General features: G+C 31.7%; 3 protein-coding genes and 2 long non-coding RNA genes across 8 annotated transcripts; 3 read left to right on the top strand and 2 right to left on the bottom strand.

The window, feature by feature from the left end:
• Positions 1-24,384: 24,384 nt before the first annotated feature.
• Positions 24,385-28,901, bottom strand: LOC108331943 (uncharacterized). Of its 2 annotated transcripts, none has more exons than XR_001832456.2 (2): positions 28,765-28,901; positions 24,385-24,640 (listed from the first exon to the last, which is right to left on the bottom strand). It is a non-coding gene; the product is annotated as an uncharacterized LOC108331943 (long non-coding RNA). The 2 variants fall into 2 exon arrangements; XR_008248437.1 differs by having other exon boundaries at positions 24,385-27,024; positions 28,765-28,871.
• Positions 25,005-29,343, top strand: LOC108331942 (sulfate transporter 1.3). The gene is made up of 13 exons (XM_017566978.2): positions 25,005-25,343; positions 25,456-25,504; positions 25,599-25,806; positions 25,963-26,143; positions 26,308-26,373; positions 26,477-26,590; positions 26,710-26,826; positions 26,915-27,041; positions 27,323-27,609; positions 27,709-27,899; positions 28,385-28,470; positions 28,591-28,667; positions 28,789-29,343. Exons 1-13 carry the CDS (start codon positions 25,005-25,007, stop codon positions 28,927-28,929), a joined length of 1,983 nt encoding a protein of 660 aa, XP_017422467.1. The 3' UTR covers positions 28,930-29,343.
• Positions 29,344-32,383: 3,040 nt separating this feature from the next.
• Positions 32,384-37,776, top strand: LOC108330087 (uncharacterized). Of its 2 annotated transcripts, none has more exons than XM_052877033.1 (8): positions 32,384-32,982; positions 33,076-33,197; positions 33,287-33,490; positions 34,021-34,080; positions 34,351-34,489; positions 34,832-34,950; positions 35,281-35,511; positions 37,452-37,776. In XM_052877033.1, exons 1-8 carry the CDS (start codon positions 32,415-32,417, stop codon positions 37,527-37,529), a joined length of 1,521 nt encoding a protein of 506 aa, XP_052732993.1. In that variant the 5' UTR covers positions 32,384-32,414; the 3' UTR covers positions 37,530-37,776. The 2 variants fall into 2 exon arrangements, with proteins under 2 accessions (XP_052732993.1, XP_017420059.2); XM_017564570.2 differs by lacking the exon at positions 37,452-37,776 and adding an exon at positions 35,910-36,216.
• A 619-nt stretch (positions 37,777-38,395) lies between these two features.
• LOC108331376 (acetyl-CoA carboxylase 1) lies at positions 38,396-54,168 on the bottom strand. Of its 2 annotated transcripts, none has more exons than XM_017566023.2 (32): positions 53,469-54,168; positions 52,297-52,668; positions 51,714-51,920; positions 51,474-51,635; positions 51,160-51,252; positions 50,978-51,073; positions 50,724-50,897; positions 50,447-50,540; positions 49,345-49,532; positions 49,213-49,263; positions 49,097-49,136; positions 47,576-47,700; positions 47,376-47,492; positions 47,207-47,281; positions 47,068-47,124; positions 46,853-46,957; positions 46,039-46,125; positions 45,770-45,961; positions 45,502-45,690; positions 45,185-45,295; positions 45,011-45,097; positions 44,752-44,928; positions 44,290-44,367; positions 44,065-44,187; positions 43,583-43,852; positions 43,147-43,487; positions 42,632-42,869; positions 42,178-42,533; positions 41,878-42,091; positions 41,132-41,308; positions 38,868-41,021; positions 38,396-38,760 (listed from the first exon to the last, which is right to left on the bottom strand). In XM_017566023.2, exons 2-32 carry the CDS (start codon positions 52,642-52,644, stop codon positions 38,704-38,706), a joined length of 6,783 nt encoding a protein of 2,260 aa, XP_017421512.1. In that variant the 5' UTR covers positions 52,645-52,668; positions 53,469-54,168; the 3' UTR covers positions 38,396-38,703. The 2 variants fall into 2 exon arrangements, with proteins under 2 accessions (XP_017421512.1, XP_052732955.1); XM_052876995.1 differs by lacking the exon at positions 53,469-54,168 and adding an exon at positions 53,204-53,222.
• Positions 54,169-70,207: 16,039 nt separating this feature from the next.
• On the top strand, positions 70,208-71,132 carry LOC128196302 (uncharacterized). The gene is made up of 2 exons (XR_008248439.1): positions 70,208-70,703; positions 70,826-71,132. It is a non-coding gene; the product is annotated as an uncharacterized LOC128196302 (long non-coding RNA).
• Positions 71,133-72,089: the final 957 nt, after the last annotated feature.

The raw sequence follows: 72,089 nt of genomic DNA on the forward strand, positions 1-72,089 counted from the left end.
TTAAGTTTGTTGTAAAAGAATTACTAACAATTTTATTAATTAAAGTAGTAATTTAGAATATATATATATATATATATATATATATATATATATATATATATATATATATATATTTGGCCCTAATTTGAGGTAAGAGTAGTCGACTATTAAAATTTATGTATGAATAATTCTACGATAGGTCACCTTTTTAAATTAATCTAAGATAAATTTCAATATTTTTTATAACTTAGTTAAATTTTAACATTGACAGAGTATATTTCTACAAAATTTATCTATAACATAACAAAATACTCTATTTTATTTATTATTTTTTAGTTTTAAATATAACTTATCCTATACTTAAGTTTTCTTTTTTTAAATGCATAACATGTAATTTCCTCTTCATGTATGGGTATAGACTTTGTGATAGTTTTTATTTGTTATTTTTTTTTTCTTTTCTTGATAAAAACATATAATATAAATTTTCTTCATTAATTATTCTATTTTAAAATTATTTTTCTTTCTATTTAACTGTTATTTTCATAGTTTAAAATAATATTAATTACTTTTTTTTGTTACTTATATTTTTACTTTTTACTTAATTATTATTGTGGAAGAAGACTTTTATGAAAGGTATTTTTATATTTTTACTACATAATAATCAATATAGTAAGGATTCTCAGTATTACCGACATTAGTAAGTAAAATTTCCTAGTTTATCTTCTTTTATTGTTTTATCAGAACTTGTTGTGAAGAGAATGTACAAAATCATTCTCCAATCGTATTAAGATATGCGTTGATAAAAGAAAATAGTATTAAGATATGCAACCTTAGAATTATAACAGAACATGTGGACCCTATCAAAATCAAATAGTTTAATCATCCTGCAAATAAAAAACAAACAATGACAACAAAAATAATGTTGGTGGGAAAGAAAAACATCAAAAGAAAACATTCTGATTAGAGTAGAAAAATTTGTGGAATTTCATCATTCAGAACGCTACTTCCAATTTCTACTAAGAGAAAGGAATAGTCCATATTTTCGACAATAGAACCAATTCTGAAATGTTTTCTTCTAAACAACGTTATACAGAACCTTCGTAATTAAGCCTACACTAAATCCTAAAATATATACCACGGACTAAACAACAATGGAAATTCGTAAAAAAAAACATATAAAAAAACAAAAGAAATGTGCAAAAGAAATAAAAGACTGTTAACACATGTGCCTTCCACCTAAGTCTACCTTAGCCTTAACAACAACATATTGATTATGTAACGAAATTTCATTTCTTAATATAAATGAAGAAGGTAACAAATATTTTATTTAAAAAAATCATATATTACATTCCTTAATTTTCTATTAAGAAACCTTAGACATTTGAAAAGAACAAATGAAATATCACATATTATAGTGATTTATTTTAAATTTCATCACTAACGATTTTCCATTCTAAAAATTATACTTTACACTTTTACTTTCTGAGATTGATTACCTTAAAATGGGTTTTATTGGATTTTTTTTTTTAAAAAAGTGACTTAGAGATTGAAGTCTATTAAAAAAACAATACAAACACAAAATATAGTTTTCATAAGTTAGAGTCACTCTCAGCACCAACATTATGCCAACCCTAAATTTATAATTTTATAAAACAAACTAATAAGTGTTGGATATGCTTACGCTTTTCTTTTTAAATTTGTTGGCTTAAATTGAAATTCGCTATCTCGTCTTCCCTTTTTAATTTGATTCCTATCTTCTGACGACCCGTCCTCCACGTCATCCTAAAATGTGGCATACCCAAGCTTCTTCCTTAAAATGACATCAAGTAAACTGGTCCAACTTGATTATGTCATATTATAATATAATTAATACTAATAATGTATTACATTTTTTTTGTTAAAATGTATTTCTGTGATTGGAATTTGAATGTAGAAGCACAATCATACTCTTTATACCCATTAAAGATAATATTTTTTTTCTCATGGATAGAAAATGCTTACCAGGAGGGATATTTTCAGCAAATCAATGTTATTTTACAGTCTATATTAATTAGAATTTTTATTTTCCAATATTTACTGTGCTTTTTAATTGATCTCAACCACAACTCTTTTTTTCAATCCACATTAAGTAAAAAGTTACTTTTAGTTATTCACGATTTAACAATTTATTGAAAATGATCCAGTAAAAGTTATTGCTCCATAGATACTAACCATGATGTGACCCATACTTTGAAAGTAACTTATGACAATATTAATCAAATAACACACTTTTCTATGTAGGGATTAGAAGACGGTGAGATAGATTCTACTAGTCCATATTGATATAAATTTTTGTCTCCATTTCATTTTTATTAAATTATAAATATATTCGTATTTGTATTCGTATTTTTTTAATGTTTTAATATTAATTAAATGTTTAAAATAAAAAATACATTATTAAACTAAAAATATATTTTTTTTACTCTAACAAAAATTATAATACGAATTCACACAAATAACAAATATTAAACTAATAATAATTAAAATTTAGTATGAATCTTTATTTTTTGAACTTCAATATAATGATAAACAAGATTACTAATTATGATAGTAAATGAAATTTGTTTATACAATTGTCATAATAAAATTATATTTGTGATAATAAGTTAAAAAATAATTATATAAAAATTATCAAAAATTATTTTACATGATAAACATAAACAATAAATAAAAGTATTAAAAAAATTAAAAATATTGAAAAAAATAAAAATAAACAAATAAAGAAGATAATGTTTTGTATTACATAATAAATGAAGAATTTATACTATTGAAGACTTAAATTGAAAGTTAAATATTTTTATATGAAAAAAATAAATAATAAATAAAAATATTAAAAAGAGTATGAATATTTAAATATGTGACATAAAAAATATTTAATTTATATAGACAATTTGAATAAAACTGCAAGCTAAACAATTTGAAAAGATAAAAAAAAGTATGTGAAAAATTAATGTTATAAAACAAAAGATAAAAATTATAATATATATATATATATATATAATTTTTTAATAAATTATAAGTATTTTAATAATTTAAACGAAAATATAGATGATGGCGAATATGAGTATTATGACAAGTATAATAACATAAACTACATATACATTTTTCATCTTCATATCCAATTAAAATTATCATGTATTACCTATTCTCATACACAATCAATGCAAGATATAGACTAAAATACTTATTAAATTAACATTTTTATTTATTCATGTATTTTAATATTATTTTTTGTATTTAATGTTTTATTCAATCTAATTAAAATTCAATAAATCTAAATTACTTTATCTAAACGAAATTTAAAAAAAAAAACTCAAAGTAAAAGTAATATAATTTAATTTTCTTTTGAAATTATAAATTTTAAGATGTTTGAGATTATTTTTAACTTAATGAAAATGACGTAACAGTGATAGTATTAATAGATTAATACTAAAATGCATTTTATCTTCTTTTTTCAGTTATTTTGTCAGAAATTACTGGACTCAATTTGAGTAAACAAAAAATGTACCAATCCAACTAATTTCCTCTTTGAAATTCTTTATTAGACTCATATTACACCTAAGACTAGTTTGCTTTAAAAATTTAAAGATTGATTAGTTTTTCTACTGAGAAGACGGGTTAGTAAGCTAATGAAAATTTCATGCATATGATCATTAAATTTCTTAAATTCTAAAAAGTTATCGTGATATTTTACACTTAACAATAAATTGATATGACCTCGTACTTTCTTCTATTGATCCATTGTATTTTCAAACGATTTATACTGGACATAAACTCATTTGAAGAGAGAAATAACCTAATGTAGTTTTTTATTTGCATAATTATATATTTTTAACGTAAAGTATAATTTTATACTTTTTTAATCATAAAAATCTTCCTCTTTATTTATTTAATGAAATATGTATTGTAACATCCCAAATTCTCACATTAATGTAACATCCCAACTTTTCACATTAATGTAACATCCCAAATTTTCACACTTGATAATTAACATTACATTTACGGTAATATTCCGTAATCTCACCCTTTAAAATTTTCTAGTTGATATAAGTCTATACATGTAAAAAGATTCTAATTATAGTTCTTCTACTCCTCCCTTTCCTTGGTACTATGTGAGGCGACATTCCTTCATCTGCTCCCGTATAACGAATTATACGATCATCGCACATACCCAAACACAAAACACAAACAAGTAGGGTGAGCTAACATGCAACAAATCATTTATAAGACATGCATAATTACTTCGATACAAACATCATATAATAATTATGTCAAACACCCTCATACCATCGTACCACAATTCCTATTAGACACTCGTCCCACAATACCCAATAAATACCATAATACTCAATAGACATTCATTCTATAATACCCAATAAACACTCATCCCACAATACCCAATAAACACTTATTCCACAATACCCAATAAACACTCATCCCACAATACCCAAATAAACACTCATTCCACAATACCCAATAGGCACTTATCCCCACGATATTCAATAGGCACTTATCCCAACGATATGTTGATGAGCGATACAACGGAAGGTTTTTCACTTGTGATGTCATTCTTAGTCCCCTCACTATGTCCAAAACCGGCACATAGACCAGGACATTCTGCCCTCCATACCATTCATAAGGTTAGTCCCCTCACTATGTCCTAAACCGGCACATAGACCAGGACATTCTGCCCTCCATACCATTCACAAGGTTAGTCCCCTCACTATGTCCTAAACCGGCACATAGACCAGGACCTCCTGCCCCTCTCACCACATAATTCATCATTCTCTACTTGAGACTGAATGATTATTAGAGTATCAGGATAACCTCCAACTTCATGACCCTCAACATCAACATATACGCACATACCATGACATTACAGAATCTCTCCACGAAACTCATACCATGCTCACATTCCTTAACTCATATTATACCATTACGAAATCTACCCATAATCCTCATACACATACCATGACATTACAGAATCTCTCCGCGATACTCATACCATACTCACATTCCTCGACTCATATTATACCCTTACGACATTTCCCCGTAATACTCATACATGTTTAGATGCATAAATTCAAATCAAATAAACTTTAATCATTTCAGAAATCATACAAACTGAATATATTCCAACAAGATATATTACATGATAATTTAACAGTACATAATCTGTACACAAGATTTAAGTTAAAAACCTGTCGAGTAGACTTCCAGGAAAGAGAGGTGCGTCACAATGGACAACTTAAGTACCAAGTCTTTCCTTAGCCAAAGTGTTCCTCAACTAGTTTTTAACAAATTTCTTATTAATAGATTCAAAACAACAGCATATAATATTTACACCGAATATCAATATAGATAAACATACAGTAAGCATTAACAATATTCATACATAATTTCAAGACATGAATAGTAATAAAACAGTACTAAATCATAATATAAAAGCTTAGAAAAGTTAGCTCACCTACCTCTATTCCAGACTTAATCTCCTGCTCCGAATTTGTTTCCCCCGAAACCCTTCAGAACCTCTTCTCTTCTTGCAACTAAAAATTTCTCCCTAACTCTTTCTTCTCTATTTCTCAAGCTCTCACTTGATTCCTCTTTTCTTGGTGCAAAATACCCTTCCCTCCCATGGCTATTTATAGTAAAAAAAAATTTACTATTCATTAATATTTTAATATTATTTATTATTTTAATATTATTTAAAAATAATATTTCAATCATTTTCTCACCAAATCTGATCCTAATTTCTACCTACTACTTTCTTTCATGCTAAGAAATCTTAATGCTGAAAATTTATTTTTACTATTTACTTTTTACTATTTACTATTTACTTTTTACTATTCAATTTAAAAAAATTTACTAAATAAGTTACCAAAAATTTGAACCTCTCCTTCTAAAATTACTATAATTTTATATCCAAAATTTACAATTTTCTATCCATTAAAATTATTATTACTAATAAAATACTAAAATTTACTACTATATATTTTTCATGGGTCTTACATTCTCCCCAACAACAAAAATTTTCGTCCTCGAAAATTCGACATAAAAAATAAAGTTATGATTATTTCACCTTATCTTCTAGTTTCCTTGTAAACTCATTTACTCTACTTATTTTGTGCATAAAATTTCTAGCATCTCAAATTGAAATGTACTCACGAAAAAATTAAAATCATAAACCTTCATAACACTCTTACTTGTCACTTCTAGCCTCGTCAAAACCACCATTAAACATACCCCACTAGTCTCAAAATAATCCATTAATGTTTTAAAAGAACTCATTACTCAAACTATTAATCACAAAATTCCAGAAAACTTTTCATTCCTACTATAACCAGAAAGTGATTCTCCTTATAGATCCCTATTTAAGACTTTCATGACCTTGTAAAACTCTAAGAATCATTCTTTTTTCGTAACAACCTTCCATTATATTTTCTCAACACAATTTCTACTCCTAGAAATCGTACACCTCTAAAAGCCACTTATGTTTACCAAAATTATACTAGATTGTTCCACCTTACCCTCTACTTCTATTCTCCGTAAAATTTATAATTACTCTGATGATTACACGGAGTCCAAAACACTATTACTAAACAATTCATCCTTTATGTTTTTTTTTCTTTTCTATACCCATTTAACAAGAACTTGTCCAAAAGTAATACCTATATTGAGTATGCTTTATAACATCCATAGAAACCCTTCCACACTTAAGATCATGCATCATTTCCTTCACTCGTCCTTGATGAACTTATCTGATTCTCGGTAATATTGCCTTTACCCTTAACTACAACAGTCAACTCACAATTCTTGAAAACCATAAACTTCTAAAAACATATTGGAACATGACCAAACCATCCTTTCGATCATACCCTAAACTACAATATCTATCCTTCACTTGCATTGGTCAGATATCCCTAAAATACTAATCCTCATCCTTTATTTAACCCACACTAAATGTTGAACCACTATTTTTTTTTTCACCTGATAAACACTTCTGAAATACTTGACAAAACTAGAATAATCAAGCTTCTTTCAAGATTATACTCCAAATTACCTCAACCTTCATCTAATTGTTTTCCTAGCAAACATTACTAGCCTAAGTTAAAACATTCTCCAAGAATTAACTTATAAACTCTAAATCTTAGGAATATAAACCTTGTCCTCAAAATACCTTCCCACATCCTAACCTAACATGAATCCACAAACTTAACGTTGTCTCTAACCCAGTACCTAACAACTGCGTATCTTTGATAAGACTCAGCAGATCACTCAATCAACAATGTTATAAATTCTAAAACCACTTATTTTAATCTTAATAAGGCCGAATTTAAAACTAACTAGCTTCCATATCAGCACTGCACCTACTCATTTAAATAAACCACTTATGCCACATAAGTTAAATCCATCCTATGACATTAAAATATAGTTTAATGGTTAAACTAATTAATCCTCTAATACTTGAAATAACTCCTACAGATATAAAGAATTTATGGGTAATCAAAACATGTCATAGCACAAAACCATTGTGCCAAGTATCCCTTCCCACCACTCTATTCAAGAGCTTTTTCAGGCAAGTACACTCTCCAAACCATTTAACCACCATGTTACTTCCTACCACTCTTCTAGAGATTATCAGGGCAATTGCCACCACTTAAAGAGCTTATTAAGGCAATCAACCACAACGCAACCTTAATTATAACATGCTTCCCGATATCAAAACCATATCCCCAGGATATTTAGTGTTAACCAAATCTCAAATTTTTATCTTATGCGAACTAAAAGTAAATATAAATAAGTTCACTCACACACATCATTGGTCAGAGATCAAGGTGCGACATATAAATCTTTACCTATCCTTTACATCACCATTGAGGTTTGAGTACTACCATATAACTATACCTGATGAAAATTGCTCCAATCACAACCTACAACTTCTTAATTATTCCAAATTCCCAATCGCATTAGTATTGCAACTCTCTTTTTTTATCTATTTCCAAACTCTTCTTCTTCCTTATCTTGCCATGTTCATAATATTAATTCAACTTACACTACCTCTACTAACTTTAATATTCCAAAATCAATAAGATTTTCAACCATAAATCATGACTCTTTAATCCTCCCATAAAAATACCAAAACTTTGCATAAGCTGAAAGCCAAAATTTTCGTACCTGGATTTTCTCTACCACTCATCATACCAAAATCACATACTCTCAAATTTTATCTCTAATACATTTACTGGAAAAATCTAACCATCTCTTTTTGATCATCCATTTAGCTTAGAATTCATTCAATACTTCATTCTTCTCTAAAGACCTCGTGTTCTCTTAACTTACAAATTTCTCCTCCTATTAAACTTTCTCTCAATCCTCTTTATGCCTTATACCACTTCTCTTCTACTCTTCTTCGTCTAATATTTGATTTATCCTTAATCTACTTTAGTATTCCTATCCCTTTTTATTTTAAACTTTATCTTCAAATCTTCCACCATTCTCTTTCTTCAGATTCCAACCATCACTGATACATCGATCCATGTTACCAATCTCACACAATGCCACTCTGTTTCTCACCAACACTTCCCTCTCTTCTGACTTCTAACATTACTGATATACTAAACCAAACTGATTTCTCAAACCTTGCTACATTCATGCTTATCCAAAGCTTCTCTTAATCTAGCCTTTGAACTTAACTCCTTTTTGTGAAACGTAAGATATCTAATCTCCTGATTTTGTCCTGCAAACATCTTAAAACATAACTTCTAAACACCAACAACTTCACTTATCCTTTGAAACTCAAATTCTAGTATTATATCTCCCTATGAAGGCTTTAACTAATTCTAATATCTTTCATAAACCTTGAGAATTAAGAAAGGAAAATCATCTCTCGTAAAAGTCATGAGTAGTTAGACACAATACTCTACTATCTAGACTTGGAGGAAAATGGTAAGTATACCATTTAGACTCAATTCTTCATAGAGAAGACACGACAGACCCACGACACAAAGGTCATCCTAAGGACGAACTGCTCTGATACCATTAATGTAACATCCCAAATTCTCACATTAATGTAACATCCCAACTTTTCACATTAATGTAACATCCCAAATTTTCACACTTGATAATTAACATTACATTTACGGTAACATTCCGTAATCTCACCCTTTAAAATTTTCTAGTTGATATAAGTCTATACATGTAAAAAGATTCTAATTATAGTTCTTCTACTCCTCCCTTTCCTTGGTACTATGTGAGGCGACATTCCTTCATCTGCTCCCGTATAACGAATTATACGATCATCGCACATACCCAAACACAAAACACAAACAAGTAGGGTGAGCTAACATGCAACAAATCATTTATAAGACATGCATAATTACTTCGATACAAACATCATATAATAATTATGTCAAACACCCTCATACCATCGTACCACAATTCCTATTAGACACTCGTCCCACAATACCCAATAAATACCATAATACTCAATAGACATTCATTCTATAATACCCAATAAACACTCATCCCACAATACCCAATAAACACTTATTCCACAATACCCAATAAACACTCATCCCACAATACCCAATAAACACTCATCCCACAATACCCAAATAAACACTCATTCCACAATACCCAATAGGCACTTATCCCCACGATATTCAATAGGCACTTATCCCAACGATATGTTGATGAGCGATACAACGGAAGGTTTTTCACTTGTGATGTCATTCTTAGTCCCCTCACTATGTCCAAAACCGGCACATAGACCAGGACATTCTGCCCTCCATACCATTCATAAGGTTAGTCCCCTCACTATGTCCTAAACCGGCACATAGACCAGGACATTCTGCCCTCCATACCATTCACAAGGTTAGTCCCCTCACTATGTCCTAAACCGGCACATAGACCAGGACCTCCTGCCCCTCTCACCACATAATTCATCATTCTCTACTTGAGACTGAATGATTATTAGAGTATCAGGATAACCTCCAACTTCATGACCCTCAACATCAACATATACGCACATACCATGACATTACAGAATCTCTCCACGAAACTCATACCATGCTCACATTCCTTAACTCATATTATACCATTACGAAATCTACCCATAATCCTCATACACATACCATGACATTACAGAATCTCTCCGCGATACTCATACCATACTCACATTCCTCGACTCATATTATACCCTTACGACATTTCCCCGTAATACTCATACATGTTTAGATGCATAAATTCAAATCAAATAAACTTTAATCATTTCAGAAATCATACAAACTGAATATATTCCAACAAGATATATTACATGATAATTTAACAGTACATAATCTGTACACAAGATTTAAGTTAAAAACCTGTCGAGTAGACTTCCAGGAAAGAGAGGTGCGTCACAATGGACAACTTAAGTACCAAGTCTTTCCTTAGCCAAAGTGTTCCTCAACTAGTTTTTAACAAATTTCTTATTAATAGATTCAAAACAACAGCATATAATATTTACACCGAATATCAATATAGATAAACATACAGTAAGCATTAACAATATTCATACATAATTTCAAGACATGAATAGTAATAAAACAGTACTAAATCATAATATAAAAGCTTAGAAAAGTTAGCTCACCTACCTTTATTCCAGACTTAATCTCCTGCTCCGAATTTGTTTCCCCCGAAACCCTTCAGAACCTCTACTCTTCTTGCAACTAAAAATTTCTCCCTAACTCTTTCTTCTCTATTTCTCAAGCTCTCACTTGATTCCTCTTTTCTTGGTGCAAAATACCCTTCCCTCCCATGGCTATTTATAGTAAAAAAAAATTTACTATTCATTAATATTTTAATATTATTTATTATTTTAATATTATTTAAAAATAATATTTCAATCATTTTCTCACCAAATCTGATCCTAATTTCTACCTACTACTTTCTTCCATGCTAAGAAATCTTAATGCTGAAAATTTATTTTTACTATTTACTATTTACTTTTTACTATTCAATTTAAAAAAATTTACTAAATAAGTTACCAAAAATTTGAACCTCTCCTTCTAAAATTACTATAATTTTATATCCAAAATTTACAATTTTCTATCCATTAAAATTATTATTACTAATAAAATACTAAAATTTACTACTATATATTTTTCATGGGTCTTACATGTATAATGTATTTTTGTGACTTTTTTAATTTCTTTTCATTTAAAAAAAACAATTTATATTTATATTTTTACTTTTTTAAAATTATGTTGTGACGTGTCAAAATATATTTAATTTTTTAAAACAAAATTTAAATAAAATTTAACGTAAAATAAAAATTTAAATAAACTTAGTATGGTTAAAAATATTTACTAAAAATATCATTTTTAATAAATATATCATTATAACATTTATACAAAAATTAAATTGTCTTAATTTCAAAAGAAATTAAATGACTTAATTTAAAAAAAAATGAAACCGAATTGAATCAAAGTAACTTTCTTACATAAAATTGTCAGTTTAACTTCTGGATTTGAAATTATTGTTTATAAAATCAAGTATTGGCCATAATTTACAAAAGCATTATCTAGTCATAGTAAGAGGGGAAAAAATTAAAGATTTACTCGGTGTCAATTATCACATTGTTCAAGGAATCCTAGATATTGTCTGAGTAAAGGATCGTCAATAAGGATGTTCTAGTGTGTTGTAGATTCTTATCTAAGACTTGTATTATCTGAAAATACCACGTGAATCGCTATAAACATGTACAGTGTATGACTAACCTCACTAACGAAAGTTTCGTAAGGGAACTGGAGGAAGATACCATGAAACAAAAGATTTTCTTTCTAAAGAAATTCAATTCGAACTATGATATGTCTTCCTTTCATATTTTTCATGAAAAGTAAATATGAGATAATAAATCTAGTCTTTCACTAAGCTTTTGAATAGTTGTGCCGAAATTATGTTTCACCTCTTTCACAAGAAAAGAAGATAAAAAAATTTCAATTATGGTCTTTACAAATCAGATCATCCATATAATATACAAAAAGAAAATTCAGATATTTGATATTTTTGTTTTGAATAAGATCTCAATTCTAGTGATGGTTTTATTACATATCTTATAACTAAAATCACTATTTTTTCTTATCTAATTCCTCTAACATCTCGCGAATCCTAATTAAATTTAATTATGATATACTTTTTAGTTATTGAGAGAAAAACAAACATCTAATTAAGATTCAGACAATGACTTGAAATGTGAGAAACAAATTTAAATTTTAAAAAAATTATGAACTAAGATATAATACATATTTAACGTTGTTAATATAATTGTTACATATTTTAAAATATAAAAACTCAATATTTTAAAATATAAAAACTCAATTAAAATTAATCAAAATATAAAAACGTAATTAAAATTTTCAAACAAATACAAGAATAAAAGAATAATTTAATTATTTTCTTAATACTAAAAATCCTTATATGTCGTATTTAAAACATTTACAGTATTAGTTATTTTAATTATTTTAGACTTTTTTCCAAATGCCAATTTTAATCACTTTAAAAAGTTTTAATACTCAAAGTTTCTTTTCTATCTCAAATCTAAGTTATTTATACTTTTAAATCATCACTTTTTTTATTTTTCCAAAAATTAATTAATTTTTTATTTTAAAGAAAAAGATATACAGCTTAGCAAGAAAAGAGAAGATTGTTTATAAGTTGTGATCCTAGTGGGTAGTCATCTCTAATAAACGGCTGAGTTTTTCCATCTAAAGATGTGAACTCTCTTCAATCTCTAGAATTCAAAATACTTAGGTCTTCTAAAAGTTATTAAGAAAAATATATATAAAATTTCTCTTTTAATTCATAAAATCAATTTTTAAAATCAAAATATTAAGAAATTAAGTTTTAAATTATGTTCAGAATATAGACTATACCATATACGAATGATTAACTAATTCAATTGACATTGTTTTATAACATCTTTAATATGGAAAAGAAAATTTAAGAAAGTAATCTATGTATTTAGATAATTAAAAAAGTTTTAAAATAAAATTATTTGTTTAGATGACTTAAAAAAATTGAAATTAAGAAATTTTAATAAGATTTTTAAATAATTAAAATAATAAAATTTTAAATTTACTTAAAAAAAGAAGAAATTGAGATTTAATTCATTTTCATACAATTATTATTCTATTTGAGTTAATCTAGACTAAAGATTAAGTCGAATAAATCTGGAATAAAGGTTAAGTTGAATCAACTTGAAGCAAAAATCAAGTCGAGTCGGTCTAGGATGAAGGTTGAGTTGAGTTGACAAGGGTTAATGGTTGAGTTGACAAGGATTGAGGGTTGAGTTGAGTCGACCCAGGTTGAAGGTTGAGCTAAATCGATTAGGTCGAAGGTTGAGCTTAATCGATTAGGTCGAAGATCGAACCAAGTCGATCTAGGTTGAAGGTCGAACCGAGTTAGTCTGAGTAGAAGTTGTGCCGAGTCATCCCAAATTGAAGTCAAGTTAGTTAGTGTCGAATGTCAAGTTGAGTCAACTCAAGCTGAAGTCAAGCTAAGTCGTCTCGGTCGAAAGTCAAAACGAGTCAACTTAGGTTGAAAGGCGAGCCAAGTTGGCTTAGGTCGATCCGAGTTAACCCGTTATCGAAAGTCAAGCCAAGTTGAGTCAACCCGAGCTGAATTCAAGCCAAGTCGACTTAAGTCAAAGGTTAAGTAAAGTCGACTCGGGTTAAAGCTCAAACTAAGTCAGTCCAAACCAAAGGTCAGATCGATTCAATCCAAACCAAAGATTGAACCAAGTCGAAGGTTGAGTCGAGTCAATGTGTGCTGAAAGTCAAATCGAGTCAATTTGAACTAAAAGTCAAGTCAACTAAGTTAAGCCAGCTCAAACGGACAAGTTAAATCAATCTAGTTGAATAAATTGAGATGAGTAATTCCAAATTGAAGATCAAATTAACTCAACTCATGCTCAAAAATAAAATTGAGTTTGCAAATAGAAATTAAATTACTTTATTAAAACAAGAAAATGGAAATCTAATATATTTAAATTACTTCATCCAAATAAATTATTTAAAAAATAAAAAAAATAATTACAAATAATTTAAATACTATCTGTTTTATTTATTTTAGAATTTTTGAAATTCCTCGTCCAAACACAAAGTAAAAGTTTGATATATATATATATATATATATATATATATATATATATATATATATATATATATATTATCTAGAAAGAATTGAGTTTGGAAGAATTATGGTAAAGTGAAATATGCAGAAGCATGCGTGGTTGGAGTGGTCCAAACTAAGCTTAAGATGAAAGGTGAAAAGGAAGAAAAAGAGTGATATGAGATAGAGATGATAAGCAGAAGAGTGGAAGTGGCAATGCCACAACTTAAATTTGACAGTTTGGTATGTATGGAGGAGATTGGGAGGGAGAGCACATTATTCTGCCATGGTATGGTCCCTCACTATACCCAATTTGGTTCTTCTGGTTTTTCAATGCTCCTGAAAAGACTTATGAGCACCACCACCGCCCTATGTTACTGTGAACCACTTTTTAGCCCACGCACTAACTCTTATTCCCATTGCATCACCAACTCTTTCAACCTTATTACCTCACACTATTTCTCTTCTTACACTAATCTTCCTCTTCCCTCTTTTCATTTTTATCATGGAATTCATCCCTATCCAAATCGATTCGCCGCTAATAAATATCTAAGTGCATGTAACAGAAAAACCCAAATATCCCATGCACATCTAAACACTTATAAGAGTCTCACTAATGATGAGGTCTTTGATTTATAAGAATATGAATATGATTAAATATGATTTTAGTTTTTAAATTTTTTTTATTTTAATTTTTTATACAGTTTTTTTTTAATTTTAAAAATAAATAAATATAATTATTTTAATTTATTTGTATTTATTATATTTTAAGTTTAAAAATCAAATATATAAAAATTTAAAAAGTATTAAGAAATTTTAATTTTACATTTAATTTAGAGACTACAAACGTATGAATATATCATTATTCAAAATATTCTGGCAGCTTTGCAATATACGTGGAAATAGTCCCTGTTTTAGAGGGTGATCGTGTTATAATAGGATTGACTCCTGATATGATATTTTGGAGTTTACGGGGCTCTCTAAGAATGCCTATGTGATGAAATTCAAAGATGCTATGCTTTTTGAATGATTGTAGCTTTAGTGGAAGTCAATTTTCAATTTAAGTTATCGAGTTGGTAGGGTCGTGTATTCCCTTTTTAAGTTAGGTTGTGCTCATCATGTTGAAACTGTTAGTCAAACTCGTTTTTTTCTTTTTAATTTTTCTTTTATTAATGATGTTTCCCATTCAATAGTTCAAACCTAATATCTTAGTATATAGATATTGTACATGCAATTCTACTAAAAACACATATTTCATGTATGAAGTCATACCAGAATCTAACCATTAAAAATATATACATATACGCTATGTTTTAGATGAGGTTTTCATTATGAAAAGCAAATAAGTTGAAGTTTTTCCACAAACTAAATTCAATCAATTATCTATTTAACTTTTATATAATTTTTTTCATTCCAAAATCTAAAACATATGCAAGTTAATTTTAATTAATGATATTCAAGCTTTTTTCTTGTCTTACAATTTTTTACGGAAAAATTAATATAAGAAAAATCAAGTTAAACTGTCTTTTGATTATTATAACCTTTGTTGGTATCAAGGTATTGCTTGTAAGAACAGCGTTGTTGTTATTCCTGTTTTTTTTTTATGAATATAAGAGAATTAGGGTGGAAAATAATTTTATTGGATCAGTTGAAAAATGAAAATGAATACAAAATAAGATTATTTTATCTTCTGTTAATAATTTATATATTATTCATTATTTTTAATATTATTATTCTTATGATAGAAAAAACACCAGGTTATGTATAATCAATTATAAGAAGAAGAAAAAATACACTTCAAAACCATCCGTAATTATATTAAACCAATGTAAATAAACACAGTGTTCAATGACCTAAGATTCTTGTTAAAAGAAGTGAAGAGGAGTTATCCATTTGAAATATCTAGTTGCAACTATAGTATTTATTTCCGAAAAGTTTATGAAAATTAGAGATAAAAATTACATACCTTTTTATTTTAAGTTCTATTGTATATCTACAAATTATTTGGATGGGAAAAATTGGTTTGAGAATAAAAATATCTGACATAACATTGAACATCATTATTTTAATGTAGTTTGGGCGATAAACACATCATTCAAATAATATTAAGTGTTAAAAGCATTTTTTTTCTTTCTCAAACTCAATCAAAACTTAATATTTTACATTTCAAAATCTTTTAATATGGTTTTATATCAATATTTCTCTCTTTATGTTTAATTTGATTTTCCAACGCTTAACTTTTTTCTTTTTTTCTTGAAAAACTTATTAAACCAAGAAAATGATTTTTCAAATTTAATAATAACCATTAAACAAATCCACACAATTAAAATCAAATTTTCAACTATGTATCTCTTTCATAAAATTGTTTCCTTTTCAATTATTTAAAGTTATTTAATATGATTTTCAAATTGGACCATTTTCACAACTATACATATTAATAATCAATGACAAATTTTGACATTTAATCATGTCCACTGTGAATCTATACTCTAATAAAAATTATTATTAAATCTTCACATAGTTTTTATGTGAGATTTTCCTTATAGAAAAAGACGCTGAAAGATTTGATACCAATAAATAAATTATGTAAGAGTACGTGATATTATTTTCAGTTCAAAACATTAAGTTTGTATTGAGGATGAATTTGAAGAAGAGTGAATTATTGAATTTGAGGAAATTTAAAAATAAAGTGTGTATTATTTTTTGAAATTTTTTTGAAGGTGATTAAGAGTAGATTTAGAAGTAAAATTTATGAAAGTTTCTCAAAGATTTAATTGTCTTGATAGATTAAAAAAATGTTTTAATAGATAAAAAATAAAGATTATAAATTGTACTTGGTAGTAATAAAAATATAAAATTATGTTATTAAATAACATATTTATTGGTAAAAAAAATTAAGTTTTAGAAAAAAATAAAAATTATTAAAATAATTAAAATAATTTTTTTTGTAAATAAAGTTAAATTTTTATGATTGAAATTTAATTTTTTGAAATGGTATACGGTGAAATACTTTTGAGACTGACTTATGATCCTTCATTATTAGTTACTCTTTGTCATAATTTTTTTTCTTTTAACATACCGTAATTGATTCGTATGTTGAATAGTCAATTAAGATATTTTCTCATAATTAATCATGCACTTGTATTGTTCTTAGAATTTCATCACTTCCTGAGGTATACTAAGAAGTTAGAAAATGTTAAAACTTAATTCTATAACCGATTCCACCAGTTTATTCAGTTTGAATAAATTATTTTTAGGGGTAAAACCGAGTTTTCAACCATTATTACTCTCAAATATGATATTATTCGTGCAAATGGAAAAAAAATGCATCTCACGAATTATCGCCTCTAATTTCGTTTATGCAAACACGAAAGAAATTACAAATTTGTCTCTTCCCATTCAGGTAAATAGTGAAATCCACCCAAGAAGTAGAGAATAAAACAATAAATTTATGACTTATTATACTTATACTAGTCACTTTTCTTATCCACTTAGACTTTCAACTCACATTGAACTCTTATCAATTTAACTAAAGATTTAATTTACATCTCAACCTATTCTCTCTTAAAACCTCAATTCATCAAAATATGTCAATTTACCTTAACTTCAAATTCTTTGTTTTCTGTTGGAAGTCTCACATCAATTAGAGATAAGGTCAATTTAAAGTATATAAGTGGGTGCAAATCTCACCTTACAAGCCGATTTTGTGGGGTTGAGTTAGGCTTAAAGTTCACTTCTTAACATGGTATCAGAGTCAGGTTAAAGTCTATCTTAGCAATATTTGTGTGGACATATTGTTTTACCTCCTATCGGACCATCCATTAATGTCTAGTCTCACGCTCGAGATTTATATACCACGGTGTGAGGGAGATGTGTTGAAAGTCCCACATCGACTAGAGATAGGATTGAGTTAGGCTTAAAGTCCACTTTTTAACATGGTATGAGATGATGTATATACCTCGGAATGAGTGGGTGTGTTGGAAGTCTCACATCGACTAGAGATAAGACTAATATATAAGTGAGTCAAACCTCATTTACAACCCTAAAGTAATAGAAATTTGTCTTTTCAATTAAAATTTGCGTGCAATCATATAACATCACTCATGAATAAAAATAAAAATGGAAAAGAAAGTGAAATTTAAGGTTAAAAAAGGAAATATATCAAAATTTTGATAGAATAAAGTTGACTTAATGATTATCGTCTTCTTGTTGTCAAAAGGAGAAAAGAATGAATAATTGTCTCAAAAATAAAAAAAGGTTAAAAATAATAGTTTTAGATAAATAATTGATTATAATAAATAGGTCTAATATCATTATTGGTCCCAATTTTTGTCTTCCAAATGGTCATAATTTTTTTAGAATGTTCAATGTAGTCCTTTATATCGTAATTTATGTTCAATTTAGTCATTTTGGCAAACGGCGTTTAAATCGTTAACGACCAAATCTCCAAGTGAGCACTCAATCAATGACATGTCATGTATTGGCTGACGTGCACACTTTAAGGCATAGTGAGGTGAATTTTTTATTTTTGGAAGTGATTTTCTGAAATTTAATCAGAGGTAGGGGTTGTCTATGAGACTGGCTTTGAAAATTAGGGTTCTCTTCCTCTTCTTCGTTTTGGATTTTTCCATCTCATACATGGAAGATGGTCTTGTGGCAGCGAGAATCACCGGCGCTGTGGAGGCACGACTCAAGCGACGTTCTTGTCTTCGATCGCGGTTATCATGGAACCGTAGGGCCTTCGTCGTGCAAGAGGGGAATCTTTTCTTTCCCTTTTTCCTATTTTCTCGTTCTAAAGTGAGGGAGAACTTTCCTTTCGTCTTCTCCTTCTTAGTTCTAGTTGGCAAACACCCTTCTCACGTTACGGTGCGTGTGACGGCGGCGGAAGTTTCTTCTCTCTGTTCTGACTTTGCGTCGCAAGGAGGAAGCTTCCTTCTCCTCCTCCTCTTCTGTCTTTGATTGGGTTCCTTAGGGTTCTGTTTGGATATCTGATTTTTTGTGATTTGGGATATAGGGTTTCATTTCGCTTTGATTTGAGAAATAATTGGTTCCTCTGAATTCAGAATTGGGTTGATTCTTCTACCTTGCATATCAATTGGGAGAATTGAGGTTTTGATTCTCTATTCTTGTATTCTTATTTGTGGAGTTTGTAGATCAAAAGCTTATAAGTGACGAAAACAATATGTTCACACTTGAAAAATCAAAACCCTAATATCAGAAAATCACTTCTAAAAATAAAAAATCTCCCTCGTTATGCCTTAAAATGTCCACGTCAGCTAATAAATGGCATGTTATTGACTGAGTGCTCAGCTGGACATTTGACTGTTAACAATTTAAACGTCGTTTTCCAAAAGGACTAAATTGAACATAAATTACGATATAAAAGACTACATCGAACATTCTAAATTAAGATCCACAATGGTATTAAGCCTAATAAATAAAATAACATATTTTGAGTATATATATATATATATATATATATATATATATATATATATATATATATTGAAGGTATAGATGCTCAGCATCTAAGTGGGTAGAATTATGAGGACAATCCAAACACGAACACCAAACTCTGAATGTTGAAAGTCCATGACCTTATTACCAGACTCCACATGTATGAACTCCTCTTTTCTTTGTGTATTACCAGCTCTTTTTCTAAAGGCAACAAAAGCTAGCCCTTTCAAAGTTCTAGATTATCATCTTCATCTTCTTGTGCATTAGATGTTGCTCAACCTCACAACACATAAAACCCTAGAAAAAGTCTAATTGTTGGGATGTAGTTGAGCCGAAATCCCATTCATCACACCATTCAAAAGGGTCAGGAGAAAATCTCAACCCCAACTTAGCAAACACAACAACATCATACAAAAAGCAAAAAGGACCACCATTTTAGGAATTTATATTCAAACATCTTCTAGACGAAAAACTCCAACTACTACATTCGTTTTCACCTTAATGATATTGGCTTGGATAAAAGCCCTTAACTCTTCACGAAAGTGTAAATGGAAGTTTCTTCTGTGATTTTTAACCTAGCCTAAATATATAGATTGATATAATCCATCACAGGTACTAAAGACACAACACAAAATGAAAGTAGCAATGAACCAAAAAGCTAAACAGAAGAAAGAATAAAACAAACTACAAAAATAAAGAATAAAGGATATAACAAACTAGAAGGAAAGATGCAAAGTATTTCTAAAGTGGCAAAAGAAGTAAAGGAGACAAAGAGTTTATGATGTTGATAAAAAACAAAAAGGTTATGGTATATATATATATATATATATATATATATATATATATATATATATATATATATATATATATATATATATATATATATATATATATATATATATATATATATATTTTGAAGAAGAAAATCATTGTCATTGCCTATATTAAAAAAAAAATTCTTCGTCGAATGAAATTATGTGGCACGCATGAAAGATGTACCGTTAACCTGTTATAAACACAAAGAAAAAGGGCAAGTTCTTCTCTAAACTAAATAAAACATTTAAGTTTAATCAATGACTAAGAGTTCGTTAGTATATTGTATTTGTAGTTAAAATCAATATTTAAATCTTACAATTTTAAGATTTTAAAAAATATTTATGAGTTAGATTCACGTATAGTAGTAACATACTAAGATTAATATGATTGTAATAAAATCGTACAATCATATAAATCATTGTTTTTTTCATTACACCACTTATTTACTTTTTAGGTGAATGTATCCAATTCAAATAAAAATCTAAATATAATTAAAATTAAATGCAACTAAAAATTAATTATTACGTGCATTATCCGTCGTAATATCATCTAATAAAAGTAAATATAATTAAAATTAACCTTTCTTGTGTTTAACCTAATAAAATATAATACAATTAAAAATTTACATTATTCGTATTGTTAGTTGCAACGTCATCCAACATTTATATTTTTGAATGAATTTTAATTAAAATAAAATCTAATTAAATAAAGAGTGTTTTTTCTATATCATTTTCATTGAATCTCAATCAATTAAATTTTTTTTCTGTTACATCCTTAAAACTATTAGGATTATAACGAATTCACAAAGTGATTAATTTTGTAAATTTTGGTGAAGTATTGATAGAGAGATTAATTTTATTTTAATAATTTGTCACTTTTATAATAGAAGATGAAATTTTCTGTCAGGATCTTATAAATTCTTTGTAATCTTAATCATTATTTTTATAGTAGAAGATAAAATCTACTATTTGTATCAGGACCATCTACGATCTTATAAATTCTTTGTAACCTTAATCATAATTTGAATTTTAATTATTTTATTGGTGTAAGAAGTTTTATATTAAATTTCATCTTACAAATTAATTTTATTAAATTGAGTTAGACATAAAATTTATCTTTTAATATGATAGAATTATATATTAAAAGTCTACTATAATAAAATTTGGTGTTTGTTGAGTTTTGATGCAAGTTTTACTTTACAACTTGATTTTATAAAATATATTTAGACTTAAAATTTATTTATCGATAAACATGAGTTCTTTTCCAGACTTAAATAACAATGTCTTTGATCAAGCTAAAAAAACTGAAGTTTGTATTTGAATTTTTTTAAGATCCAAAACCTTATTCAAAGAAATGACACAATCAAGAATTTCCGTTATTACTGATTCTAATCAATGTAATGATGATGCATGAATAAATACTAATTAAAGTCAAACATACACCAATAACATAATTATTTTAGACTTGACATTTTAAATCAATCAAATTTTATAATAAGTTAAAGAATAAAAAAAGAAAAATTAAGAATAACGTACCTTTTAATTATAGAAACCTGATAGTTTTATAAATAAAATAAGTAAAATAGAAAAACGGCATAATGATACACAATATTCTACAATTAAATATGTAGAGTTCAGTAGAGTTGATTTATCCACAATAGAAATACTGCTTCCATAATTAAATAAATATACACAATATTCTAATTTGTAGAGTTGAGTAGAATAGATCCATTAAATATGATAAAAATTTATTGTAAAAGTAAAAATAAGACAAAAGTTTAAATTTTATTTAAAGTTAAAAAGCTGCCGCTTTGGAAAGAAATGAAGGGAAGAGTTTTTCAAACTTTGAATATTGAGAGGCCAGCAAGAGCATCCCCACACGCTGACTTTGAATGTGGACGCTATGTCGTCCTTCATTAAACTTCAATCCATATTACATAAACGTGGGTCCCTCGCGTAGCCCAACACACTGCAAAAACAAGATTGTCCCACTCACTTTCATTTCATAAATAAATTAAAAAAAAAAAAAAAAAAAACACAACCAGCCTACGTTTCCTATCCCTCTCTCAATCGTCAATCACACTTCCAAAGATGCAAGTTACAACATTTTTAATATTTTTTTATTTATTTTAGAAATATAAATGAGACTTCAACGACCACAAAAAAGAGTGTTACCATGCAAGTATTAATACGGTAATCATTAGAATTAATAATAAATTGTACTTCATATTAAAATAAGCTTTGTAAACCAAGTGCGCTGTTTCTTCCTCGGAAAGGTATCGTGGGGACATTAGCTAGCTTTAACCTTTTCGTTTTTTTCTTTGGGATCTTCTTTTCTATTTTCTTTTGCTGTCGGACGTTTGGATACCCATTTTTTATCGGCGACCAAATAGGGTTTATCCTCCGAGGTTCACGGTTGTTAACCTAACCTTATTGTAGGCTCAGATTTAAGAGTTAACACCTGGAACTGAACCCGAATGATTCATCGAACCTGGACAGTGATTGGGGTTATTTTTTTTCCTTAAATAAATTTATTAGTAAAGTCCTTTTGTAACACAACATGTTTAAGGACAAAGTATTCGCTGACTGTGCCTGGTTCTGTTCGTGTTTTTTCTTTAATGTAACTCCTCCGTTCCCAAGCCCTGCTGCGTTTGTCACTTTGTCTGCTCCGGCTTTTACGATCAAAAGTAGAAGAGCAGTCTTTTCAGAGAGACATGTGAGAAGGAAAACCGATGGTAATGATACCTGTGGAATGGAAGCCCAACCTCTTTAGTTTACTCTTTTAATTTCTGGGTATTAATTCCCTCTTGAGATATGCATATATATATATAAACCCACATGTCTACCATGTAAAAATTTGTCTGTTTGATAGTTAGTGTTTCTTTCTTTTTTTCACTTCCGTGTGTTGTGGGTCATTCTGTCTTTGTAATTTTTTATTTTGTGCTTTTACACGAATTCTGACATGGGAAGGGTTAAAGTGAGTCTGTGAACAAAAAAGAATACTTTTGGTGTTACTCCACTGGCAATGGCTTGCATGAGAAGCCTAAGAAGGTTGTGTTTGTTGGGAGTCTATTTTAGACTTTATTCTCCAAACGATTTTGGAATAAGCACTTGGTGGTTCGTAAATCACAAAGGGCTGAGAGTTGGGAAAAGTCCACATTTTGGTTGTCTGGTTCTGAATGGATTATGCTGTCATGTTCTTTACTGTTTTAGCCTGCAGCCACATAAAGTGAAATCAGGAAAATGGTATTAGATATTAGTATTTGTAGAATGCATATTATGGATAAATAACATGGATGTAAATTATGGATCAGCATTAAATTTGATTAGGGTGTGATAATTACATATTGATCTTCACATTAGCAAGCGACTTATTGAGATTCAATTATTGTGCTCTGTTGTTCAGTCAAAACACGATTTGGACTTTGGACTTGTTGAATATTGTTTATTTCCCTTTGGAGTGACTTTATGGTTTTTTGAATTCTATTTTGGTTTAAGAATTTGATTCCTTTCTAATTACGTGTTTTTAATTGTTCTGGAATTAAAAAGGATGATAATTGAGAATTTTGTCCCTATGGTTTGTAAGTGAGAGGGACTTGTGCGTGAGTTCACTCGTGTTCGTGCTTATGAAGAGGTTCAAACAAAGACCATTTACTTATATACTGGATACAAATTTTGCCATCGGTCTTCCTTAATATGAACTCTATTCTCTGATTATCTTTAGCTTACATTAGACATGTTGATAGTCATCATAAAATCTGCGAAATCTTTCTTTTGATCAAATTAGTCTTGAGATTTGACTTAATAAATCGGCTACAAATTCCACTCCCAAGAATTAGTACTTCCAATGGATGGTTGCCATTGGCATGTTTAACTTCTTTCTCTTTTTCTTTATTTGAACTTTATTGACTTCGTGAATTTAAAAAAGCACATAGAAATTGCATGTTGTAATTTGATTTTATTAACTTCTAGCTGTACTAAGTTCCCCAAAACGTACAAGACTTATTGTGTTCTCCGTCGTTCTTCTGAAGTTACGATAGATACTTGCTATAAGAAGATTGTCCGACTTGGGAATTCCAGGGTAGTTTGGTCAGGATTGAATATTAAGCATTGTAATGCATGATTTTGACTTGTATTCATTCGATCCGGTTCACACATTATATAGTCTTGTTTTCCAATCCCAGCTTGAGAACATTGACCTGAAAGATAAAGTCTTTGAGGTTATAATCCACAACTTACCTGTTTAAGAAGGCATTACAGTTTGAACCAGTGACCATTCCAATCTTCTATCACGTATCCCCTCCTCCTCTTCTATTCAGGTTAGTAAGCATTTCAAAATCTATCAGTCACAAATCAACATCCAAAATTCCATAGTAGGGGCCTGATTATCTTCATTATTGGACTATATATTATAGTTTTAAGCAACATGGTAAACTTCATTATTGCATGCAGTATAAACCATATTTTGTGATTGCTAATCAATCACACTCCTTGATGTCCTTATTTTTCCCAGTATTTCTGGTTATGACTTTTCCCTGTATTACAGACTGAAGGTCCCGGTTGATGACTTCAATGGGCCGTCCTTCTGATCAGAACCTTGAAACCAAAGAGATCGATCTGAGAAGTATGTCGTCTTCTTCACATGGTCAGGTACCACAAGTCTACAAAGTGGCAGTTCCTCCAAGACAGAACCTCTTCAAGGAATTCCAAGACATCATTAAAGAAATATTATTTGCTGATGATCCTCTAAGACCCTTCAAAGATCAATCTATATCAAGGAAGTTCATCCTCGGTATTGAGGCCATATTTCCAATACTTAAGTGGGGAAGAAGTTACAACCTTAAAAAATTTAGAGGGGATTTAATATCTGGTCTCACTATTGCGAGTCTTTGCATTCCTCAGGTATTTAAATTTGCTTTACTGTGGATTTCAAGTTTTGAAGTCTATGAGAATAATTCCTGTTGCATGCCCCATTTTTCATGGTTCTAACTTCTAATGCTTGGCTGAAAAACAGGATATTGGATACGCCAAGCTTGCACATTTGTCTCCACAGTATGGACTGTGTAAGACTCTACTTGCCTCTCACCAGCAGCTCAAGTTTTTTCTTTGCACGTTAGACTGATCCTTTTGTATTTTGTTCTTTCTACCCGTTTACAGACTCAAGTTTTGTTCCACCATTGATCTATGCTGTCATGGGTAGCTCTCGTGATATTGCTATAGGACCTGTAGCAGTGGTTTCTCTCTTGTTGGGGACCCTACTTAGTAATGAGATTGATCCTATTAAAAATGCGGAAGAATATCAGCGACTTGCTTTTACAGCCACTTTTTTTGCTGGGATTACTCAAGCAACGCTTGGTGTTCTTAGGTATGACAACACTACCGCCCAATATATGGATTTTGCATTTAGATATTTCAACCAGTGAAGTTTATGTCTTGTGCAACCGCTACCAGTTACAACTAATGTTACACTGTTTAATATCACACCATATAATATGGTTGCCTTATTTATTTATTTAACCAGATTAGGATTCTTGATCGACTTCCTATCCCATGCTGCTATTGTCGGTTTTATGGGGGGTGCTGCTATCACAATTTCCCTTCAACAGCTCAAAGGTTTTCTTGGCATTAAAACTAAAATGTTCACAACGAAAACTGATATTGTCTCTGTGCTGCATTCAGTATTCCATACAGCCCATCATGGAGTATACTCTCCTTCTCTCTCTCAATATAATTGCAAATTATTAATTACCAGGAATCCTAATCTGAACAAGTCCGTGCCTAAATTTAGATAGCCAACTGTTAGTGTTACTGCTATCTGTGTGTTGAACACAAAATTGACTAATAATTTATAACACTTATGTTGCAGTGGAACTGGGAAACTATAGTCATTGGAGCTAGCTTTTTGAGTTTTCTTCTGGTCACCAAATACATTGTAAGACATTATACCTCCCCTTTATGCATTTTGCTATTATTCCCTAATTAATCGTTAGGAGTTTGTAAATTGTTTTCTCATTCATTCATATTATGTGCGTCAGGGAAAGAAAAACAGGAGATTATTCTGGCTGCCAGCAATTGCTCCATTGATATCCGTTATTTTGTCCACTTTTTTTGTATTCATAACCCGTGCAGATAAGCAAGGAGTAGAAATTGTAAGTATATGTTCATTCTCATCAAAAGACTGATAGCGTATTTTAGGAACAACTGATGGCAAGAGTGTCATAATATTAGTTACATCATAACTGAAGTTTTTGTCCATTGATATGTGAAGGTGAGAAAAATAGAAAAAGGAATCAATCCATCATCTGTTAAAGATCTTTATTTAACAGGAGAAAACCTTGGAAAAGGTTTTAAAGTTGGCATCGTGGCAGGCATGATAGCATTGACTGTGAGTAACTTTGACACCAATACCTCTCTTGAAGAGTTGTCCATTTTACTATGTAGTTCTAATTAAACCATTACATTTCGATGGCCAGGAAGCCTCGGCAATTGGAAGAACATTTGCATCTATGAAGGACTATCAACTAGATGGAAACAAAGAAATGGTTGCACTAGGAACAATGAATATTGTTGGTTCGATGACTTCCTGTTATGTGGCGACTGGTAAGCTCGTAGACAAGGTTTATGTATCTATCTACTATTGTCATAAAAATTGCATGTCTAAGAAATATGTAAAGGTGGTCATGTTTCATAAATATCTACTTTTAGCTTTAAAATACCAAACAAAAATGGAAAAAACAAAATACTAGGAGATAAAGCTGGATCTATTCCTATAGAGTTTAATGTCTACCTGTACATAAAGAGAATTTGAGACTATATTTATCTTGTAGTCTAGTGATTTATATAGTTTTTTAGCCCCTGATCTATACTTTTGTTACCTTCAGGTTCTTTCTCTCGGTCAGCAGTAAATTTCATGGCTGGCTGCCAAACTGCAGTCTCTAACATTGTGATGTCAGTAGTTGTGTTCTTAACCCTGGAATTCATCACTCCACTTTTTAAGTACACTCCAAATGCCATTCTTTCTGCCATCATCATTTCTGCTGTCATCAACCTTATAGACTATGAGGCAGCAATTTTGATTTGGAAGATAGATAAATTTGACTTTGTCGCTTGCATGGGTGCATTCTTTGGCGTTGTTTTTGTCTCGGTTGAGATAGGACTTCTAATTGCTGTAAGTGCTATAGTCAATGCTTATCTTGCTCTAAAAGGTCAAAGTAATTTTTGACTAATCTTGTTTATTTCGTATGTTAATTGCTACATTCTATGGCAGGTCTGTATATCCTTTGCAAAGATCCTACTACAAGTAACAAGACCCCGAACCGCAATTCTGGGGAAGATTCCTAGGACTAATGTCTATAGAAACATCCAACAATATCCAGAAGCTAGTAAGGTTCCAGGTGTACTGATTGTAAGAGTTGATTCTGCAGTATATTTTTCCAACTCCAATTATGTCAAAGAAAGGTAAAGGCTTGTTCCTCCTTTGTTTATTCGTTTACAACGAGAAATTGTTTTATACTTTACTCTTTTGAATGAGCTGAAGTGAAACAATTCAATCTGAACACTAATTTAATTGAAAAAGCCTTTTGGCAGTAATCTAAATGCCTAAGGATTAAGAACAGATATGTGATTCAAAACTAGGGAACACCATACGCACCATGCTACAAAATTTAGATGTGGATGTAAAAATACTAACATTGTTACTCATGAAAAAATACCCAGTCTCTATCCAATATATCTTTCACTGATAAAGAAAGAGGAATAGAGTTTGTCATTGTACAAAAAACCCTTAATTTTTTCAAGGTGCGACAAAATTTGAGTTATTACAATGAGGTATAAATCCGGTGGAAAAGAGTGAAGGTTGGTTTAAAAGAGAATTATAACGTAATTTTGTGAAACTGTGTTTCAATTTAGCATATTCAGGTCGCCTAATAATTACTCTTTTGCAGGACATTAAGATGGCTGACGGATGAAGAAGAAAAAGTGAAAGGAGACTACCCCACAAAAATCCAGTTTTTGATAGTTGAAATGTCACGTGAGAGTCTTTATTTTAATCCTTAATTCGTTATACCCCTTACAAATTCCCGGAGTAAAACCTTCATTTTCGTCTTGTTAATTTTTTTATTATTTATTGAGTTTCGTGTTCATGATGCAGCCGTTACTGATATTGATACAAGTGGCATCCAAGCCTTCGAAGAGTTACATAGAAGTCTTCAAAAGAGAGAAATTGAGGTAACTAATTAACTTCTGGCCAAGAATAATATGCTCATAATATGTATGCATGAGTGGTTAGAAAATGATATAATATGTAACTAGCATAGCATCTTACCGTGAGTTCTTCCTTTTATGCAAGCTTCTTCTGGCAAATCCTGGTCCAGTAGTGACAGAGAAGCTTTACGCATCCAATTTTGCAAACGCCATAGGAGAGAAGATCTTCCTCACCGTTGCAGAGGCTGTTGCATATTGTTCTCCAAAGGTGGCCGAGGACCCTTGAAAAAGATGAAATATTGTTGAGAGTAGAGACCAGAAATCTTCAGTATAGTAGTTAGGTAGTAAAGCATTAGACAGAAAAAGGTGTAGTGGAAGAAGTGGGCTATCAGATAGTGCTGGTTGTAGGATCCTTATCCTAAAGTGTGTAGATTAAAGTTAATATTTTGAAAAGAAAGATAAAATTAGAAGGTACACTTTTACTTGGTTGTTTGTATGAAGTATATATGGTCTCATTTTCAGAAGGGAAGCAGTTGTTCATCATCCCTTCCTCTCTTATTGAACCACAGAAATTATTAGAAGAATATATAAAACAAATAAATTGTACCTTTTTTTTTCCTTCCATTTTGTGTTTGTAATTCACTCTGTAATTGACCAAGTTTGCGGAGATGAATGGAGCAGGTGGATTTTCTTTTTCTTTTTCTTTCTTTTTTGTTTCCTACAGACAAATGCAACAGGTGAATGAATCATCTTTGGTTCTTGCATGAACGAAGAGGCGAAACAAAGCCAGATTCATGTAAGCACACTTTGTAAAAAGTTTTTCACTTTCGAAATAAAGTATTCAAGCGTCAGATTCGAATATAAAAAGTAGAGGAAGCCTTTGTTGCGTTAACTAAGTTAGAACTTTAAATTACGGATTGATTTTATATAATTAAAAAATAAATATTTAATATGTAATTTTATTTTATTTTAAAATTTAATGAATAATCTAATTTGGTAGATATGATTTTTCTCATTTTTATAATTTTAAAAATTATTAAATTCAATTTAAAATAATAAAAATAGTCAATTAAAACACTGAGTATATAAATAAATAAACACAAGGATCTTTGAGATCGTTATAACTTCTTAACAACTCTTTGAAACTATATTTGAAATAATCTTTTAAATAAGAGAAAGATACTACTGCTTTTGAATTTGCTAATCGCCAAACATAAGACAATCCTAGTGCGGTTTGTTTTGTATTTGCTAATTAATATAATATATATATATATATATATATATATATATATATATATATATATAAATATATTTATGTTAGATCGGATTGAGTATTGATAACTTCGAAGTTTTTAATTTTTTTTATCTATCAATCTCTATAGATATTCTTAATCACATTATCAATAACTCAAGTAATTGGTTGGTTTTTTTTATAAGATAACGTGACTTTATATGTCTCACTAATTATATTGTTGGATCAGTTTGATAATGTTATGTTAAGATTAACCCTACGTGTCTATATTGAACCGGTCAGGCTTGTACTATACACAAGTCCTTTAAACTCAAGTGATTGAGAATTGGTTGCGATGGGATGAATGCTCTAATAATTTAGTAGTACCGCTCGATATTAGCATTTGATTTGATGTATTTGAAAAAGTTATTGTAGGCTTGAAGAAGTGGGACACCTCGTGTGGTATGCTGCCAACTCTGATGCATTGGTGGATAGAGGGCGACAAATGGGTCGAAATTGATGCATCGATGGAGGGGGATGAGTTGAACTTGCTAGAGATTTTTGGGTTTGTTTTCCCATGAAATTCATGAACATAACTCTTGGTACCAGTGGGAAAGCAAGCTAATGGACTTGGCCGAGTGGTTTCACATTCTTAAGAATAACATCAATGATTATGTCGTCAATCCCAAGGTGTGTAAAAGGAACGAGCGAGTATGTCACGGTCGAGGAACTTGTGCATGCATATCTCATTTGATGATTTCTAGACAAGAGTATTACGGGCAATGAACGTTGCTCTAACCTAACTCCACCCAAATCCCTAGGTGGCCATTCAAGCGTTCAGAATAGTGTGTAAGGCCTTCGGCTTAAGTCTTACTATGACCTTATTTCTTTATCATTTTCGCGCCCGACAAAACCTTAAGGTGGGGTGGTTGTCTTTGATAAGTGTGTCCTACAAGTGTTTTTTTCAACTGTTTCTCTCTTTGTAAAAAAAAGTTAAGGATGAGTACTTCAAGATGGCGATTAAGGTAAACTATTGTAAATATTGCTTTAACAAGAATGAATAATCTTGAACAGCTAACCTCTTGGTGTGATACCAGGATGACACCCACAGAATAATCAACACTTCAAGTGTTGGAGAAGCTCCCTTGTCGAACCAACCAGAGTGCTGCTAAAGTGTTATAAGTCTCGCAATATTGACGATAATGTTGGTGGTAAGTAGTCCTTCCTCGTTCGGTTATTTTATTGTCTAACTTTTAATTTGACTAAATTTTTGCTTATAGTGATTAATGCGGAAGACATTGTCGCTTCTATCCTGAACATGCCTCTACTACCCACAATCTTCATCGCCCCTACTAACAAGAAGGTTGGGGAAAAAAAGAAAAAATGCAAGAGGAAGCATGGGAGAAGTCTTCCTCCACCTGGTTCTTCTAAAGGTTGATGGGGAAAAGAAAAAAGACAAGAGGAAGCATGGGGAGAAGTCTTCCTCCACTCGATTCTCTAAGCGCATTTGAGGAGAAAAGTCTACTCTTTTAGCCGTTGTATCGAGTTAAAATTTAGTAATAAAGTCCCTTCAACCTTACCTATATTTAGAAATAGTTAATCAAGGGTCTTTGGGAAGCTAACGCAAAGGATGCCCTAGCCAAACTCAGCGACCAAGCAACCTTACTTAGTAAGTGAATTGCTCCTAACGGTGACCGGTATGAGATTGACCGGTTAGAGAAGGATTTGGTTGACTAACAAGTAGATTTATATCAAAATGTACTAAAGTAATATTATGTTGTTTAATATAATTTGAAAATTTGATAAAAATAAAAAAAGTGTTATTATTAAACAAATTTATTAAAAATTACAAATGAAACTCAGCAAATAAAAAAATTACGAATTGCATGATATTCAATCAATTTTAATTATAACAAATGATAAATTTTAAAATGTATTAAAATTTATTACTATCATTTCTCATCCAAGTATTAATCAACAAAAGAAAAAGGTTATAGTTCCCCGTAGTTAATGATATACAAATATATGTAAGGCTAACGTTGCTTGTATTATTTACTTAAAGAAAGATAAATTAAAATATAACACAACATATTTTGCTGAAAATTCATTTTCATTTAGAATCTTCAAAATGTTGACGATATAAATATTCAAGAGGTACAATGATGTAAAACTCTAGCCTTTTTTTCAATAACGTCAACAGGAGGTAAAACTTTTAAGCAATTGACTTTCATGAAAGATGATTGTTTATATGAAGAGGAGAAACAAATACTTCTTGTATTTTTTCCTCGCCATAAATTTTTCCATTGAGTTTTTCTCGATGTTTTTCATGAGACAGTATACAGTAAAACACACACAGCTTTTCTTAATAAGGTTTTAGTAGTTATGGGGTGCAGGAAGTAAAACAAAATAGACTTAGTATAAGGAGGGAGTGATGGGCCAAAACCCATATAGATAAAATGGGCCCTTCTTCGGAAAATAAATATGGATAGATAGATGGAGAAAGAGTAAGCTTCAGCCAGACAGAAACTGAAACTGGATCAATGGGTGCTCTCCGCACTGTGCTCCGTCACATTAACACGTGCGCCACCTTCGCTCCACCGCCGCGCCTTCCTATGGCATTGCGTTTGAGTTGTGGCGTCACGTGGCACTATCTTATACCCTCCAAAACCTCCAGAACCGTTAAATACCGAGCAGGTTCAGACAGTTACAAGTTAGTAGTGAAGAAAGACGAGCGGTTGACAGCGGGAGAGTGTGTCGACGAGGTTGTTGGGAGTGGGACCACAATTGCGGCCATCGTAACTTCCTTAGGGGGGCCACCTGCCGCCGTTGGAATCGTTCGGCTTTCGGGCCCTGGAGCAGTGTCTATTGCGGGCCGGGTGTTCCGGCCCGCCCGGAACTCGTGGCGGCCCACCAGCCACGTCGTCGAATACGGTGTCGTCTTGGACTCCGATGGCAACTTCATCGACGAGGTCTTGGTGGTGCCGATGCTGGCTCCGAGGTCGTACACGCGCGAAGATGTGGTGGAGCTTCAGTGTCACGGGAGCGAAGTGTGTCTGCGCCGCGTGCTAAGGACTTGTTTGGAAGCCGGAGCAACGCTTGCGGAACCAGGTGCGTCTCTGTTACTCTGAATAAAGTTAATGCTCTTTTAACCCTCGCACGACAACCAAATCCAAATTGCTTATTAGTGTCTACTTCTTTTAGGCGAGTTTACTCTTCGCGCTTTTCTTAACGGGCGTTTGGACCTCTCACAAGCCGAAAATGTTGCAAGATTAATCGCCGCCAAATCTGTGGCTGCTGCAGATGCTGCACTGCAAGGAATTCAGGTATGTTTAACTCGACGCTGTTTCCGTGTTTTACTGTGTCATCGTCATCATTTTTGGTGTAAGACTTGGCTGGTCGCGTCTGTTGACAGGGTGGCTTTTCTTCTCTTGTTCGATCTTTGCGGAGTCAGTGCATTGAGTTGCTTACTGAGATTGAAGCACGTTTAGACTTCGATGATGAGATGCCGCCTCTGGATTTGAATTTGGTTATGGATAAAATCCATGACATGTCACGAGACGTTGAGAATGCATTGGAGACAGCAAACTATGACAAGCTTCTGCAGTCTGGATTACAGGTATGGTTTGGAACAGTGTATTCAGATTCTTAAGGTATTCTCAATTTTTTTCTGGTTTGGAACACATCGCATAATATGCTGTAATAGGTACATAAGTTTGTTTCTTCTCTTACAAAATGGTTTTGACCTAACTCAAACCTATACAACCCATTTGTAAAGTAAGGATTGTCCCCACTCACATGTTATGTTTTGGCATTAGTTTTACTAGATGGAAACAAATAGTATCCTAATAAGGTTTATTAGACCTATTTTGTTACATGCTATTTATTGGTTCACTCAAAAATATTTATTGCAACACTTGAGATGTCAATTTTTTTGGCATAAAAGTGTGCTGGAAATTTCACATAAACTTTCAAGAAATGAACAAATTATATAAGTGGGATAATCCCCACTTTACCAGCTGGTTTTATAAAGTTGATTAGGCTTAAATTACTTTGTGATACAACATGAATTTGTCATTCTATTTCTATGTGAATATGAGGATGACTGTTGCTGTTCCTATTTTTTATCCTAATATGAAATTCTTTCAGATAGCTATTGTTGGCCGTCCGAATGTTGGGAAGTCAAGCCTTCTGAATGCATGGAGCAAAGTATGTCATTGTCATTTTGGTTATTCAAAAACTTAAATTTGATATTTATTGTTGAATTTCTTCTGTAGATATCAACCTTGGTGTTGGCCAACTTAAATCATTCTCAAATTATTTTTGTACTTAATCTGCGTCTCAAGTCCATAATTTATCTTTAAGCGGAAGAACTAACACACATAATAAATATATGTATATGTATGTATGTCTCCGTGTGTGTGTGTAAAGCATTGTGATTGTTTAACTTATTGAGCATGATCTTTTTGTAGCATGCAGAGTGAGAGGGCAATAGTTACTGAAATTGCCGGAACCACTCGTGATGTGGTTGAAGCAAGCATCAGTGTCAGTGGTATTCCTATCACCCTTCTTGATACAGCAGGCATCAGGGACACTGATGATATTGTGGAAAAGATTGGTGCGGCTTTCTTTCTTTTTCCTTTAAGTTCAGGATATCTGTAATTTTCCTTTGTTTTTGTAGCATCGTCTTTCTTTTTTGGATAAGTTAAATATAGTCAGCTCAAAGTAATTTTATACAAGCTTTCTAATAATTATTGCTTGCTTTAAGTGTAGTTTAAATGAAATACTAATAAAATCTAGTGTAAATTAGATAGAATACGGCTATAGACTTTGCCTGATGACTTAGCTACATATAGTTGGATTAGAAGTATTTTTTCGCACGCGTCTAGTGTTTTGCTACTTACCTTAACATCATTACTTCACATGATGTACTGAAATTATATTTCTATTCTCCTACTAGGCGTAGAACGGTCTGAAGCAGTTGCTAGGGGTGCTGATGTAATTATCATGACTGTGAGTGCTGTTGAAGGGTGGACATCTGAAGACACCAAACTTCTCGAAAGAATTCAATCTACCAAGGTTTGAGCATATAATTTTTTCCTCCTCTCTCCTTGTTTTATTCATTATATCTAAATGCATTGGTATCCTTTTGTCAACAATGGTAAAATACTTTTTTTCTGCTAGGTGGGATCAATTACATAAGACCATTTAGATCCTGTAGTTACCCCTAAAAATTACATTCTGCAGGATAGTGTTCTTAAACATAATAAATATTGCATTACACCTTTCATTTTTCTTTTAGTATTAAGCTTGGTACCTGTTATTATTTTCTGTCATGCGGTGAGAAAAGAAAAGATGCATATTCATATTTGTCTGCAATCTTTACTTAACCTTTCTGTTGTAAGACAGGGATCAACTGGATCATCCACCGCAGCAATCCTTGTGGTCAACAAGATAGATTGTAAACCTTGTGCTGAGACTGAATGGGACAAAGGATTTCAGAGTCATAAAATGTTCAGCAAACATGTGTTTACCTGTGCTGTTACCGGTCAAGGATTACAAGACTTAGAGAGGGCGGTATTACAGATTGTGGGTCTTGAAGGCATTCCTGCTGGGGGTCGCAGATGGACTGTCAATCAGGTAAACTATCATTTTGGTTTTCCATCTTTCTTACAAATTAGTAGCTTCAATGTTTTCTTAACCTTTTGAATGGGAAGAGAAGGAACGAATATAGACTCTTAGAGACCATGTATCTTTATTTGATAAATTTGAACTAGAAGTAATGGTCAAAATTATGCTTAGCTAAGAAGAAAATGGTTGATGGTAAATAACGATGTTGCTGGACTCAACAAAGACTTCTCTGTTTTCTACCATTCCATTTTCACTCCAACCAAGCAATGGCTCTAGTTGATCTTCTGTTACATGACAACATTCTTGCACATGCACCCACATACTCAAAGAGTAGTAAAATAAGCTTCTTCTCTTTGGGGGGGAGGTCTTGAATCTGGATTGTGTTTGCTGATATAACGATGTTTCAGAGACAATGTGAACAACTTGTTCGGACCAAGGAAGCACTTGCAAGGTTACACTCATCAATAAAGGAGGAACTGCCTCTGGATTTTTGGACAATTGATTTGAGGGATGCTGCATTGTCCCTTGGACAAATAAGTGGAGAAAATATATCGGAGGAGGTTTTATCAAATATATTTGGCAAGTTCTGTATTGGTAAATAGAAAGACTCCCAATACGTACGTGGTGATTTTTAGCTAGCTTCCTTTACATTTCTTACTCATGTATAGGACGCCGACTTCAATCTGGCTCAGTACATTTCCCATGGATTTCAAGCCATGATCAGTTTTGTTGTATGTTTCTCGTACTGATTATCACTTGAACCCCTCCTTGTGTGGTTGGGATGATTTTTAAATTGAGTTGTAGAACTTTTAAATCAACTGTCCAAAAATATGATGCAACATTGTAACTGCAAATAGGAAATCCGCAAACGCAATTTAGGAAGTTCTTAATTTCATGGTATCCAAAAATCATTTAGTTTCAATGTTAATTTAAAAAAAAAATTGAAACATTTATGTCGAAAACTGAAGAATATGGGAGAATGAGAAGAATATATACAAGATATGCATACGCACCAAGGCACTATTGGCCTGTAACTGATTGGTTCCAATTTATGGTGTGTTCCTTCAATTGTTGTGTTTCTTCATGCTTGAGTTTGACCATATTCCGAGCACGTGTCATGCTCAAATTTCAGAAGGATGCATCACCCTCAAATAGAGATTGGTAAGCGTGAACCCCTTTTCCCTTGGGGCACACAACTCCTCATTCTTTGGGGGCCAGGACCAGAGATTTAACAATCTCGATTGCGGGTGAAGCTTACTGGATACTTGGTTCTTCGATTAAATGCTTGTCTTTTTGAGGTCTTTAGTTGTTTCCCCAGGTCTTATTTGATGTCCAAGTTTTTCGTTCTTCGCGTAAGACTTTTAATTTTCAGGCCTTTTATTTGTTATTTTATTGTTTTATGCAAAAATATTTGCTACTATAGCGTTTTGCAAACATGTAAATGAGAAGTAGCGGGGGCTCGTATACCTTTCTTCTCCCTTTTGGCTAAAATCACAAGTCAGCAGAAAACGACGTCAAATTAAGAACACTAATTGTTAAAGGGATTGATGCTAGTAAGAAAATTGCTCCAAAAATTGATTTATACTGAGTGTTATTTGAAGCTAGAAAGAAAATACGAACTAGGCCACTGATCATGAGAGACTGGAATTGATGGTGCTTTAGAATTTACAAAATTCTGAGGGGGGTAATGGTCGCAAGGTTGTAGATAGTTTTAGCCTTAACTTGAACATTTTGTCATAATTTCAACTTCGCAAAAATCAGACCTTTACATCTCAAATATAATTGTATGGAACAATCAGATGTTACAAAACTTGATAGCTTGATGAGTGATAAGTGTGAAAAAGAGTTGTTTTTACACTTATAAATGATCTCAATCTTCTAATTATTCATGTTATTACTCAGTGAAATGTTGTAATAGGAAGTAGATTGTATTGTAAATTATTGTACAGGAAAGGGTGTATAATTGGAAGTCTGTCAGCCAATTCTCGCATAGCGCAAGCCAAAATTCGCAGTGCCAGCAAAAGTAAATTCACATAGCGCACCAATACTTGTGCGTTGTGCAAATAACATCAGTTGAGAGGCAGCAGTTACAAGAAATTCGCATAGCGCACACACACCTGTGCAGCCAGAAAAATACTAGAGAATTCAGATGACGATCAGGAGACCTTTCAAGACATCAAGACTTCACTTTCTGCAAGGAATTGCTGTAAAGAGTACGTTTGAGATGTCTAGGATAGGCTAAATTTTCTGTTCATTAGAATTGGTTGTATGACGAAACATTAATGTAAATTTTTTGTGCAATATATAGTTCTGTTCTTGTTCTTTTCTTGACTTGCTTTTGATTATACGGAAATATTATTCTCTATAAAAGTTCTTTTGTACTGAAAAGTATTTTTAGAACCAGAAACGTAAGAAAAGAAACTAAAAGTAACTACGCTAGGAATAGTTATGTGCTTTTGGTCATTCTCAACTTCTGAAGTTAAAGCAAAATTATCTGATGAATTAATTAAGAAATTAATAATTCAATATATAATTTTAGAACTTGTTTTAAGGAATTAAACCAAGATACTCTCATGTGAATGCTTGAATAGAGAATATATGTTGTCCAGGATCTTACTGTAATGTTAGTCAAAGACCAATTCCAGTGATCTTTTATCGCATTTTTCAATCTTATTTTTTTTTACGTTGTTAATTTCATGCTTAAATCCAAATTGAAATCACAAATATCATTAGTAATTGATCTTGATAAATAATTTTAATTGATTAATGTAACTCAAATTCCCTTGAAAAAACGATACATTTTTACTTATCCACTGTATTACTTGGAACGATTTGGTATACTTGCCAAAAAGTTATCAATAAGTATTTTGTAACTTAATGGAAAGCATATATCGACCACCCAAAATTGTTATGCATAGAATAAAAAAGTTACACGTTATTACATTTTTATTCAAATGTAGGAAGAGAATTAATTAACCAGCAAATAAATAGATGGAACATGGCGATGCTGGTTTTGATCCTCTAACTGCATAAATTAATAATCAATCCAAGACTAATGTCATTTACATTTTAAAGCAACGGATTCCTTCAGTAATGAGGGATATGCTCTGCCTTCTTTCCACAACTTGGCCCTTGGGGACAACAACTTGGCCAAGGGAATCAATAGGATCCGTTAGATTTATAAGACACATACAGGTTCCTCTAACCAAGTACCTTTCGAAGTTCATCAGTCAACTTCCCACGACCCGATGGCTCCAACTGCACCAAAATTTCCAAGATATAATGAAGCAAATAATAAACTAAACAGTTTAAGAAAACAAATAGTAACGACATAGCTAATGAAATGAAAAGTTCAAGTTCTTTACCTTGCTTAAAAGGGCTGCAAGACCCTGAGGTAGAGCTTGCAAATCTAGAGCTGAGTCACCAATGTTTGTCAATTGAAGCAACACTTTCTGCACACGCAGTTCCTTTAGTTTATTCTCGTAATTTGCAGTATTGTTCTTCCATTTGAAGAAGGCTTCATCATCCAACCACGCATCTTCTTTACTATTGGCAATATCAGAATTCAAATACCATTCTTTGAGCAAGTTCATTGCAGATGCATGTGACAAATGATCACCAGCAGCATCTCTCACACTGTTGATCAGTGACTGCTCTCCAATTCTTCGGTGAAGTCTCTGGTAGAAGACAGCTCGGGAGTTACGCCAGTCCAGAACTTCTCTAATTACACCCTTGGCAGCCATTCTTAAGGAAGTATCATGTAGTTCAGCAAACTTTGTGGCTATCTGGGTATACACAGGCAAAAGCTGTTTTTCACGGGATTTAATCTGCTGCTGTAGGGATTCAAAGGCGGCAAGGTCCCTGTTACTCTTGGCTTCCTGAAGTTTTGCCTTCAGAGTTATCAACTGTTGATCCAGTCTACCCATACACTCTAACAATTCCCTTGTTCTGAATTTGATCTCAATCATTCCTTCCGGCTCAAGGACATTACCTTTAGCTGTTCGATCAGCATACATTTCAATGTGGTCTGAATTGATTTGACTGTCAACAACCACCCATGCACCACCTCGGAGTTCCCCCATCATTGGGATGTACACAAATATGGGTTGCTTGTATGTTCTAAGGTTCTCCACAATAGTTGAACCAGCCTGAAGAATTCCTTCAAAAAGGTCCCTTTGCCCTCCTGAAAAGCCTCTCCAGTTTGCGAGAATGAAAAGCGGGAGCTCTTCTCTATTGAAATCCAATATTGCTTGGGCTGTTTTGGTTGCAGAATCAGGAAACCAGACTTGCCCAGCTTGAGGAACGACCCTCTCATGAGAATCAAGTTGACCAGGATCAGCAGGTATTATTTGCATCACTGTCTGTGTTTCTACAGCAACAATTCCCACAGGGATTCCTCCAAGCTTTGCCCTTCCTGTAACAACTGTTCTAGCCCATCCCTCCAGTGTCTCCACAAAGCTGTCCTTGTCAAAGATGCCTCCCAGCCATCTTCCATTACCATCCAGGGTTCCAGAAATGGCAGCACGAGGATCACACGAGTTTTCTGGTAAATACTCCACTGGCCTTTCTGGAGGATCAAGAGGCTTAACAATGGGAAGCGCACCACCTATATGAGAAGGAATGTAGCTAAGCCACTTCAAAATAGAATAAACACCTTCAAGATCATCGGAAACTGTAAGATGAACAACTCCATTTGTAGCCATGATTTTGGGTCCACCAAGTTGCATGTGAGAACTGTATACTTCCCGACCAAGAAGTTTGTTTAGTGCTGAAAAACCAGTAAGAATTATGGGCTGATCAAGCCTCTGTATGCATCTCATTCCAAGCCTAGCAAGATAAGCACCTATTCCAACAGTTCTGCCAGTCACATATGTCAATGTAAAAGTTTCCTTGTATGCCCTGGAATAGGCACCAGCAATAGCCCCACTGCCACTCAAGTTTTCAACCCCAAGGCCATCTTCCTTGCCAACAATGGTATCTATAACCCATCTAGTTTCTCCACTTTCAAGCTTTAATTCATGTGCTATGACTGAAGATCCAATCCGAGCATAGTCCTCGGGTGTTAAATATACATACTGAAAGCCATGCTCAGGACTAGATTCCTCAGACCAACCAACTCTGAAACAGTATTTGACTTCCTCTGCTACACCTAAACGGGCACCAGAATTTGCTGCTAAATAAATTAAAGGTAGTTTTCTTTTACATGCAAGATCAGTTACTGCACGGAAGAAAGCATCCTCTCTCGGTCCAAAAGAACCAGCCTTGAAGGTCACATCATTTGAAACAACCAATATTGTTCTTCCAGATGGGAACTCAGGGGTACGCATATCCATAAACCAGGCTACCATACCAACATCATTGAGTCCAGGGTAACGCTCCACAGGAACAAGAGGAGTACCCCAGCTACCTTCTCTCTCTGCAAATTTAAGCTCTGTTACCTTTAGAAGACTTTTATCTTTGGCTCTTTGAAATCCCGGCTGTTGGATTGCCCATGACTGTTCCAAAGCTGTTTCAAATGCCTGCAAGAATTATATCTCTTCAGGAAACATGGTTTGACTACTTGTGTCATCCGGTCATAACAAAAAGTGGAACACTTATATTTCAATTAAATTCACAAAATAGCACGTACAAGTGGAAAATCATAGCAATATGTGGTGCTGTTCTTTCTTGCTGAAAGACGTTTTCGGTTAATAACTCCCAAAGGTTGATAATTTTCGTTCACTGGCACACCATGCAGTGGACCCTTAACCGAGACTGAACTGTATACCACTTTATGAGTGCTGGTATCCTCCTTTTCTCGGTATATCTGAAATTATACAAATTAAGAATCATATCAATATTTATAAATAGTTCCCATTAATAATCCTTCAAATGCATACGAGATATAGCTAAACATGAGAATATATTGTTGACCCCTACAAATTGAAGACCACCATTGTCCACATATATATATTTTTTACGTTGTAAAGGTCACAATTCGTGAATACTGATCAACTTTTCAAGATATCACGAAAAAGAATAAAATTCCACTTGATAAAAAGACATTACTCGTCTGACTTTTTCCCTGCCCAAAGATCCTTATCGATGCAAAGTGTTTAAGACAGCTCTTCTATAGAAACTCAAATAAATGAATTGCTGACACATGAGCTGGTATTTATCAAATTCTTCAGGTTAAAAAATACTTTAAAGGAATGGAAAAATGTACTTGTGTTTGATGCTAATTAGCATTTCTATATCAAATATATGCAAAACACTCCTTGTTAATTATTAAGGGCTCACCTTTGCTAGTAAAAAGCAACCTTTTAGAAAGCTAACCGGAAAAGTTGTGGCATGGGGAAAAGATTTTCTTCAAATTTTGAAGTAAAATAGACTTACATGTACAGTGTATGTATGACCAGTCACATTGTTCACAATGACCCTCCAAGCACCATTTGCCTGTCCAACGGCTGCCATCCAGAGCTTGACTTCCCACACAACAACCCCTAATCTATGCATTCTTACACCAACGGATGAATGGATCTCCTGTGCCAGTTCTTCCAAAATTGCCTCAACTGTTGTTTCTTCTTTCCCAGCATCTACATTAATTCTCCTGGTATAACATCCAAATGTAAGACAGAGACAAAGCTTGGCCATATGCTAAAAGAACATATTTGACAAGTTTGTAGCTATAATTACTTGGGATAGGGAACAAGATCGTCTATTTGTTGCTCCCGTATGATATAGAGGTACATATGAGCATGCTCAGGTTTTATATTGGCGTTGTGTGCATTAAGTTCCAACTCCTCCATTGCAGCCATCAAGGACCTAAAAATGCTTCTTGAAGTAAAGGACATAGCCAATTGGATCCGAGATGTTTCTGCATCTAGCCTTTGATATGAAGAAAATCCTTCATTTGTGGTTGGCTGTCTTAGAAGTGTGCGAAGAAACATTCTTTGAATTGGTTGTGGCTTGTTATCCATAACCGTGTAGAGGTGCCATTGACGATCACGAGATGGAGTATACCGTATATTCTCATAGCCCTTAAGTTTGTCCTATAAACAGACCAATGCTTAAGTTTAAGATCTAGCATATAAGTGGAATTTTCCTTCTCACACCTTATAAAGTACAGGGACTTGAAAAAATAACTAACCAATTCAAGATAAATGGATAGAGGAGGTTCCAGATGACGCAACAGAGGTTCCTCTGCATAGTACAGCTTTTCTTCTGACCAGTGAAAAGAGTGCCTCATTGGGGCACGTCCTTCATCCCTTTGGATGATACAACTGATTACACCGACACCTGCAGCTCTAATGGTGGAGCCTACTTCCTGCTCTTTGAGTATTTTAGCTAATTTATTGATTCTTTCTTGAGCCTGATCCTCATCACCGCTGCAAAACATCAGAAGTTGCTTGTGTCAAGAAGAAAGAGGAGGTTCATATCAGTAGCTAAAGAGAGTATATGTATACTAGTCCATCTATACTTTGTTTTCTTCTAGGAAACTGTAATTTTAATTTTAGTCAGTGGTCCCATATTTCTCAATCATCAAACCAAAAACTAAAATCTCAAACAAAATGTAAGCTATAAAACCATTGATGCTTTGACAATTAGGAAAAAAAAACAAAAACGAAAGGTTCAAACTAATATGAGGATTTACTGAAACAGTACCTGTCTTGCAATAAACTCATCTGGTTGTTGATGCCCACTAATCCAATATGCATCATATTACCATGGTTAACTGGTTCCGCAGAACCACTGGTCAGTGCTTCATGAAGGTTACTGGTCGCCTCCCTCAATGCAGCACTGATAATTGCAGACAAAAATTGAAGAGATTTAATTACAACCATCACTCCCCACTTTTTCTCACTGTCTTTCTCCTCCACTGATTTCTTCGAAGTTTGGTCTTCAACCCCATTCTTTCTTTCAATGTACTCATCATAGAACTCCCACGTGGCAATAAGACCAGATCTGTGCCATTGTATCCTAACACTCCCTTTGACAAGATAAGGCTGGTAGCAAATACTAGAAGTTAGAAAAGCACGTGATAAATATAACAAAGTAAGAAAAATTAAAAAATTTGAAATTATCAGTAAAACTGAAATACCTGGTAGAGTCTGCGAATATAAGTTTCAACGACCCTCCTCTGAAGGGTGTGATCACTGTGATCAAATAAACCCACAAGGGCATCTTCAACAGCCAAAGGAGCACTGACAAGGTCCTCCATTCGGTCGTTGATGGCACTCTTCCTCTTGGGAGTATCAATATTTTCACCATCCTCTGTGAACATCTCTAGTTCAGAGAGACTTCTAGCAATGTTGGATCGAAGTTCACTTAATTTAGTTTGTTCCAGCAGTTGACTTGCCTTTAGTGCCAACTGCATCAAAATAATTACAAATAAGGATTTTGCTCAAAATGTTCCAAAGATGTAAAAGTCTCACCCGCAAGATGAAATGAAAAGTAGATAATTGAAGGATATATATTCACAATGCTCTCCAAGTAGAAGAGATGCCATGTCCTAAAATATGTGATGACTAACATGGAATTCTATTTTCAGCTTGAACAGAATTTCTCAGGGTAATGTCCAACCTCAGAATAACTTGTATGGTTGAGTAAAGAAAAACGGATTAACTGATCCCTGTAAGCAGCAGGATTAGGGTAAACCAATTTATCCATTAGACGCAATATCAGCTTATTTTTACTCTTGATGCCCTGAAAATCACAAAAAATGCAGTTAATTCAATTGCTGTATAATGTCAACAAGACATTGAGGAAGCAAAACACCCTAGCTGAAGTTGTTATAAAAGTTCGTACCTGATGAGAGAGCACAATATCAACAATCTTCAATAAATCCTTCTTGTATAGAAGACGCAGACGTTCAATTACATCAGCCTAGACATCAAGGGAAGGAACATGAATATTCTAGAAAACTGAAAGATAAAGAAAACAACTTTTATATCAGAAGAGTTACTTAGTTCCTCCTAGTGTATATTTTGTTGCCTGATAGACCAGTAATTTGTAACTTCAAATGAACAGCCAAAAGAAGAAAACTAAATATTTTTATTAGTTTTTATATAAAGCTCCCCAAGACAATAAAGAAACCATTTGATTTAGACAAAGAAAGAAAAATATATAATTATCAGTTTGAATCTTGTAAAAACTAGATAAGTATTAACATCAACCAGAAAAATACTTCCTTTGTCCGTAGAAGTCATAAAAGGTCAAAACAGATTGCCCACATAAAATCAGTACAAGCAGCTGAATAATTATAATAACCTGAATATTATCGCTAAATAATTCCTCAACAGAAAGATACTCTTCAAAAAGGGATTGAACAATTATATGGGCATGGCTCTCTCGTCCACCCTCATAAGACTTAACAAGACTCAGAAGAGGTTCAACTAGTCTTTCTTGGGCTCCTTTTTCTTTCTCGGGACAGGAAGAAAGATGAGCCTGCAATGTAAAACATGCCTCATAAATTATTCACATTAAAATGGGAAACATCAAAATGAACAATTCGTGAAAAGAAACTTACTTCAAGAATTCCCTTCAATAATTTGGCAGGGAAATCAACAATTTGGGAGCTTGAAATCCTCTCAAACTCCTTATATTTTGATTCCAGCTGAAAAGCCAAGTTCAACACCCGCTTGGATTACTTTTAACGTATTAAACCACAGGGGAAAAAAAAAGAAGCACGGTATCTCTTTACCTCATTTTTTAGATCTTTGGGAAGACGGGTTGCCAGAACAGCCAAGCACTCTTGCCATTGAAGGAAAGGCAACTCAGGACTATCAAGACAATTAAGCAAACTTTGCACAACCTAACAAGACAAACATACATACATACATATATATATATATATATATATATATATATATATATATATATATATATAAATAAATAAATAAATAAATATGTCTCAATAATAATAGAATCCAAAAATCTCCTATCTGTAACAGATTACTCAACCACCTAGAATGCAGTAAAATTATAGTGTTTATGAATCAAGGTGAAGACTTCACTCACTTCATCAATATTGTGCTCATACCCAGCAAGAATCATCCTTGCAGCATTTAAGCTTGCTGCACATTTCTGATGAACTTTACCAGAAATTGCAGTAGGAGGTCCCAGGAGTGGGAAGCTCCCTGTGAAGGGCTCTGCCTTTCTTACAGCTGAAGGATCATCTAGGTCAAGACTTGCTATAAGTTCACCAGCCTGCAAAAAGTGATAATATATTATTTATGTTCTTCAATTTCAGCAGCTGTACTTCTTTATGGAACTGAATGCTAAATACCTGCATTGCTTGACCTTCAGACATTTTGAAATGAATAATTCCAGAAGCAGGTGAAAGAAGAGGCATGCACATTTTCATGACCTCAACTTCAGCATATGGTGTGTCAGCATCAACATGACTGTCATCCGCGACCAAATATCTCAAAAGCTTGCATGGTGTCTCTGCCACCAACTTTGATGGATCGTGATCATTCTGTATAGACAAAAAAGGTTTTAAAACTTACCTTGGACACAAAAGAAATAGTTAATGTTAAAATAAACTAATTTAACCTGAAGCAAGCAAGTTCTTCCATCTATTAGAAGGCGAGTTCCAGCTGCTTCTTCCTCTGCATATATTACATGACTGTTTCCGTCCAGCTGTAACAAGTGGAAGCTTCTAGTTAATAACTCAAGAACAAAGATATAGAACAAAAGACCAGTCATAAAATAGGGATGTTTAGCATAAACTATACTATTAGCCAAATTGAAGATAAAGTTATTGATGCAGCCAATACTTATTTAGTTTATATTTTCTTTTGGTGAATAATTTACTTTATCACTACCATGAATTAAACAATGTACTTTAGACACACATCATTTCTTCTAAACAGGCCAATCATACACTATCCATACTAAAGTATTATTTGTTTCTTTAACAAAAATCTTTCCAGTTATGATTTGCTTTAAGTCTTAACTCTGATAAAATAATGCAATCTTTAGATAACGATAAATTAGCTGTACTTAAATGCCCACATTCCTTTCCAATGTTTGACAAAAAAAGGGTTTGAACATCTCCAGAAAAAATAAGTACTTTTTCATACATAACATTTCTCTAACATACTGATAGAGAAGAACAATGCATTCACAAAGACTTTATGCTAAACGATTAATCCCGATACTAAAATTTTAGAAGCCAGAGCAGCAATTGTTTATGTCTATATCAAGGAAATTATACCAGAAGAATCTAATTAAGATTGAAATAGCAATGCAAAATGTTCACAAACCATGGGATGATATAATTGAGTATGATAAATAGTACTGTCATGGGGAAAAGTGCAAAATAAATAACACGCATAAAATAGGTGTTTAGAGAACAAATACTTGCCTGCATTAGCAAACCTCCATCACGTAAAGTGTGTATTTCTGCTTCTATCTCTGATTGATTCATTCTCAATCTATAACTTCCAGATCCACCTCGTATCATGTCAATCTAGAAATTGTTTTACAAGATGAGTTACACAAATTTACTCTTGCCTGATATGGCATAAGTCTCAACAAAGGTAAGTAGAAAACCAAATTGACATTTATAAGAATACTTACTGTATATTTGCTTCCCTCAATGTTCAAGGCCACTTGAGAATGGACAAGAGATATGTGCTGTAACAGTTGCAAAAAATTATTTTCATCACTATAGGGTTTAAAGGAACTGAAAACTATAGGATTTTCCCATTCACAATACCTTGGGAGGGATTTGTCCCTTTTCAAGATAGCCAACATAGTCTGAAACCAAAGCTGCACTGCTAGCAGAAGCTTTCTGCATTAATTGAAACAATCACGGTTATGAATGCACATATGAAACTAACAAAAGCTCAAGGAGATAACAGATATAACAAACGAAGTTTGCTTACATAGAGTGCCCCTGCAACAACAGAAAGATACCAGGGAGGCCTCTCTGCTCTAACACGCATTGCAATTCTACTGTCTAGCCAACCTGTGTGAATTTTGTTGTCTCTGTAGTCAGAAGCCTGTGATCAAATATTGTAATATTGTCACTTCAGCATTTTAAACAACTTTCACAAAACAATTTGTAGTCGTGTGAGTAATTTACATTCAGAAGATCAATGGTGTAATCAACATTGGTACGGATTTCTCCCCGAATTTGAATCTCCTTCAGCCCTAGAACCATATTTGCAATTGCTAAAGCCCTAGATTCTCCAAAAGCAAACACATGCCCTGAGGTAAAAGAGACCAGATTAGAAGATAGTACAAGGTGAGTATAGTATGGGAATTGTGTAAATACATGCATAATCCTTATGAACAAGAATATTAAGGAGAATTTATACCCTACCGTAACAAATTCACCAATAATGAAGTTTGTTATATGCATTACTTAACAGAAGAATCAACATTTCAAAATCATTATCAGAAGCTCTCACTATATCTGAGAAAACTGAGTGGACATGATGTTTTTCTTCTTTGCCCAACAATGATCATCTATATTTCCTAGCAACTGTAATCTGAAAAACAGAACATCCCTCCATTTTGACGACATTTTTCCTACTCCACCCTTATAATTTGCAAAATGCCACTGTCTCTTTTTGTTTTATCAGAGTGAAATATAACCCAGGAAACGAAGGTTGTAAAATTTTTAGTAAATATATCAAATGTTGTTACACCTTATATAACTATTCGGTGATACATAGTCCATTTAATACCACTAATCCAGACATGAGGATGACAACCAACATAAAACTGCAGTGACTATGAGTTGTCAATTACACATAAGAAATTATTATGCAACGCTGCTCATTGAAAGTATGAAAGAGGGTCATTGTACACAACCTTATTCTTGCATATGCAAAGAGGGTATTTTTGGATTAAACTCATAACCAACTAGTCACCAAGGCGCAACTTTATTCTTGTGCCAAGGCTCACCCTTAAACTATTACCACTGCTTATTGTGGAGACCTATGAAGAAAAATTTTACATAAACAAGCAAATGTGCCTGCACACATCTGTTGATACATGCATTGAGATTTCCGTTTTCCCAACCTTCCATCAAATCCAACTGGACATCCTAGCTCTTGGCTCTACTGCTAAAAGATCATGAGTTCAAATATTAATCATATGTCCCATAACAAGTGAGGTGTACTGCTCATTATTCATTGAAAGAAGATGGAGAAGGTAAAAAGAACAAGATAGATCCACATCATGATGCATCTACTAGATTCCATCCTATAATCTCAAAGAGAAGATTGTCCAACTGATTTATAAGTTGCAGTTCACGAAATTAGGCAAGTGATGTGAGACTTTCTAACACCCCTCCTCTCTCTATGCCTACCAAATAGGAGATGACACCGGAATATATGATTCACAAAGATAGGCTGTATATAGGCTCTTGTACCATGTTTACATCTTAAGACCACTTCCCATTAGATGAAGTTTTCCAACAAACGTATAAGCTACACCCTAGAATTAAGGCAGGTGGTGTGTGAACTCTAAACATTATCAACACAATACTATGGAATATGCAAGTTCCCAATTGAAGATCATAATGATATATTGGTCATTTGAAAATCAACAGTAGCTAATTTTCTTACTTGTTTAATTAATTAATTTTACTACTTACCAAACTGTGAATCTGAGAATTCATGAATTCCTCCTCCAGACTGCAAATATATAATTCAACAAACTTTAGCACCACAACATTTGTTATGCCTGCATCTGAAGAAACAGAAGACTTACCTTGACAGAGAAGTATGCCCACACATTTGGCTTGCTTTTAAAGCTAAGCTCCTGCACAAATACTTGAACTCAGTACATGTTACAAGATGAATGAAGCAACAGATGATATTGATGTTGAACTTGGTAGTTAACCTGCACTTTGCCACTCGTAGGCTTAAAGCCATCATCGGGGTCCTCACTAGTCACTCGCACAGCCACACAATGACCTTTTGGCTTTGTGGATTGTGCTTTGTCAAAATCAAAAGGGGTAGCTAAAGCTGAAGTTTTTCTCCAAGCATCATACCCCCCACCATGCTCCACCCCATAGAAACGCCTTATCTCTATTAAAGGAGACACATGAAATACATGTAAGAAATTAAATAATAGAAAATAGGAAAGCAAATATCAGTAAAGAATAATTTAAACTATTCATTGGGTCCCAACCGTTTCCTCATTTTAAGTTTAAGTCTATACGAGAAAATTGTAATTTTTAGTCCCTAATAAAATTTTGAAGAAAATTAAATAATGCAAGGAAGGCTTAGTAGCAGATTTACATTGCAAGAAAAATCTCTAGTTTTGGGTACAAGGCAAAAACTTATCTTTTATACAAATGTAGGGACTAGTACTTAAAATTCTCTCATGTAGGGAATAAATTTAAAGCTGGTAGAACTATAATGAAGTACCAACTCTGATCCAGACACCGGACACACACTAACATGGACATCAGGATATGGCTATTGTCCAAAGTATAGGACACAGCGACACATCTAATATTTATTTTAATATAGCAAAAATCTCAAATGAAAATGAAAATTTATATGATTCACACTAAAAACAAATTTTTAAAGTTATAGTTTTTCTATAATAATGGCTCTCAATTAAAGTTTTGGAAACATACATCTTAAAAGTTAGAATAACTAGTTAAGCCTTATGAAAACAAACATCAACAGAAATATTATGCGGCTCACAAGTTTTATAATATAAGTTGGTTTCTTCTAATTTTTCTTATTTTTTTATGATAGCAGTGTCTAGGAAGTGTTTAGTCAATAATAGGTGTGGTTCACTCTCTTTACTTGTGTTCAAATATGTCTAAGTTTCCAAGATTTCTCAGAGGTATAAGAACTAAAAAGAATAATTCTGACAATATTAGAATGTCAACATGGGTCATTTGGCGACATGCTATTTTACAAAGTTGTCAGTGCTTCCTAGGGATCAAGTCAATAATTTAACTTCAAGAATATATCTGAAGTTGTACCAGGAATTTGCCAGAGGGGGACACCCATTCCAACGGCAACTTGGGCTGCAGGCAGATTTATCTCTGCTATCCACTCAGTAACAGGATGTTCAACCTATATAACAATAACAAAAACAATCACTGATGGTGAAAAACAAAATAATATAAAAACAAAACAAGGTCTGGGAAGTAGGAAGAACTAATTTCAAGCCAAGCCACTTTCCTTACTAATCTCCAAAAATATAACAGAAGCATTTCCCAAACATAAGTGTTAAGCTAAAAGGTAGTTGAGGGCTACCTGTAGCCGAGGGTTCAACTCTAAAAAGTAGTACTCTCCAGTTTCCATACTGTAAAGATACTCAACAGTAGCTGCCCCGACATAATTTACTGATTTAGCCAACCTTCTAGCTGCTTGCTCCAGTTTTTTCACTGTTTCTATGGGTGCTACGGTAATGGGACCCTCCTCAATAATCTGTTACAGACGATTGATTAGGTAAATTAAGAGATTCATTTCACCATGGCAATTTGTTGGGCAAAAAAACGCTTGTGTACCTTTTGGTGCCTCCTTTGAACACTGCAATCACGACTATGCAAAGCTGCAACATTTCCATACTGATCACAAAGTAACTGGACTTCTAGATGTCGACTCTATTTAGAACAAAAGAGATTATCAGAATTCGACCAAGACCTTAGAATCATGTTCTTTCAGATCAAAGTTCAGTGGATTATCTAACCTGGGATGCAACCTTCATTATAAATATAGGCGAACCCGGAACTTCACCTTGGACTTGCTTGAACAATGCCCTTACCTCATCATCATTATGAACCTAAAAAGCCACATGACTGTTAGTTTCTAAATTGTACCAAATAAATCATACCAAAATAAGATCCGCACAAGAATGTTTCTTGTTCTTATAGGTATATACGGAGTTTTCAATTTGAAAACAATTAACATACTCCTGGAAGACAAAGTAAGGTTAAAAGGGTAACTGCGTGAATGCTATAGGATTTTCTAAATGCTACAGTAGGGTTTATGTAAGAAGCAAACCTTTCTTATGCCTTTACCACCACCACCCCAAGATGCTTTGATCATTGCAGGGTATCCTACAACTTGACAACTAGCTACTGCTTCCTCTGTTGTATACACACACGCTTCCCGATAAATTTCATCAGGAATAGTAACCAAGGAACTTTCAGGAGGAATTTTCACCTGTAAGAAGAAACTTCAACTCGTGAGCAAGGCATCTCTCACAAAAGAAAAGCACTATAATAGGAGATTGAAATCTACATGAGAACCACTCCATCGAAGGGTTGGCACTTCTGCTGCTTGAGCAATCAAGGATGAACCAATTTTATCTCCCAATGCAGCCATAGATATGGCAGGAGGTCCGAGAAATACAATTCCTTTTGCTTTTAATGCATCTGGAAGCTCAGGATTTTCTGAAGCATGACCCCAACCAGGCCACACGGCATCAACATGAGTTATCTCAGCCATCTGGGCAGTACATTTTATGCCAATACACAGAATTTGTAAGTTATATAGGCCAAAAAAGAATCAGTACTACATAAGGACTCAAATCACTATAGTGACAAGAATGAACTGCATTGAGCTATAGGCAACAACGATCCAGCAACAGGAACAAATTGGGCAATACCAACTTTTTATAGAATGAATATTTTATGTCTGGAAGATCAATAGCATTATGTTTGTTATATATGACATTCAACTTGATTACCTTTAAAAAATTAGAAAAATTAAATATACATGGCGAAGTATAGTTTCCATCCGTACTGTCTTTTTTTTCACTTTCCTTAACAAAATATGCATGGCATTTTGAATTACAAAATCTCATGAAGTCAACATCACACACCTCAAGAATAAGCTGCACATTGGCATAGTTATTGTTATTGGTCCCACCAGGTACTTCCACAAATTGATCAGCTATTCTGATATGTTCGGCATTGATTCTCATGTCCTCTGGAGTAGCCATGGCAACCAACAAGATGGCTTTTTCTGTTCCAAACGTCTCATTGGCCCAGCTCCTAACACTACGTATAAATTTGACTGCTGCCATTCCATTGTTTGCAATTAAAATGCTATGAATTGGCCTGTTTCCGCCAAGGGCATTGCAGAATTCATCTACTTCGGATATTGCAGCAGGGTGCCTATTTGGCTGTACACTATTTGCATATCCATTCCGACGCCCAATGTCAGCCATTATTGTTCTCCTTCTGTATGTCTCCTACAACATAACAAAAAAAGATACCAGCAGCTCAAGACATATGATAATAAATTACGAGCTAGGATTCCTTTTTTTCAATTTATATTGCTTGTTCAGTAAACTTTTTGAAGAATCATTCGTCCAACTTAATATATTGATGAATTCAAGATAAATCATATAATTAAGAAGTAAAAAATCCATCTCAACTTTAACAGGCATCTTCGGCATGGTGTAAAAGAAAATGGAAAAACAAAAGAAAAAGTTATAAAGTTCTTTTTGCTCAACCACATATGGACTTGGTTAGAAACTAACAGATTTGAAAACACTGACAACTGTGGCTGATACGATTAACTCATTTTGGAAAATCGGGATTCCACGCATAAAAATCTGTCACAAATCCATTCCTCCCAAACCTGCAGATTTCACTCTAAGATACAAACAATCAAACACATCCTACTAGTTCACTCTCACTCTCAGATGCGGTATGGCGAAAACATAAATTGCAAAAGAAAATCATTAAAGAACAGGACAGCATCTAGTGATAACTCACTACTACCTTTTCAATCAATTAACCCCTCTTCAACTTCCGATTCAGCAAACAGACAGATTTTTTACTAGAGCAGACAAACTCAAAACCAAACAAAAGGACAAAAAAAAAAGGGCTCTTCTTTTCCTTCACCAACAGCATAGAATTCACAGAGTTTTCAACATTAAGTGGGTGTGCATAAAAAAAACGGAAAAAAACAAAAATAGAAATAAAGTCAAAGAGAATTACACAAAGAGAACACAAAAGTAAGAAGATAAAGGATAACAGCACAGACCTTGGGAAGAAAGCTGGGCTGACGAAATCAAGAATTTCTTTTTGTTGTTTTTAATTTTATTCTACAAAATTGGTGGGAGTTAGAGAAGCATTGAGAGCTTAAGAAGGTGGGTTACAAGTGAGAGAGTTGTTGGGCTATTCCATGCGAATGGTGATGATGATCAGTGGCAGTGATCATGCACAAACCAAACCAAACCAAATAGTGAAAAAGTTGGATGGGATTGAGTGAGGTAGGTTTGGGTTGGGTTGGGTCGCTCTATTCAATGAAAGCTGCACGTGGTACCTGCCTTTGCCACACCTCTTGAGGAACTAGTATTAGTAGTAGTTCCCTCCCAGCTACCCACCTCTCTCTCTCTCTCTCTCTCTCTCTCTCTCTCTCACGCTTTCTCTCTCTTTGTGACTGATGCGAATAAATTAGTGGTGATAATTCAAATAATCAGTAAAAAAAGGGTTCAAAGAATTGGGGTTTGGCTGGGTAGAAGGAGGAGATGTATGTGACGTCATCAAAAGATGAATGAATCTAATCTACCACAACACATGTAAACAAACATGTAGCATGATTGAGGTGCCTCTCTTGACTATGCGTTGTGCTGTGTTGTTTTGTTCTGTTGGTGGTCACTGGTGTTCTCCACCAACCCTTCTTCCTTCTACGAGTAGACGTGGATGAGTCAAATATGGAAGCTATGTTCCTTCCTCCAATTTCACCGATTACAATTACTGCATCCATCGTCTCCACTTCTATCCCTTTTTAGTATTATTTTAATTCAAATTCCCATTATCCACATAAATACATGCTACTTTCAGTTAATCAAATCATATTTTTAAGGAACCAACATTTCCTTCCCATTTTTTTGTTCGCCGTGAAAATTTTTTTACGTTAAAAACAAGATTCTTATGTATAAGAAATTCATATAAGTTTATATTAATAAATATTTACTGATAACATATACATAAACCGAAATAAGAAAAAATCAATTAAAATGTATATACTCCGAGCTGTGATGTGATATAATTGTAAATTTCTATTTCATAGTAACCATTTTTAAAAACTAAAAACTGGGAACAAATCTTAATTTACACAACATAAATGAAAACAAAACTCCGGTAAAAAAAATCAGATCTTGCACGTGTGTGTACCTTCAAATGGGACACATTTTATTTTTTCTATTTTTTTTCCTACCGAGATTTAAATTTAATGTTTTTAGTGGTCATGATTAGGTATAAATAACATAAGATAGTGATGGAAAAAACTAACATTGTTTAATGGCATAAGAAATGATTTCTTGCACTACTTAACAGTCTGTCCTTGTCCTTATTTATATGGGTAAAATTGTAATTCAGTGACTATTTGTTAATATTTAATATTGACACATATAACATATATAGAATTTCAATAAATTTATGCTACGCTTATGGTTGGGAGTTAGGTTTATTCATGACATCCTCACCTTTGTCTACCGCCCTTGATTTTGGTTTTAATTTAATGTGAGGTGAAAGATAAACACACACCAAAAAGTCCTACTTCATTAATTTATTTTTTTAATTTTTGTTACATAATTTCACAAGGTAAAAGAAAATGGGCTCAAACAACATGAATTGACTCAAAACGCAGAAGTTTGTGAACTAACCACATTTTTGAAGCACGACTTTAGAATTGGAAGTATGAGAAGAATGATTTTGTTTGTGTTAGAAAGTGGGTAGGTGAGGACCAGTTTTATTTTGGCAATCTTTATAAGTGGCTGTGCTTAGGTAATGAATTTTTTCTGGCTCAGAATAGTTTGAATCTGGATTTATATGTACTACACGTGCCCATTGCCCCCAAGCACAAATTTGTCCAAATACCAATGTTATATCACAAGATTATACGCCAGACAAACCAATATTTCTTTTCTTGGTTTTCCGGGCAGTCAATTTATATTTCTTCACATGCTTTTTCTAATTATTTGATCCTCCTAACCAAGATTCCTTTTATATATATAGAGAGAGAGATATATACAAAGAGATATATACAAATGAGATCATCTTAATCATGGAAACCAGTTTCGTGACAATGTATAGTAAACTTTATTTTATTAATTAGCATGGTATCAGAAGTTTTTATAACATTTATTATGTTTATTTATTATCCAGTGTTAAATTTTTATCCAATAATTTACAGATATTTATCTTATGTTTAAGATGTTTAACTTTAAGATAAAAAAATATAGATTTAATTAAGTTTTAAATCCATGATAAATTTATAATTGTAATTTTATAGAATTTTAAAATAATATGTAGATAACAATTGTGTTAGTCACTTAACAGTTAGATCTCTCAATTAATATAAAAACTAAACAATTAATACTCAATTGAAAAATATAAATTTATTAGAGGTTGAATAAAACATAAAAATTTATTAGAAATTCTATTGAAAGTCTTAAAATTTATCAATAACTTAAAACTTAATTAAGCCAAAAATATATTAAAATTTTCGTATTAACTAAATATAAAATCAATATAGAATATTTAAATGGAGACAATTTTTAATAATAATTTTATGAAACTTAACTAATATATTAAAGAAAATAACGGTTTGAATTAATTACTTATTGTTTCAAGTTGAGTGTCCTAAATTGAAAACCTATAAATAATAAATAATGTAATTTAAAGTTAACCATGTCAGAAAATTGAAGTGTTTTAGTTTAAGTAAATCTTTCTATTTATAAATAAAATGGTTATAAATTATTTATCTTCTAAATAAGAAAATAATATTTTAATTCCAAAATTTAAAAATAATAACATAATATAAACTCTTTTATCTTTTACTAAAATATTTCTCATACCATAATATATATTAATTAAATCAAACTGGTTATAAGACGGAATTTGGTCTAATGTCTAAACATATAAATTTTAAATCAATTTTTACACATCTCATCTATATTTTTAATATCGAACCAGTTCAAAATGAATGATATATTTATGTTTGATATTTTTTTCTCAAAATACCTCTATATTATAGAAAAAATTATCTGCAGATATTTTATATAACATTCAATTTTCTCTTGATATTTCATAGTTGATATATTGTAACATTATATAGTCATTCATAAGAAAAGATAAAGAATGTCACTTACAATACATATTTTAAATTTTAAATTTCAAATACAATACTCAAAAAGATAACTCAAACTCCTTTATATTATTCTTCGATCATTTTCTTCACTTGCACTGATCAGACAACATTTCCTCATTTATTTCCATATAACACACACGTTATACGATCATCGCACAAAATATATATATATATATATATATCAACACAAACAAGTAGGAGGGAGCTAACATGCAACACATCATTTATAAAACATGCATAATTATATTACTACACATAACAATAATCATATTATCATATAGTAATTATACTAGGCTTTTAATAATCACAATATACACAATCATCTCATCATATAATAATCATGTCAAACACACTCATCCAGATGAGATGTTGATGCGAAATCACGAGAGGTTGTACACTTGTGGTGGTCTCCATTGATCTTTACACATATACTTCCAATACAATACTTAATGCATCCACAAGGTTAGCCCTTAACACCTATGCCCAAAAATGACACATAGACTAGGACTTCCTACCCCTCTCAACACATAACTCATCTTTTTCTATTTGAGATTTGATGGTTATTAGAGTATCAGGATAACCTCCAACAACAGGAGTACACTAATTAATTACAACCACAAAGTTTCTCCACAAGACCCTTGATCAATCTCACATCATGATCATATTCATCAACTCATTTCATCATGCAATACATATTTGATACAAATTATGTTTGTAGCTTAACATACAAAAATGTTCAAGTCAATGATACAATTAGACATACAAATCAATAAATACAATTACTCAAAATTTCATCCAATATGATCAAATATTATTAACAATTTAAACAGTTATAGTATTACGTGGGATGATTATTCTCATTATAGACCTCTAATCAAAGATCTGATCAATTAAAGTAAATAAAAACATGTTTAGAACCTACTGTAAAAGTTTTAGTTCTATCCAACCGTGAATGAAGTGAAAATCTTAATTTTACCTAGCTGATTCAAAAACAGAGTTTAAGATGGGTTGAGTTTTCTAATAAACCCGAAAATAATTTTTTTAAATATAGACATCCAATTAAAAATTCGAGCGGTCAAGTTAACTAGGTTGAAATTAAAGTTTTACAGAAGTAAGTTAAGAAGTAAGTTAAAAACATAATTTAAGTGGTTTTCATATCTACTCAAAATGAGAAATTAATTGCTCGTCATCCAATTAAGAATCCGAGCGGTCAATATGATTTTATATGTCTTATAGATCATATATCAAATTATCATGTCAATCTAATGGTAAACAAAGCGTGGAATAAAGTTTTAACTAAGGTAACTTAAGGACAGAATAATTATAGTGTTAATCAAGTTACTCAAAATGCAGAATTTATTCCTCTAAATACATATCTCTAAATAAAAATCCTAACGATCAAAAGGGATTAAGATCATTCAGGAATCATGTATAAACATTTCAGTTTAATCTATCAGTAAATCAAGTAAAGATTAAAATTTTACTAAAGTAACTTTGAGACAGAAATAAAGTGGTGATCAATTTACTTAATATTGCGAAATTCATTTTTTTAATAACAAACCTTAAATTAAAATTTTAAACGGTAAAAGTGTATTAATATATCTCAGGAATCATGTATCAAAATTTAAGCTTAATCTAACCGTAAACAAAGTAGAGATTAAGATTTTACTATGGTAACTCAAAAATGGAAAACACAAAAAACATAGTGAAAAACAACTAAAACCTATACAGGTAAACATGTAGCTAATTGTACAAAAAATCCATCATGTTCACGTCAAAATCATGTACAAAGAGAGTTAGCTCTCCCTATCTCTTTTCCATAAATTTTCTCTAAGTCGAAAATTGCGCCCAATAACCTTTTGACAACTCTCCTCTTCTTATAATGAAATTAACAACTAAAATTTTCTTTAATTTTGGTTTATTCTTGCCATTTCTAAAGAACAATCATTCCCTGTCTATAAACTGAAAAAGGTCTATCTTTTATTATTATTATTATTATTTTAATTCGCAATCATTATTATGTTTTCAATCCACCAAAATGACTTGGATGGTTGGCATCCTAATTGCACCAAAAGTTAGTTTGTTTTTTGTTTAACTTATCTCATAACTTATTAATCATATTTTCTACTCATAAAATTATTACTAATAATAATACTACATAAATTATTATCATTTATTAGGATAAATATTTTCATAGGCTTTACACTTTGGACTAATAAATATTAAAGAGAAAAAACAATATAAAGAGAAGTGTTAATGTGATTAATAATACAATTATATATCTTATTTGCATTACTCATATTAACTACTTATTTTTTAAGAGAAATTGTATTTATTTTCTGGTGCTATATTTTTTTTGGGATATACTAAAATACTCTTTAGTATCTTGCTTAAATCTTTGCTAGTCACACGTATTAAAAATATGTATTTTCTTTTTGTATTTTTACTAAAATAATATTAATGTCCTTTATTTTGTTCCCAGAAATTTATATTTTTATATTTTTTGTAAACTGATTTTTTTAATTTTATGAAAATGAGAATCACACCATCTCTAATTATAAAAGACATTCCCTTCCCTTGTTTTTAAACAAATATAGTATTCATTACCGTAAATTCTTTTATGAAAACTCCATTTTTTTATATTTTTAATGAAGAGTACTCATCTCTATTATTTTAATTTAAAATATAATATTAACTAAAATTTGAGAAAAAATTGCAAAAATTTAAAAATTAAAGTTTTAATATACAAAGTAACTTTTAAAAAAATTAAAAATCGTATAGTTCACTTATAGAAAAATCGCATCCGTCCAACATTCATATTTTTTATTGTTTTAATATAAATATTAATAGTTCTTATGTTATTAATAAAATAGTGTTGGTTCTCTTCATTTTATTTATATTTATAATTTTTTATAATATATTAAAATTATATTTAAATAAAATCATAAATTAATATGTGTAATACCACTAATATTTGATCGAAGCTAAAGTTTTAAGGTTTGATGTTACAAGTTAGGTTCAAAAATGTGTTAATCTGTAATGTAATTTATATATTGCAACTAGGGTCCGGAATCTGTAGTCCTTCAGTTTGTGAAAAAAACTAGATTTTTTAGATATTATATGTTTTTCCTACGTCTTGGTCTTTTATTTTCTTTTTATTTTTTTAACTTTTCCTGGTCAACAAGTACTATTATCAATTAGTTAGAAACAAATGAAATGTTTTTTTTTCATCTTCCAAAATATTTTTTATTCTTTTTTATTTCAGATTTTTTTTTTAATTCGTATCAATCTCAAGATTCTAAAAACTTCTCATTTATTTAAATAATATTATAATAAAACGTTTCCTAGCTTCTAACTCCTTTATCATTATCAAATCTATTAACATTTATCCTATCAGCCAATGAGATTTTCATATAGGTATTATACCTATTGATCTAATCAACATTTTTCCTATCTCTTGATGAGTATTAGACCTATCGTACCAATCGACGTTGAATTTACAATCACAATTTTAATTTTCATTAGTTTCTAAAGTTGGGGTTGAATTTTGGTACAAGAGAAACTAAGTTGAATTCATTAATACAAAAAACACTTTTTATAATAACATATTACACTAATTCTAATCCATCAGGTATAAAAAATGATTCAGTTGTAAATCATGCGAGAATTTTTATACCATTAAACCTAGAACTAATATAAAAATGATGTGGTGGCATTTTTGTAATAAATTATAAAGACTCTTTATATATGTTCTGAGTTATAACCAATATATGAAGTAATGTGGTGATACTTTTGTAATATAAGAAAAAACTTTCTATACATATTCTAATTATAACCCATATAAAAAACAATTTTTTTATTTATAAACCATGTTTAAGGTTTCATTTTCTAAGGTGTTTCTCAACCTAACATAGTGGTTGCGGTGACTGCGTTCACATGGTCGTTCCTCTTCCTCCATCTTCATCTCCAACCTAACTAAGGCAAACACAAGGCATATACCATTGTTGTTTCTCACAAGGCCGCCGACAGCGATGGTAACCATTGGAAGCATTTCCAACACTGATGTTGCTCTTCACTTCACCTCCCCTAATTTTGTCTTCATCATTTGGCTAATGCCACTGTCGTGCAACTCTATCACCGTTAGAGTCATTATTGTCAGCACTACCACAAAGCCTGAATGAAACCTCACCGTTGACGTTAGGTTTTTCCTTTTTCTTTCCTCCAAACACGCAACCGTGGAGCGACATTCACATCGCCACCTATAAATGGAGGAACCACCAATCGGAGATGCCACTACTTCTTCTTCTTCTTTGCATGGAAACTCTTCTAGCAAAATCTCAAGTGTCACCACACTTATCCCTCCCTCTCCAAGCCCATTCAATCTTCTCCTCTTTCTATTTGACTTATAATATTTTCTTTATTATTTATCATTGTAATATGATGGGAAAAGATGAAACATTGTTGGGATATTAGTATGCAATTCAATTAAACATCAAAATAGAAGTTAGTACATTTATTTTCCTTTCTAAAAATGATTTATAATTTTGGAAAATGATAAATTATGTGCATTGGGTGATTCTACTTTTTGCTTTTTCACTTATCATGTGATGAATATAATTGTTCTTGCATGAGAATGACTCCAATATGCATGAATGGGTGATGGTCTATTAAAGGCATAATGTGAAAACACTTTGTATACTGGTTGTGGCCTTAAATAGTATAAAAAATGAAACTTTTTGTACCGATTTTGGAATCATTATAGAAAGTTCAATAATTTTTATACTCCCTATTTTTATACTCGTTCTGAAACCAGTATCAAAAGACATTTTTTAATCAATATAAAAAGACATTTTGTACTGGTAGTTTTTAGGTATAAACTTTATTACACAATTGTTGCCTGTGGGTGATTAAGTGGGTCATGAAAACAACTCACCTATAAGGTTTTACTTGTTATGTTAGTTACTTTATAAATTGATTTTATCATTTGATGTAAGATTTTCAATATACCATCTTGTGTACATACATATGTTCTAATTAATAATTATAATACCATTAATGAATATTTCCAAAGGAAAATTAGGGAGGCTTAAAACCAATAGAACTCGAGTGCAACTCATACACCAAATTGAAACCACTTTCAATATAAAATCTTAAATCTTAAGGTAATACATTTATGGTCATTCATTCCTTATATTTATATTAGTCTGTCACCAAAACTCACTATAGTTAAAATGAATTTTAATTTCAACTCAAAATTATAAAATTAACTTAAAAAATAATATTTACATCTATTTTAATATTATAAATTGACATTTTCACTATTCATATTGAAAAATGTTAAATTTATACTAAATTTCAAATGTGCTTATCTACAATTATGTATATCTTTTTATATTATTAACAGATTCTAGTGTTAAATCTAACTTTATTTCAATCACATTCTTAGTCTTCTATATACGGAATTTAAATTTAAAACATTTTGAAAAAAAGAAAAAATGTTTTATACTTTGGAGAAAATTATATTATATAGTATTACTATTTTGTTCACCGGAAGCCAGAACACAGCGTTGAACATTGTTAATAATGAATTGATGAATGAGTGGGTTTCCTTTTGTGTGATTTGTCAATAGCGAGATGGCAAAGTGGCTTATCATGTAACCACAGCAGTTCACATTACCTCATGCTTATTTGTGTTGATGCAAGTGGATACAACCTAATAAATCATATTAATCAACATTATCTTTTAGGATACCATCTCTATCACTTCACCATATTTTATTAGTTGCTGACTACTAATTATTTCTTTTTCTTAATTATTGTACCAGCGTACCTATTTTCTAACTCATCAGTAGTATAATTTTAAAGCACGGCGTGGGAAATGAAGCGTGAAACGGAAAGGGACATACGCTTTACTTAAAATACCAGTGGTCACCGAGTTTCTACTGTAATCTTCATTCCAGTTTATAAAAAAAATATTATTTTCCGATAATTTGATTCAACCTTTGAGTATGGTAAATTGCAATTTTACATTCACTGAAAACAAGTAAGAATAACGTGAAAAATCGCTTTTTTTCTAAATTATAAGCATCTTTTGATTCACATCTCTGGAAACTGTTCTTGTATTTTTAACATTCCATTGGGGGCCACCCCTGTCCTCTGGAGCTTCGTTCGGACCAAACAGTGACATCAAAAACACAATTTTCAACATGACAATGAAGGTCTGCATTTTTTTTTTAACTTTTGTGTGGCATGTTGGCATAGGTAGGATCCGACCAAATGATGATGACAGACGTCGTCTACAGAGGTTTACACGCTGGCGTGGCCTAAACTGTCTTGTGAGTTAGTTAATCAATGTTATGCATCTTCAGATTCCGCATTCCATGCATAAAGAAATACATTTTCAGGGAATGGGAGTCCATGCAGTTTCAAAATGGAGTGTAGTATGTGCAGTTATTAGTTTCATGCTTCGATTTTATTTCATTCAATTTTTGAAGAAAAAAATATAACTAATATTAAATAGTAAATTTTAAGTTTAATTAATTTTAAATTAATTTATAAAATAACATTTATATATCTAAATTTGATTTATATATTGTAATTTAATTTTATATATATACATATTAGTGGTGGTAGACTCAACATCGAGAGTTAGTATTTGAAAAATATTTTTTTAATTTTACGTTTTTTCATATTAAGATCAAAGAAGTTGTGTGGTGGTGATAAGTCTCTTGTTTATGGGATCCAAAGACACAGTACCGATCTAGAAATAGAAAAAATGTTGATTAATTGATAAGATAGATGTTAATAGATTTAATAATAATGACGAGAATTGATAGTGATGTCTAATATGACTTTATTTGAATAATAACGAGAAAGGTTACACATTAATTTTTGAATGCTTGTAGCTTATGGATACTATTACTAATTGAGTGGAACAATTATAAATTCAGTTTGTATACTGAAAAGTCGTTTTATTTGAGCAATAATTTGTTTGGTGAAGGCTAGAGGATGGATCTTATAGATATTATTGTGATTGGCAATGTTGAGAGTTGGGACCTTTTGTCTCGTTGTGTGCAGAGTTGAGGTCGCATTAAAGACGAGCATTGTCTTATGGGGGCAACTTCATTGCGAGTTGTGACCATCATCAATTAGCCATGCCATATAAAATACAATTACGATCACAAATCAATATCTGGGTATTACTTTAATTTTTATTTTTTTTTTCGTTTCTTCATGATTATTTTGAATAAAATAAATATAAGTATGATGAGTAATATTATATTTTTTATATTTGATTTGAAAATAAAATAATATTTATTTTTGTAAATTATATATGAAGATAATGATAAGTATGTATACATTAATTTTAGTTTTTTTATAAATTTGGATTAATTTACTTTTAAAATTATAAATATCGGTCTGATTTTGAATTAATTACCAAAAAGGTTAAGTGATCATGACTACGTTCTAAAAAAAATCGTAAAATGCATGACTACTTAATAATTTAAAGTCGTATTTATATTTGACATTTTTGTGAAGATTAAACTTAATTAATTACGGAATTAACCTTGAAACAAAATCGTCGTAACCTTCTATTCAAAATCATGTTTAATATCTTCTATACAAGTTAAGTTGAAATCGTTAAACCTATATACAATTTTACTTGAATGTGATTTTGGACAGAAATAGTCTACTATTATGATGGCTGTGAGATTAATTTTGTAATTAATTAAGTTTAATCTTCAAAAAATCACCAAACACAAATATAACTTCAATTTTATTAAAAAATCGTATATACATTTCATGACTTACTCAAAACAAAATCGTAATCATGAGATAGACTAAATCCTTCTTATAATTAATTCAAAATCATATATATGTAATTTCAAAAGTAAATTAACCCGTATTTGAAAAACAAAACTCATTTACTTTGGTCACCATCTCATGTCATTTAGTTCAATCCTTCTATATGTTTAAATTTTTTTAAATATTTTAATTTTATTACGTAATAATAAAAAATTATATTCCTTTATTAATTGTTTAGTGTTCAAATGTACTTTTAAGATATAACTTAACATTATTTAGTTTTTAATTTAATATTGATGTTTTTCTTTAACACTTATTATAATTTTTTTTATTTGATATTGGAGAAAAAGTAAATACATTGATATTAAATACTTCCTAACATTTGATGTTATTTTTTTTATATAAAAAATATTTAATTAATATTTGTAAGGGTTAAATATGTTTTTAGTTTCTCAACTATCAAGCAATTTTGTTTTTTCGTCCTTATTTCAAATTTTGTACGCTTTGATCTTCTCTCCTTAAAAAATCTCCAAAATTAACACCGTTAAATTTAATCTGACGTAACGGTATGCCACGTTTCTGTCATGCTAAAAATTAAAAATCTGTAAAAATAGTCTAAGCTGACTAATGACCCTCCTTCCTCTCTCGACCTCCACCCCCGACATCACCACCTCTGCCTTGGCCTTTCACCTCAGTCCCGTCGCCCTCCACCGCCCTTCGGCGACCTCCGCTGCCCTCCGTCACCTCTCCGGAAAGCCTCTCATCCTCGTTCTCTCCGTCTACAACAGTCTAGTGGGTCGTTCTTCAACTATTGTAAGTTGTTTCGCAGAAAATAAAAAACTGCTTTTATTTTTTCGTTAGCTGTTTTTTACATTTTTATTCTTAAAAGAGGTATAAGTACATAGAAGGGGGAAATTGCATCGTTTTTTCTATCAATTTTGCCGAATGAAACTGTCTTTATTTCATGGTATTAATTGGGATGTAATAAAGAGAGTTGAAAAAGATGATAAAACAAGGTGGTGAGACAGAGACGTTACTGCCTCGATTTTTAAGGTGATCTTTATCATACCTAAGGGAAAAAATCTGGAAAAAAAGGGAAATTTATTGCCGGGGGTTAAAGGGAAAGTAAAGAAAGACATGAAAGGTTTTTGAAGCACTGAGGAAGAAACACGTTTTAAATAAAAGTTTTAGACTTGAGATGGAAGTGTAAAGACAGGTTAAAAGGCATTTAATATATACACATTTTCGTAAACTGATTTGAACATCATTAATCCCTATTTTCTGATACTATCTTTCAAATTCTCAAATAAATTCTTTCAAAATATATATATATATATATATATATATATATATATATATATATATATATATATATATATATATATACTCATTTTGTTATATTGTATATTAATAATTTTTAATGTAGTAAAAATATATAATATAAGTATACATAAATTACTTAGGTATTGTGAATTGTGAAGCAAGAGATACTGCTACTAAGTTTTGTAATAGTTTTTTATCGAAAAAGAAAAAAGTGTTTGTCCTGCAGTTTGATAGCTGTTACAATAACTACTCTAAAATAGATCAATAACTACTCTAAAATAGAAAGAGCAATCATGTCTCTGCAGTTTGATAGCTGTTACAAGGTTCTTCCTTCCCTATTCTGGCAATTTCTCAATGATGCAATCCCTGCAGATATGTGATAAAAAATTAAGAGTAACAGAAAGAAAATGGTTAGGAAATCAGTAATATTTGTAGGCTGTATTTGATTTTACTATTTTCTTCTATCTTAGTTTTTGTTATTATGTTGATATAAGATATTTATTGTTGTAAATAATGACTAATATTTACAGAGGTTGCAAGCATAAAATGATCATTCTGAGTGAATAAGCATATACTAAAATGTATTTTCTCTGCATACATTTGAACAAAGAAATTTTCAGAATGTAAAACCTGTACTTTTGAGAATTGCCAGTTTGCTACTGACATAAAATTTTCACATCAAAATATCCACATTACTACGTTTTATTCTTTCAGTAAAGAGAGGTAAAAAGGATACAGAGTGTCCATTGTTTCATAATCTAAAAAGGAAGTGATGAAAGAAATAATATAAGATTTCTTTTATTGCTGGATGAATCAGATAGTTATGATACCATTGTTAATATTTTGCATTGTCAAATCTTCTGTAAATGGGATTGGTACACCAAACCTTTAAGCGAGAGTCAATCATGGATATGATTCCAACTACACCATCCGATATATGACACTGAAACCAATTCGTGAAAGGCATAAAACTTTGTCATATACTTGCCAAATGACCATCTTTCTGTAAACAAGGTCAGTGATCTCCACTTTGCGTAAACTAGTTTTAAATTATAAAGAATATTTTCTTTTTTTTTCAAGAATAGGTTTCTGTAGAAATGTCTGGACCCAAACATCAAAGTGCAGCTGGGATATAGAACCATTCCACCGATCCTTCCGAGACAACACAACAAAATATCTTTCATAATATCACCCAAACACTCACTGCAATCTTCTCTTGATAGATCTCACGTGCACTGAACCAGAGTATGAATTTTCTAGGACCCAAACACGGTAGCTTTTTTTGTTGCAAATTTCATGGTGTCGGCGGGACCAGCGTTTGCTGCCTCATGGTTGGCGACGGCGGCTTGCGCAAGAGGTTGGTGGTGGCGGGCTTGCGTGAGGACGAAGTTGAAGGGGAAGGTGGTAGTGGAGGAGGAGAGAAGAAGAAGAGGGTGGTAAATAGTATCACACCGTGAATGTGACACAAAATTACTCTGCTGGTATCATGTCAGATTAAATTTAATGGTGTTAGTTTTGGAGGACAAAAAATTATAATCTTTTTAAGGAGAGGAATTAAAGCTTACAAAGTTTGAAATAGGAACGAAAAACAAAATCGCTTAATAGTTGAGAGTCTAAAAACATATTTAATCATATTTGTAATAATGAAAAATTGGTATAGGTATATGTTTAATGGAATGAAAAGGACATAAAAAATTTATAATTAATGAATATAGAAAATAAAAATTAATTTTTAATTAAAAATGAGATACAGAATAATAAAAGTCATTCTGAACTCATCTTATTACGTTCACGCCTTAATTCATTTTTAACGAATTTCATGTTATTTTTTAAATATTTTTATTTCAATGAAATAATTTATAAAATTCATATTCTAACTTTTATTTATTTATTGATATAAAAATATCTTTAAGATATAAAAATAACTTTTTCTTTTCGAATCGAAAAGTTTAAAGTTTATATCATATGAATATGGTCAAAATATAGAAATTTCATAATATCTATATCTTAACTTTATGATCTTAAAAATAATATTTTATACTGAAAGAAAGTGTGTTTATAACATTCATATTTTAATAATTATTTCATTCGATTGGCGACCTAAGAGATGAGTTTAAAATGGAAAAATATTTTTTTTACTTTTATAATTTAAGATCTTAAAATTAATATCATATCAACATAATTTAATATGTGATATTTCACAACATGGATATCTTGAACTTAAGATCATTACTCCTATACCGGAAATGTTCTAATGAAATATATATTCATTTCAATTTTAGTATTCTTTTACTATAATACATATTTATGTGTCATCTATGTCAATTTTTGTGATGATAATTGATTTTTTTTCTGTATATTAATTATATCAAGAATATAATTTAAAAAAAAAATAGACAAACACATTTTTATTATAAAACTGAAAATTATAAAAGGTGATGATGCAATTTTTCAAACTTTTTCCTTTATGTATTTCCGGAAAATTAAACACTTATTTTCTTAATTTTAGGTCTTTACCCTTGGTATATCCATTAAATTTTAACATATGTTATTTTTTTTTACTTTTATCATATGCAAAAATATCAATGCTAGAGACCTTGATTAACATAAAAATGACTATTTACAGACGTTAATTGATATTAAAAATAATGTTAATTGACATAAAAAATGACTATTTTCAGAAGTAAATTGACATTGAAATATGAACATTTTTTTTACGTCAAATAACGTTTGAAAATGATTATTTCTCACTCAATTAACGTCTGAAATAATCATTTTTGACAACAAATTAGTCAAATGACGTAAAAGATGCGTTTTCAGACGTTCGTGCTTTGCTTTTTATTAGCAAATGAATCATTTTAGAGTTTTACCAAACTTGAAAAGCATAAAATTAGCAAATGTAGCCTAGTTTTGGTATTTCATATATTCAAAACTCATTTTCAATTTTGTATGAACTAATATAAACTAAAGTTGTCACAAGTAAAAGCCCGAAAATCTATGGGCATGTGGTTAGCACATATTTGTATCCACCATCATCGTCACCCATAAAATGATGTTAATCCTTATTATATATGTTCGTAGTAGTGTAATAGTAGTGGTGTATGGTGTATGTTGACTATTTACATGTAGTTAATAATGTATATTGAGAGTAATGTATTATGACTATTTACTTGTGATTTTTGGTTTTGATAGTTATAGTTATAATTTTTGGTTGAAATTTTTTTGAACAACCCCTATTTTAGTTGCAGATCTTTAAACGACTATAACTTTTGTTCTGGGTTACAGATTTGGCATTATTGTGTATTTATTTAGGATAGAAAAAAATTTCCAAACAACCAACTTTTCCTTCTATATTTAAAAAAAAAGATTATTTTCTAATTTTTGTCAATTTATTTTGTTTTTTTCAAACTTTGAAAAATTATTTCATATAATTAAACTTTGAATTTTGATCTCAATATTTTTGTGGAGGCTTCTCGTGATTTTTTGGTGCTTTGAACAAATTTTCAGATTGTTTAGAGTTCTTTCTAATATATTCTAGTTTTATCCTAAGTTTGAATGTATACGGTGTTTGAACAACAAATAAGTTCAACAATACCAACAAGTTCAACCAATTTATACCCCATAAAAAATCAAAATGAAAACAGAAATTCATTAAAAATCCAAAACGAAACTAACCTTCTTAAATGTGGGGTTTGTCGCTGGAATAAAATGTTGCCGCCAGTGACAAACAAAAGAGAACACACCTATACTCCAACGACTACCTGTGCACGAAATCAATTAGTCGAAACGAAAAAAAGAATCATACTTAAAAGTAGTTAATCAACGTGCATTTGTGTAAAATGAAAGAAATATTATATGTGTTTGTCGTCGAAAATTTCGTTCGAGAAGGGTTTAAGTAGAGAAGAAGGTTTTGAGTAAAGATAAAGTGAATAAATTTTCACCCTCACTAACATATAACGTCTGAAAAGTGATATTACAACATCTTATAGCACTTTGACGTCTGAAACTAGGACATTCGACATTATACGTGAATACATTTTCACTTTTGCGTCAAACAATTATTCTAATATGTTGTCGAAAATTGAGAATTAACAATTTTACCAATATGATGTCAAAAATTGAGAATTCATATGTCTAATGACAATATGACATCCAAAAGTATAAATTTTGAGGTCCAAATTTTACATTTATTTATAAAAATATAATATATTTTTTTATAGGTTTAATGTCTCGGTAGGTCCCTATTTTCGTTCGGAATCTCAAATAGGTCCATTTCTTTTTCGGCGTCTCAATTGGGTTCTTATTTTTGTAAAATTGAATCAAACAGGGGCTTTCCGTCAAATTGAGAAGACGTCGTTAAAAAGGGTGTTACGTGGCATGCTGACAATGTCTTTCTAAATGATGTGACATTAAAAACGTGTCTCAATTGTATTTATTTTATTTTTGAATTAAAAAAGGAAGTTTATAGAGTGGAAATATAATATAAGTAAGGGCAAAGTTGGGAAATCAAATTAAATTAAGTATCCATTGGGGGCTTGCCACGTGGAAGCCCCTTTCTCACCCAAATTAGGGTTTCAGAATTGGGATTTTGAAGGCTTACTTCTACCTCCTTTGCCTGCGTAGCGAACTGCGCTGCTGCCAATTGCCATGGAGATCTCTATGCGCAAGAGAAAAATTTCTCCTGTGGTTGCGTTTTGATTTTTGCATGTGCTTCACGATTCTAATTATCTCTCGCGATGATGGTGGAAAACGAAGGGAATCACGCTCCTGAGTTTCGCCCCTGAGTCTCGATCGTGCTTGCGCGACTAGGGTTCACTGATTTGGGATTTTTTCTGCGTTTTAGGGTTCCTCTGCCGGTTCTGGTTTTTCTGTGTTTCAGGTTGCGAAGACAGTGGAGATCGAATCACGATTGGTGGTGGCCTAGCGAGTAGCTCGCGAAGAGGCGCGGGTGTGTTTGGGTGGTCTCTGCAGCGACATTGACGAGGTGGTCAGGTGAAGATGCTTCACAGTGGCAGTTGATTTGAGAATTTTTGTAGATTCAACTTTTTTTTTGTCAATTTTGCATCCGGTCACATACATCTTTTTTCTAATTTTTGATTTGAGAATTTTTGCAGATTTTGTCTTGCAGTAGTGAAAATGTTGGGCGAACTCGCGATCGGGTTCCTGCAATTTACAATTCTGTCTACGATGACTGTTATGGAAGCGTGATTTGGTACCGGAGAAGATGAAGGATGACATTCCAGGATCAATGTTTGGTGCTGACAGTGCTTTTGGACCTTTCCATGTGTTCTATAAAATAAGATGACCACTTTGCCCTTATTTAAATTTTTTTTCCTTCTACAAAATATTACTATAGAAACTTATTCGTTGGTTGTACTTTGTGTTCTCATCAACTACTGTACAGAAGTTTAAAGCCGTACAGTTACAGAGCCTACGTAGTTTGTTTTCGGAACGCTGAAAAAATATTGAGGAACAGTAATGGGCCCAATTTGGCTGGTCCTCTTTTTCATTTTCGCAGAGTAAACGTATGTTTTTTTCCACTTCTCTCTTTTTTTCTATAATTTTTTGAAGTAACTTTGAAATCGGTAAATGTTCCTGAAATAGTCTCGTTAGTATCTAGCATAGTACTACCAGAAAGATCAAATTAACTCATTTTCAAAATTATAAAAGACCAAAGTTCAAATTACTAGAAGAGTTTAGAATTAAAAAAACATTTTAGTGAAATAGGGCAAATTTTGCCTACGCCTTTTTCTTCCTCTTTGCACCCTTCCCTTTTTACTTTATTTTTCCTCTAAAAAAATACTCTTTTCAAAAAGTACTTTCGGAACATATTGATGAAAAAAAGTTGTGATCTTCTGAATATTAGTTTTTAACTTTTGGGTTTCCAAAAGCTGATTCTCATAGTGTATTGACAGTATTCACATTTCAGAATTTATGTAAGCTGTAATTAACGTTATAGTGAGTTCCAAAACTAATTCCTAGAAGAAAATAAGTTTTTAATAATTTCAAATAATTGTGTAAATAAACTATTTCCAAAACTTATTTATATAGATTATGCAATTAATCTTTTTCTGAATAAATAAAGCAAGAGGCACAAGTTTTAGTCAAATGAAAAATGCGAATAAAATACAACTCATTTATATAACAAAAATATAAAGAAAAAAAAAGTTATATACAAGTACAGGTTGGCTGAATATGAGTAGGCCGAATATTGAATGTATCTCAGGTGGTGATCCACACATTAATTTCCTCGGTAATCGTTCTCTTTCTTATCAAAACATATGAACAAAGTTAAATTCAAATATACTCATTATTCAGGAAAAAATAACCTCTCATTTAAATGCGACGAACGAATTTCAGTTTTTTATATTTTGCATT

Source organism: Vigna angularis, chromosome 4 (genome assembly GCF_016808095.1).
Source record: "Vigna angularis cultivar LongXiaoDou No.4 chromosome 4, ASM1680809v1, whole genome shotgun sequence".
In the NCBI taxonomy this organism is placed as follows: Eukaryota; Viridiplantae; Streptophyta; class Magnoliopsida; order Fabales; family Fabaceae; genus Vigna; species Vigna angularis.

Excerpts from the sequence above, each read along its gene's own strand:
- LOC108331942 (XM_017566978.2), top strand. The coding sequence starts at position 25,005 with ATGACTTCAATGGGCCGTCCTTCTGATCAGAACCTTGAAACCAAAGAG. Across the intron at positions 26,144-26,307 it reads TCCATACAGCCCATCATGGA|TGGAACTGGGAAACTATAGT; the intron begins GTATACTCTCCT and ends CTTATGTTGCAG. Across the intron at positions 27,900-28,384 it reads TCCAATTATGTCAAAGAAAG|GACATTAAGATGGCTGACGG; the intron begins GTAAAGGCTTGT and ends ACTCTTTTGCAG.
- LOC108330087 (XM_017564570.2), top strand. The coding sequence starts at position 32,415 with ATGGGTGCTCTCCGCACTGTGCTCCGTCACATTAACACGTGCGCCACC. Across the intron at positions 32,983-33,075 it reads AGCAACGCTTGCGGAACCAG|GCGAGTTTACTCTTCGCGCT; the intron begins GTGCGTCTCTGT and ends TACTTCTTTTAG. Across the intron at positions 34,490-34,831 it reads TGATATTGTGGAAAAGATTG|GCGTAGAACGGTCTGAAGCA; the intron begins GTGCGGCTTTCT and ends TTCTCCTACTAG.
- LOC108331376 (XM_017566023.2), bottom strand. The coding sequence starts at position 52,644 with ATGGCTGACATTGGGCGTCGGAATGGATATGCAAATAGTGTACAGCCA. Across the intron at positions 45,098-45,184 it reads CCAAAGATCTAAAAAATGAG|CTGGAATCAAAATATAAGGA; the intron begins GTAAAGAGATAC and ends TTGGCTTTTCAG. Across the intron at positions 44,929-45,010 it reads TATTGAAGGGAATTCTTGAA|GCTCATCTTTCTTCCTGTCC; the intron begins GTAAGTTTCTTT and ends TTTACATTGCAG.